The sequence below is a fragment of the Eulemur rufifrons genome, chromosome 29 (assembly GCF_041146395.1).
Source record: "Eulemur rufifrons isolate Redbay chromosome 29, OSU_ERuf_1, whole genome shotgun sequence".
In the NCBI taxonomy this organism is placed as follows: Eukaryota; Metazoa; Chordata; class Mammalia; order Primates; family Lemuridae; genus Eulemur; species Eulemur rufifrons.
The window spans coordinates 84,860,466-84,930,929 of NC_091011.1; the positions used below are offsets into that span (position 1 = coordinate 84,860,466).

At 47.9% G+C, this 70,464-nt stretch overlaps 2 protein-coding genes across 2 annotated transcripts; both read right to left on the reverse strand.

The window, feature by feature from the left end:
- Positions 1–1,007: 1,007 nt before the first annotated feature.
- Positions 1,008–43,371, reverse strand: SLC13A4 (solute carrier family 13 member 4). The gene is made up of 16 exons (XM_069461859.1): positions 42,590–43,371; positions 37,563–37,691; positions 24,215–24,351; positions 22,087–22,259; positions 21,615–21,669; positions 19,147–19,186; positions 18,114–18,194; positions 15,527–15,711; positions 12,121–12,240; positions 10,879–10,980; positions 9,391–9,492; positions 8,378–8,475; positions 8,035–8,159; positions 4,509–4,670; positions 3,525–3,662; positions 1,008–1,382 (listed from the first exon to the last, which is right to left on the reverse strand). The coding sequence occupies exons 1-16, from the start codon at positions 42,686–42,688 to the stop codon at positions 1,245–1,247; spliced, it is 1,884 nt and encodes a 627-aa protein (XP_069317960.1). The 5' UTR covers positions 42,689–43,371; the 3' UTR covers positions 1,008–1,244.
- A 4,167-nt stretch (positions 43,372–47,538) lies between these two features.
- Positions 47,539–60,193, reverse strand: FAM180A (family with sequence similarity 180 member A). The gene is made up of 3 exons (XM_069462168.1): positions 59,926–60,193; positions 49,969–50,069; positions 47,539–48,400 (listed from the first exon to the last, which is right to left on the reverse strand). The coding sequence occupies exons 1-3, from the start codon at positions 59,999–60,001 to the stop codon at positions 48,056–48,058; spliced, it is 522 nt and encodes a 173-aa protein (XP_069318269.1). The 5' UTR covers positions 60,002–60,193; the 3' UTR covers positions 47,539–48,055.
- Positions 60,194–70,464: the final 10,271 nt, after the last annotated feature.

Here is a 70,464-nt window from a genome sequence, read left to right on the forward strand (position 1 = left end):
TAATGGTAGAAGTCAGAAATATGTAATTTCCAGCAAACTAGAGGGATTGAGAACTATAGCCAGTCATGTAGCAAGGACATCTGTCATGGAGAAAATGGCACGGTCTTCAGGAGGAAGAAGGAGGCCTTGACTTCCAGAACTGTTTTTTCTCATGGGAACCATTTATTGAGCAGTTACAGCTGACTACATTGTAGAAGTTGCTGGGGGAGTTCAGGAGACAGCTCTTCTTCCCTCGAGGGGGCTCGTTGACATGTAGGGAGTGACTGATGTGTTTGGACCTTTGAGTACTACCTGGTACTTTGTTTTCTCAGGAACAAACTACTCATTGAGTCGAGAAGCAAGCCAGTCTAGTGTCAGTAATAGTACTGTGGTCTTAATTATAGTTTTGATCTCCCTAATAAGACAGGTATGAAAGTTTTCCCTCCCGACACTTAACCAAGGCAGTGGTCTCTGTGGTTAGTGACAGGTAGAGAGAGAGAGATGCTAATCTCAGTGTGTCTTCTTTCTCTACTTCCCTTTCCCGTGACAAATAGAACAAAACCAGCCTCTTTCTGAAGGGGAACACTACCTCTCTACAGGGATTTGGTGCCAAGGTAAAGGGAACCATCGAAGAGAGATGCTTAAAAGGGAATCAAAGTAGTGATAAAAGAGTACTGATTGCCACAAAGACGACCTACTAAGAATTGCCTTTTTATGGAAAGAACTTAGGATAGAAACACTTAGGAGAAAGGGGCTGACGTTAGGTCTCAAGTTCCAGGAGAAGTTCTCCCCCAAAAGAGAACTAGTTTCACTGCCTGCATAGGTAGGATGATTTGGGTATCTCCTTCGACTCCTAAGAAGGTAGTAAGAATAACATAAGACCTAGTGAGGCTGGTTTGTGAGGCTTAGCCTCTGAGGGGCAACTAGACAGACTTTCTTTTCCTCTCTTCAGAAAGAATTGATTGGAAAGGCTAGATACAAGGAAGCAAGAACAATTTTAGGTATTTTTTTTTTCTTTTTTTTTTTTTTTTTTTTGAGCTGTGGTGCTAAGGAAGGGAAAGTCAGGAAGAAGACACTAACAGCCAAGCATGTGTTTGTGGTTGTTGGAGGATTTCTGCACTTCACTTGTAGATGGCGCAATCTTCTGGCAGGGGGAATGCCCTTGGGCACGGGTCTGGTGTCTTGTGCTCCTGGTAGTTTTCTTTGCCTGTGTTTCAGATTCTGCTGGGTGCCAGCAGCTCCTTAGGCCAGTCTGTGCACTCGTATTAGGCCTGATCAGTGATGTTACTGACCTTCGCCCATGCGGGGTAAGTGTCCAGGTGGAAGAGACTAACTCCCCAGGTGTTGATAGCCACCATTACTATCACCAGTCCAATGACGTTGACCCCCAGGCCAGCTTTCACCTGCAGGACACAAACCAGCACTCTGTCATTCTGACCCTAGTCACTCTGACCCGGCAGCAGCAGCTGCACAAATCCCCAAGTGCTCCCTGTCTAGGTCCCTAGCCTAAGCCTTGCTCCATCCACGTGCCCCTGATTGGTTCCAGACACTGCATGGGGTACTCTACCGTTGCCTTGTAGGGTGGCTCAGGACTGTGACAGGACTGGAAAGACAGAGATTGGGGCTGGGAGAGGGTGATTAGACTCATCCCAACTTGTTGCTCGCAGCACTCTCGCCGTAAAGTGGAAGCCGGGAAGGCACGTTAGTTACTTGGGACACCAGATCTGTGGAATGTGAAGCTATTTCTGCAGTTCATTGAGAGGGAAATGTGCTAAAATTAAGCAGATCTCTTAAAAGCAGGAACTTCTCAGAGCCTCTTATGTGTAACACACAGAGGGACCTTGTATGAGGGGCTGTATCATATGAAGCCTTTGCCACTGTTACATTTTTTTCTTCTTCAAGGAACAGCTCATGGAAGTCGTGTACCTTGGGTTCACCTGGGGAAACATGTCGGCTGCTTCTGCTCAGCCCTTCCTCCAGAAGGTGACACAGGCCTGCTAGCTGGCGGAGGGCCTTTGCTGCATTCTTCTGAGGGCATTGCACCTCAGTAGGTCTGCCCCCTTTTATTTCCGCCATGACATTGACACATTGTGAGGGGACATGAGGAATGGCAGAGCCAGGGCCAGATGGAAAAATGCGTACAGTAAGGATAGCTGGCATTCTTCCAGGCAGTAACCAAGCATACAGCATGCAAGTCCACTAGCTGGCATTGAATTGGGAAAATTGCAAGGGAAAAGTGGATGTTGGGAAATTGCTCCAAGCAAAAGGCTAGATGTGTCCTCTCTCTCCTGCTTTCTGGCCAGGACCCTGGACTTCTCAATCATCCTGGCCCCCTGGGCCTTTTGGCACGGAGAACAGCCCATGTTTCGAGCTAATGAGAAGGGGCAGGTTCTAACACAGCTAAATTAAAGTCCTTTGGAGCTGAAAGGGACTCCATCCTCATTTAACAGATGAGGAAATTGAAATGTTGAGGTAATGCCCAACCTGAGAATAGAACCCAGCACTGGCTCGCTTGCCCTCTGGGACCTTTGAAAATTACTGTCTCGGATCGTATGATTCCAGCGTAGAAGGCTAGGGATGAATGGTGGGGGTACACAGCAGAGGAAGTGGAAGTTGGGCACAGCTCAGCCTGAGCAGACTGAGGGTTATGCAGTAAGATAGGACGGGGAGAGAGGGATGGCCATGACCTCTCTTCCTGAAGTATCACAGATAACTTAGATAAGCAGTTTGAATAGTCCAAAGGACCTAATATCTGCCACCAGCCTGAAACTCTTTCTTCCATTCCTCCATTTGATGTTATAGGACTGCTGAGAACAAGTTTGGACTCCCATGAAAAACAGTTTTCAGACCATCAGCAAGGGTGGATGGACCCTATGTCAGACAGTTGGGTCCCAGTAATTTGTACCAGTGTTTTCCATCGTCTCCCCAACCCCCATCAGCCCTGGGTATTAAGAAGCATAGCAATGGGTCTAGGTTGAGGAGTGGAGGGTGGATGAGCCCAACACTAAAGTCAGCAGCAAAATGTCTCCTCAAAGCCATCTTTTGTGAGCCCAGCTGAAAACTAAGAAATGAATGGTAGATGCTTCACTTTCCATTGGTGCTTCAGGGGTTTCTTGCTCGGGGGAGAGTTGAGCAGAAAAATCTTGTTCTCATAAAACCCCTTTCACTCTAGGTTCATACAGTTTCTCATATTCATCCTCTATGAATAAACCAGCAGCCTTTTGAATGAATATCCCCACTGGTCTAATGAAGAAACAGGCAAAGCTTTGTGCAAGCTCATGCCTTCTGGAACCGGGCCACTGCCTGTGTCTGTTCCAGCCCTAGCTAAGTACCCGCTTTCTGCCAGGTAAGGGTTGGGGGGGCACAGTATTGCTATTCTTGGTACCTATGGACCAACCGAAAACCTTTTTACACTATGTTGAGTGGTGACCGTCCAGGGACACTGCCATGGTATAATATAGTAGGCTCTGGGGGAAGGCTGGGGAGCCCGTCAGCCCTGTCCTCACGGCAGCTGGGCCTGGTGGGCGAAGGCACCCAGAACTCACCATGTCTTTGATCTGGCAGTGCCCGTAGCTGAAGACGATGGCATTGGGGGGATTGCCCACAGGCAGCATCACTGCAAAGGAGATGCACATGGTGACTGGGATCAGGGTGTAGAGCGGGTTAATATGCAGCGTTTCAGACTAGAAGAGAGAATTCACAGAAACATCAGTGTTGAGATTAGGCTTGTGTTTCCTGTGTTTAACATCACGAACGTGCTTTAAATGATGGCTTGGCATTGGCTGACCTTAGCTGGACGCCATGTGCTGGGGGCAGTTAGGTCCCTGTCTCCAGGGCATGCAGTGCTCTTGGCAGCCTAAAGGGGCTGATGCTACTCACTCACTCCCCAGGGGAATATGGCTTTGAGTTACCTCCTAGGAGGGATGTTTGATTTTTTGGTGCTATTTTAAGGAAGTTTTTTTTTTTTTTAAGAGACAGGATCTCGCTCTGTCACCCAGGCTGGTATGCAGTGGTGCGATCACCGCTCACAGCAACCTCAAACTCCTGGGCTCAAGTGATTCTCCTGCTTCAGCCTCCTGAGTAGCTGGGACTACAGGCATGTGCCACCACTCCTAATTTTTTTTTTTTTTGAGAGATGGGGTCTTGCTGTATTGCCCAGGCTGGTCTCGAACTCCAGGCCTCAAGTGATCCTCCTGCCTTGTCCTCCCAAAGTGCTGGGATTATAGGTATGAGCCACCAGGCTTGGCCTTGTCCATTCTTTTGTTTCTGCTCAGGGCTACTCCTAAACCAATTCTCTTTCAGAAAGGAGTTTCTAGAACTCTTTCTATGCTTTACTAATGGGTCTTTTAATTTATTAGTCGCCAGCTGAAAAACTTCATTTTTCAAATGATGAGTTGAACACCAATCAGTAAAGGCTGTAGGCAGTGGCCAGAGGAGAGGGTACAGCCATGGGAGCTGGCCTGGAGCCAGGCCTACCACTGCAGGCCCTGGGCCAGCCTGTCTGAACATCTGGGAGTCATATTACTCACCAGGCTGCACAGGATAGGCAGAAAGATGGTGATGGTGGCTGGGTTGCTCACAAACTCGGTGACAATGGACACAAGGATGCATGCCAGCAGGGTGACAGCCCATGGTGGGAGGCTGCTCAGGGACAACATCTGGTTCCCAATCCATGTAGAGAGGCCAGAGCTCTGCAGGAAGAAAGGTGTTACGGTAAGAAGAAAGAAAGAAAAGCACATCCCAAGTGGAATTCCTAGACTTCAGAAGGTCAGGGATGTGGGAGGGATGGACTACCAGGGGCCATCTGATCTGTCTGATTCAGTCTGACTGGAGCCAGAGACGGTCCTGATTTTTATGATTAGATCATTTTTGTAGCACAGAAAATTCTTTTTTATGCTTGCTTGTGCAAATTCAGACTTTGGGTTTCCTGGTCAGTGGTCACCACCAGGTGTGGAGAGCCACCCACCCTAATTACCGTATTTCTTCTTAGGACTTTGCCATGATGGCTTTGCAGAGGTTGGAGATCTTTACACCTCAACTTTATCTCGTTTCCCTTCCTCCAGCCTCTGACACCCTTACTCTGTGTACTGCCTTGACAATGCCCTTCACACTGACTGCCAAGTATAATCTTTTATTCTGCTTTTGAAATCCATTTCTGTCATTTTATTACCTAAGAAAGGGAAAAAAAAATTATCAACATTTTTGGATAGTAACTTTTCCTGTGTTTTTTAGGGGGTAAGCAGGCAGGGTTGAACACTACAAGTTTTACATGGGTAATGAAGCAGAGAGGGATTAAAAGTCTACCTCCATTTAGTGAAGAAGGTGCCCCCTAACTGGCCGGCAGCCTAGTCATTCAGCCCCGATCTGTTTTAGCTTCAAATCCCATCATGGCTTTAATGTTTTACTATTAAAGACATCAGGATCTACTATTTGCCAGCGCTTTTTGAAGACATAAGATAAGAAGGCATATTGCCCATCTTGAATGTTTTTCGTTAGTAACATTTATATACATCTACTTAAATAAATGAATATTCCTATTTGGAATAATTCATTCGGTTGGAAGATGTTCACCTGCCAACAGTGAGGGCTGCCTCCTTCCAAAAAATGAAGGACACCATTGAGTATTTGAACTAGAAAACCCCAGGTTGCCATATGCATTCTTCCTCCCTCCCTTCCCTCCTCCTCCTCCTCCTCCTCTCTCTTCTGTGGTTGACATACTCTGACTTGTCCTGTGGTACCCTAGAGACTGCACATGCCATGAAGATATGGAGAGTGGGGCAGAAAGCAAGGGGAGAGATTTTACGATCCTGCAGGGTCTAAGTCCTGCTACTCATGTTTTACTACTAAAAACAGCCTTCACTACCTTGTCAGCAGCCTATGTTGTCTCCTTTCCAAATTCATCAAAAGCTCATTTGATCTCTGCAGTACGCTGGCCACCCCCTGGCGAGCGAGCTCATAGACAACTGATGACCAAAGGCCTTCAGAATTCTCTGTTGTAGCCATTTCGCCTTGGAGAACTTGTTTTCCCTTTTTCTCTCAACTGACTGAGAGCTACAAACCCAATATGTGGAGACCGCATCAATTAATGGTTGGTACAGAGCCTCGAGGCCTACAAGAACTCTGTAATCGTTGCCTCTCCTAACACGCTAAACCTTGCTCTTTGGACAAAGGCAGCAGAGGGAAGAGCAGTTAGTTGAGTGGCAAAAGTACATTTATAAAGAAATAGAGTTTTACTTAACATATTATCCAAATAGTGCTTGCAAGTATAATGAAATAATGTAATGACATTTATTTTTCCAGAACTATTTTATACTATAATTTGAAATAAACTGATAAGTCAGACTGCAAAGGTAGACAAAACACAACAAAAGAAGTCTTAATTTTTTAAACCCTTGGTCATGAAAACATTTTACATTGGATTTTCCTCACTAATGTCGAGATTGAAATTATTTCTCACTCAGTAGGAATCACATATATGGTACCTGACTTACTATTAAAATTAGGTAGTCAGTAGGTTTTACAGAAATAGCAACTATACTATCTGTAATGCGTGCACAATTTTGATTTAAAAAAAAAGTCTTACCAGGCTGGACTCAGGGGCCAAAATTAACAACTGAAATTTAATAAGGATAAATATAAATATACTGAACTTCGAATTAAAAGTATTGACAGGTGGGGCATGCTGGCTTATGCCTTTAATTCCAGCACTTTGGCAGGCTGAGGTGGGAGGATTGCTTGAGCCCAGGAGTTCAAGACCAGCCTGGGCAACATAGTGAGACCCTGTCTCTAAATAAATAAATAATGAATGAATAAATAAATAAATACATAAATATTGACAGCATATATTGAGGATGGGTTGGAGGAATTGAGGTCTAATAATAGCTAACAATTAAAAGAATGAAGGGTTTTAGTTGACTTCAGTTTCAATAAATGTTGACATGAGTGCCAAGGATGCTTTATAAAAACTTCCATAAAAATGCAGGGTGGTGCTTGAATCAGAGGTGAGAGATGAGGCTTGGGTATATAACTACTCTCTTTTGCAGTAGACTGACCGCCACCCAGACCATGTTTGAACAAGGCCAAGTGTACTGAGTTCTGAGAGACACCAGCTGGTAAGGGGGTCACTACTTGATTTTTTTATTTTAATAATTATTACCCAGGAGAGGGTTCCAGAGAGCAAAGCCAGAGTCAACAGTGGACGACATATAAAAGACCTGGGCTCAAAGTAAAGAAGAATTATTCTTTATTCTCTGCACAGGGAGTGCCCTGTCACTGGAGGTGTCCAAGCCAGGGATGTCACGGAGGGAAATCTCACACTGGGTAGGAGATGGGACTCAGTGTCCTCTACAATTCCTGCCGAGTGTAGGATTCTGTGACATTATTAATGATGCAGATAGTACATAGGCCCGCAATGAATGGGCAATCAAAAGTGAACCAAGTTTAGAATGGGTTAATGCCAAGGTGGAGGGAGAAACAGTCTGTACCGTAACTTGATTCCTTCTTAGGATTGTTTTCTATTTCAGGGAGGGCTAACACTTCAGGAAACTCAACCATATCCCCCCAGCCCCACTTAAAAGATCTCATCCCAAATCCTCCCAATCAGGAAGTCAAGAAGCATTTGCATCGACTTTAGCATAGGTTCTTCAAAGTGGCTCAGTCTATGCACACAGACTGACGGAGGGCAAGTGTATCACTTGGGACATCTCTGGTCCCTTTCAGACCCATCTCCCATCACCACTGTCAGATCCCAGAAGAAGATGGCTACAAAATCCTTTTGCTTGTGGCAGTGTCGGTCCCATAATTGAGGTGTGAATGCCTGTGTATCATGACTTCGTGGCACAGCCGACCTCTAAGTAACTCTGTCCCCAGCAGTGCCAACTGAGAAGCTCAGGGCAGGACAGGACGGCGAACCTGCTCTATTGCTTCTCTTCCCAGTGACTTGGTGAACATTCACCTCTCAGCTCCTTTGAGTCTTTCCTCCCAGGGCCGTAATGACTCATTAGCTAAAGATGCCAGAAAACTATTTGACCCACAAGAACAGAATTCAAGGGTTACCTTGCTACCAGAAGCCAGAGCATAGCCTCCTCCCACCAGAATGACAATCTCCCAGGGCATGGTCTTCTGAAAGTCTTTCCATGTGATGATGGGCTCCATCCTCAGAGAGGGCTCCCGGTTCTCTCCTGAATCACAGACAGAGAGAGATGTAGAGCTAGTTAAACTCTGATGCATGTGATTTGTGGAGATAGGGGCCCAACTGATGACTTGGATGATTTGGGAGACTGTTCTGCTAATCTGGGGGAAGTCTGAAGGACCTTGATAAGTCTCCTTCAGAACATTCTGATTTGGGTATTCTCCAACTAGAGCCACCCCCAGTTTCTTCCCTTGAACCTTCTCTCACCATCATTCTTTTTCCCAAAGCAGGGCTTCTTTGCTGGGATGAGGAAGAGGAGAAAGCCAAGGAAGACAGAGACGGTGGCATCGGTGCGGTAGCCTTTCCTAGCAAAGAGACAAGCACGGCTGGAGGAGGAGGGTCGGGAATGCTCAGGAGTAACACGATGTCTCAGGACAGTCTGTCTGAACACAATGCCTCTTTTTAGGACTTAGTCTAGAGGTGACATCAACCTTACATCTTGCCAGTTGCTGCTGTGCTATGCCACAGTGGATTTAATGGGCAATGGTTAATGCTGGAGGCAGGGCCTGGCGAGGGCAGATGTCTTAGTGTGAATTTATGGGCCAGTCCTAGAAGAGGTGATCAAGAGTTGGTTCGATAAAGGACAATAGAAAAGGATGAGACCTCTTTCCTGTGAGGGCCACACCTCAAATGAGAAGTTGGTATTGGGAGAGCTTGTGGGCTGCTGCCCTGTGGCCCTGGCTGTTCTGCAGGGGTGGTACAAGAGCCTGTGTCTCCATCTTGCAGTGTCTGTCTTCCTTCCACAGGCCTCAGCCCCTCTATGGCCATCGTCTCTTTACAGTTGGTACTTCATAGATTTATTTTGCCCCTTAACCTTCATAACAGGCTATGAGGTAACTGACGTTCCAAGAGCTCATGTAAGAAGACTGAGGTCACACAGCTAGTAAGTGGCAGCCCTGGATCCCAACTCCAGACTGGGACTCCAAAGATTGTATTTTCTTCCTGAATCCACAATGCAGCTTCCCTAAAAAGAGTAGATTTCCCATGGAATGAAATGTTTCCTGGATTCCTGTCTGCCCCTGAGAGTCTATGAAGGGACACCAGTGGTTAGTTATTGCCTGAAGAATTTGGGTAAGGAAGTTGCTCTTTTCTTTTCTTTTTCTTTGTTTTTTTTTTGTTGTTGTTGTTGTTGTTTGTTTGTTTGTTTGTTTGTTTTTTGACTCTGTACTTCAAGGGATGCAAAGGGGGGTTGCTCTTAAGGAGAAAAAGATATCACTTACTTTTCAAAGAAAGAATCCCAGCCAGGGACAAAGCCAGGCTCCCGGGTAAACCACAGCACCGTCATCAGGATGAAGAAAAATCCAGTCACCATTTCAGGGTAGCTATGAAATAAGACAGAAATTTCTTTAAGCTTCTGTATTCAGAGTTCTAACACTTGAGACATAAAACACAGTAACTGTCTAACCACTACGAATGGCTGACTGTGAAATGAGAAGAGGACTGAATGTTACCAGAAAATAGGACATTAACCATGTTTACTGGAGAAATTTATGTGGGAAGGGAAAGAGACCACATTTATAGTGTACATTTGGAAAATAATTCCACATACAGCCTACAAGGAGAATGCAGTGAAATGGGCGCCCCCAAACACTGTGCTGGTGGGAGTGGGAATTGCTACAGCCTTTTTGAGGCCATTTGACCATATACATCAGGAGCCTTAAATTTGGTCATTCCCATCGTCTAAGAAGATAACCAGAAATGCACACAGAAACATTACCTATTAAAGAATGGAAACAGCCTCCATATGCAATGATATCCCATGACACTGAATACATTTTGGTACTAATACATGTTAAATTGAGATGCATCTTCTGATAACCATGTTTCTACAGTAGAGTTAATGACACGGGAACATAATGACAGTATAACGTTGAGTGAAAAAAGGCAAGATATACAACTATGTTCGGTATGGACTCTAATTTTACCAAGAATACATATAGTTTTGCACAAAAAAACATGGAAAGGAGTACATCATGTTAATAGTTGTTAACCCTGGGATGCTAAGACTATAAGTCAATTTTAATTTTTCCTTATATTTTCCTGTGTTTTCTAAATGTTCTACAATGAACATGTATTCCCGTTATAAGCTAAAACTTAAAAAAAAATACAGTGTCTACCTGAATTGTTGTACCCAGTCAAAGCTGTACATGTCATCGATGGAGAAACTGCCATAAAAGGAGAACTCAAACTAAAAAGGAAGCCAGGTCACTGTGGAAAAGCTGATAGAAGTGGCTAAGGGTTGGTTAGTGAATGCTTGACCTTCTGTCTTTAAGTCTCTGTTTGATGCTGCTGTATGCTCTAAACACGGCACACAGCCTCCCAGCTCCCTGGAGTGACCCGTGGACCACTGCAGAGGGCCATCTGAGCGACGTGAAGAGTCCTGGCTGTCGAGCAAATTCGGCACATTCCGAGAGGGTGGCTGCGCTGTCTTTCCCTGTTCTTGCTCCGTCTGCCCCGCTGCCAGCACTCCACCCCCACACCGCGGCTATACTCTGGACGCCGAATATAGCAAAGGGGAAGGGTGGCTATCTGAAATCTGGGCCAGCTTGACTCTGGCATTAAATAGCAACTTCTAAATGCCTGGATTCAGAGTTGTGGAAAATTCTCCCCACGTCAGGGACTGTCGAGAACAAGGCTGCTTCTGTGCCCGCTTTACTTGCTGTGTCTGCTCGCCTGGAGAAGGAGAGAAGGGGAGGGCTGGGTTTTACCTAATGTCTCCCAGCTTTTCATATTCCTCCTGGATCCTCTTCTCTGACAACTCTTCCCTTTTGGTCTTCTTCTTCTTGCTCAGAGAGCAGGTCTCTTTAAAACTGAGAAGGGAGAATGAGCAAATGGCTAAAGAAGACATGCTTCTGAGGCCCAGAGGAGACCAAGTATTAAGCAAGTACTAACCCGCTCGCCTGCCGTGCTCACTTTTCTCCTCTTCACTCACGTGCTTTATCCCTCTGTCTCTCAGCTATTCATACAACTTCCATCTGCCCCGTTCTCCAGCCTCTCATCAACCTTGACCCCTAGGCTTTGGGTGTACCCATCGGGGTATATCTCTCGTATATCGATGTCAAGTTATGTCTTATGGACTTGTGCAAGTGTACTTATGTGAGGTTGTTTCTACATACTTGTCTTTTACATAAATAAAAGAATCAGTGTAATGTGGTGTATGTGTCTAGATGTATATGTTTGCTGTTCCATAGGGGGCGTGTGTGTGTGTGTGTGTTTATTTGTCTAGACACAAAGCTTATCTGGGGTAACAGTTGGTGTTAGTTTTATGTTAGCAATACTGGAGTTAAGAAGTATATAGCCATCATTGGTTTGACAACAGTCTCTGAGTAAAAAGAAAAATCAGCTCAGAGAATATTCTTGACCAATGGGACTAATAGCAAAACATTATCTATCTCCCCTTTATGTGTTTGAAACTGATCAAATTTGGAGTAGACTGATGGTTATGAAGAAAAGCCTTGCTAAGTAGATTAATATTAGAAATAATATTGCAAGGGAAATGTCTAACTTATTATTTGAGGGATATGAGCATATTCCATACAGGCTACTAAATCATGTCTATAAAATTAAACCTAACGCAAATTCTACTTGGAGTCATATTTCCTAAAGTGGTTGGAATTACTCTATTTGCTATGAGAGCATTGCTTTGAAAGCAATACAACTACATTAAACACTCTCCAGTTCAGACTTTTATAAATCAGACAGGCCCTCTGACTATTTTGTTGGAATTAAGAACGTTTCATCGTAGGGCTGAGAGTGAAGTACTGTCTGAATGTTTAGAGTGTCTAGAAGAGACAATGCCTGGCTCCCGATCTAGCCCACTGCATTCTCCTCGGGGCGTCCTCTGTGGGTACGTGGCAGTCCCCTTGCACAGAGCCCCCCAGGGCTAATGCCATGGCCTTGGGATCAACAGGAGAGCCTCAGCGCTCTGCTGGAAGGGTGCTGGGACTCACTTGCAGCCCAGGAACAGCCAGTGCATCCAGAACCAGCTGACCACCAGCATGATGAGGGATATGGGGAAGCTGAACAGGAACCAGGTGCCAAAGTTCACCACCTCTGCGGCCGGATACTGGCTGGAGAGTAAAGAACCAGGTCAGCGACTGGAAAAGGGAGCATCCCATATGGCATTTTGGGCTAATAAGCTAAATGCTCCTTAAGAAGACAAACAGCAGGGCTAAGGGAGAGATAATGACAAGAATATGGTAAAACATTATCTAGAACTCACTTATTTGACAGTTGCAACTGTACAGAGCCCAGACAAGGATCACAAAGTAAACTAAAACAGGCATCTCAGCAACCCCAATGAGTATCACTAAAGTGTATACACTTTGCACTCAAAAGAATTACTCAGGATCTATTTGCCCTTAATTTACATAAAGATTCTGGTAAGTTAATTCATCTGGTTTTCAAGACAGCACAGACTGGAGAGGGCAGTCTGGTGTATAAACTCACTGAAAGGATGTGAATTTTGATTGGGGGACCCAGGGCAGACAGTTCTGGAGAACTTTGAGCTCTGGGGCCTCATGAGGGTTCCAGGTAGTAATGGAGCCCATAAGAAGAAAATTAGGACTTGGAATTTCCAAATTTTTATCAATATCCTTTGCTGTCATGAGGTAGAGGGGGATTTGCCCAGAGGACTGCTCATTCATCATCAGGTAGAGCTGTGGCCCCCAACTCAGGATGTTTCCTGGGGAGCGGGGATGGACCACCCATGAGCCATGACTTTTGCCCAGATAAGGCTCAGGCCTAAATGGCCGTGTTTCTTTTTCGCTGGGTCTCTCTTTCGGGGGCTGGGCATAGAGCTCCTCCAAAAAGGGAGATGATCATGCCCCTCTTCTCACACTAGGCCCTGCAGGATTCCTAAAAGAGAGAATACAATGAAAGCAAGAGTGTTTAATCTTCTCTATTATCACAGGGACATTCGTTCTACTGCACTGTGGCCTGGTCGTAGATTTACTTATACGTGCGCTTCTTGGAGTTGAGGCGGCTTGTACCCTGCCTAAAGGCCAGAGGGGGCCACTGATGCATTGGGAAGAAGGGCTTTAGGAGCCATGAGGATGCCACAGGGCATAAACCATTCAGTGACTCACTGTGGGCCACCCTGGGGTGACAGCCATAATATCTGTTGCATCATCTCTTCTCTGGTCATAGAAGCCCAGGTCCTGCTCCTGGACCCAGAAAAGGAATGGGATTGTAGAATAGATTAAATAGGTTTTTATGGATAAATGTGAGGGCTTAATGCCATTTATAGCGTTTTTTAAAAGTGAGAAAAAATATATATATATGCTCTAAGTTTAACAATGACTTTGTAGGTTTTTGAAACATCCAATATGAACTTTGGGGGCGGTCTGTTCACTAATGCCAAGAAAAACAGCCTGGGGGCGCTTTCAAGCCAGTGTGGAGGCAGGGGCACCCCTTTCTTTCATAGAATGCCCATTGCTCAGGTAAGCAACAATTTTGACTAAATGTGCTGTTTTACCACCCAAGAAGTAGACTGAAAGGATATGAATTGGCCCAACCACAAAGTGAACCAGAAATGAAAGACCAGAACTCAGAGCCTGGACAGAATAAAATGGCATGAGGACTCCATGAGCTTAGATCCTGGGGAACGAGGTCTTGAACTTTCAGTGGTCATTCCTTCCTCCCTCTCTTCCTCCTCCCTCCTTCCGCCCTTTCTTCTTACCTCCTTTTCCCTTCCCTCTCCTTCCTCCTTTCTCCTTCCGTCCTTCTTTCCTTTCTTTCCCTTCCTGCTAAAATGAAAGATGTGTTTCTCCTCTTGTCTCTGATCAATTTCTCTACTGCCCCGGATCCCATCCTTTTCTGTTTCTCAGTGACATCACTCTTATCATTATCTCGTCTCTCCCAGGTCTTTAATTTTCCTCTCATCTGGATCATCCCTACCAGCATTGAAATGTCTCCCCTCTAAGAAACCCTTCCTGCCCCTACTTCACTCTCCCTTTACTATCTTCGCACATCTCTCCTTCCCTCCGCAGTCAACTCTCCATTTCCTCAGCTCTTCTTATTCCTCAACTCACCGAAATCTGGCTTCTTTTCCCACCCTTGGCCAAATTCCTCTTGTCTAGGTCACCAGGAACCTCACGTCACCAAATCTAACAGACACATTTTTGTCCTTATTTTGCATCATCATTCACTGACATTAAATATTATAGCCACTTCCTCTTTCTTCAACACTTTTCTCCCTCGGGTAGAATAACACCAGATTGTCCTGGATTTCCTCTGTCCTAATACAGTTTCTTTCTGTCTTTTGTAGTCTACTTTAAGTATCTGAGCTTCATCTTTATGTCCTCTGCTCTACTTTATATATTCTAAGTAGCCTCTACTCCTACAGCTTCCATTACCAAGGGGCAAAATGAATGTAGGCCCTTTGCTCAAAGGGTATTAAGAATCTCCAGACAGGAGAGTATTAAACCAAGCATAAGGCCCTTCTGGGCACGGTGGCCCTGTCACTGCACACCCATAACACCAGCCCTACAGGCCACTGACTCCAAAACTATGCCTTCGGCCTAGATATTTCTCTTGAAATTCAGACTTCTGTCTCCACTGGACATCTCGACCTCTGGGTCAGCTTTTCCAAGACCCCATTCCTCGTCTTTGCCCTCTATTCCCCGGCTGTTGAGGCCAGGAGCCTGAGAGGCAGAGTTGGCCTTTCCCTCTCTCAGGCCCTTTCTAATCCTGCTAAGACCCATCATGTTACCTCTGAAAATCTCTCGAATCTGACCATTTCTCCTCCGCACCGCACTGTCATCCAAGGTCACCCCAGCTGTCTCCTGGGCAACTGCAGCGCTGTCCTAAATTGTCTTCCTGCTGCCTGCTTTCTCCTCTCCAAGCTGTTCTCCATTTTTGCATCCAGAATGAGTGTTCAAAACCACAAATCTGATCGCCTCACTCCCTGCTTAAAATTCTTTAAAGGCTTCTCACGGCCTTTTGGATGAAGTCCAGGTCCCCGCGTGGGCCTTGCCAAGCCCTGGAGATCTGCCTGCCCAGCACCCTGGCCTCCTCTCCCCTCTGTCATTTTCTTTTATGTGCTCCATTCTCCTGCCGTGGGGCCTGCCTACACTGTTTGCTCTGTCTGGAAAATCTGCCTTCATCTCGTTGACTCTGACTCATCCTTCAGGTTTCCACCTGGTCTCCTCTTCAGGGAGGCATGGCACCCTGCAGATGGCAAGCACCCAGCACAGCACTCCCTGTGGAATCTGGACTTCTCCAGTCGCACTTAATGGTTTCCCTCTCAGTACAGATCTGTTCAGTTTCGTTTTCTGCTATATCCCCAGCACCTGGTCCCGTTCCTGACACACGCGGGTGGGTAGTAAATATGTGTTGAGCGAGGGAGTTGCTTACTTGTTGAAGTGTTCCAGGAAGATGAGGCTGGTGGAGGTGCCAATGATGGTGGTCAGGCCGCCGATGGTGGCAGCATAGGATATGCTCAGAGAGAGGCACTTGCAGATCATTTGGTCATGGTGGGACCTGTACTTTCTGTTCAGCTCCTGGTTCCTAGGGCTGGGGGTCACGACTCGTGGCTTTTCCTGCCAAAGGAAAGTCAGAGTCTCTCCAACCCAGCTCCGGCTGTGTGGCACACAAAGTATGAGAGGCAGAAGGCACCATGGTACAGGAGAAAGGTTTCGAGCTTGGGTGTCAGAAAGACAAATCCCAATTTCTACCATTTACCAATTGGGCATGCCTCCAAGCTGCAGGTTCTTCTGTAAGATGGGGAAAAATCATATTTTCTTTGCCTTGTTGTGAAGGGTAAATGAAGTAATATGTGCAAAGTGCTTAGAATACTTCCTGGCATTTAATGAATGATAAACTATAATGTTATTTTTGTTATTAATATTATTATTGTTGTTAATATTTTTTGATACAGTCTCACTTTGTTGCCTGGGCTACAGTGCAGTGGCATCATCAAAGCTCACTGCAACCTCACAATCCTGGGCTCAAGTGATCTTCATGCCTCAGTCCCCTGAGTAGCCAGGATTACAGGTGTGTGCCACCATGCCCAGCTAATTTTTCTATTTTTAGTAGACACATGTCTCGCTGTTGCTCAGGCTGGTCTCGAACTCCTGACCTCAAGCGATCCTCAGAATGCTAGAATTACAGGTGTGAGCCACCACGCCCAGGCAATTAATGTTATCTTTTTTTTTTTTTTCTTTTTTTTAAATTTTTTTTTTTTTTTTTTTTTTTTGAGACAGAGTCTCACTCTGTTGCCTGGGCTAGAGTGAGTGCCGTGGCTTCAGCCTAGCTCACAGCAACCTCAAACTCCTGGGCTCAAGCGATCCTCCTGCCTCAGCCTCCCGAGTAGCTGGGACTACAGGCATGCGCCACCATGCCCGGCTAATTTTTTGTATATATATATTTTAGTTGTCCATATAATTTCTTTCTATTTTTAGTAGAGACGGGGTCTCACTCTTGCTCAGGCTGGTCTCGAACTCCTGACCTCGAGCGATCCACCCGCCTCGGCCTCCCAGAGTGCTAGGATTACAGGCGTGAGCCACCGCGCCCGGCCAATTAATGTTATCAACATGGACAGCGTGGTTTGTTTTTTGCTTGAACTCCAGGAAAAACTGGTTGCCCTCCACTCTGTGTTTGAATAACAAACAGAAGGTAACCATTCTATGGGGAGTTAGAAGGACAGGACTTGGCATTTCCCTCTCTCAAACCCTTTTTAATCCTCCCAAGACCCACCAAGTTACTTCTGAATATTTCACAAATCTCCCCACCAAGTCCTGATGGGGAGACAGCTGAAAAATAAGCCTTGGATTACATTAAAAATCTGGCTTTCATTGGAAAGAGGGTTGAAATGTGTAATTCTTTCTTCTCTCTCTTCCTCACTCTCCTCTTCCTGCCTGTTGGCTATTCCTCCCTGCTTTTTTCTTCCCCCTTGCATGTAAGCCCCAGCCTAGCAGTGGTCCTCTCAGGCCCTGCTGGTCCCTATGGCAGCCTCTCAGGGCCAGAGAGGTTGCTGAGCTCTGGACTCCAGTGTGAACCAAAGAAGCAAGTGCCCTGCCCTGCCCGCCCCTGCCCCCAAGCCTGGCCACTCTCACTGATTCTTCACGAGACTAGGAGACCTGTTGGCACAACTGTCAGCAGGTCAGGTCATAAGAAAACCAGTGGGGAAGAGGCCACCTTGGTACATTTCTCAAAGCCCTTCACTATTGCCCTGTCTTCCTAGGAGGGCTGAAGAAAGACTTGGCATACATCTATTTTGTAACTGGAGGTATACCGGGGGGTTTATTGCATGTGGTCAGGGAGACTTGGATTTGAGTCAAAATGCTCTTCATAGCTCTTCAGCCCTGGGTACATAATTTCATCTTTCTGCCTTATTTGCAAAACTGGAGTTCAAAGTCACTACCTCACTGAGCCAAGACCAGAGAGAAAATGCTGAGCTCAGTGCTTGGTAAATAATAAGCATTTAATAAATGCTGGCAGTTATTTATGATGATTATGGATGTTGAATAAGTGAGACTGTTTTGATGAACACAAAAATTGGAAGTCAAGGGTTATAAGTGACAGTTGCCTTAACATTCATTTGATTTCTGCGTTTTGTTTCAGTGGTACAGTACCAGGAAGATCCTTATTTACGCAGAAAAGCGTAAGATTGCCTTACGATCTAAGGATACTAAAAAAAGAAAAAAACAAAGTTCAGTGTCCCTGAAGCACCTTTGAGGAATAGCTCGAGCACCTCTGATCTAGACCAACCCTTAGCTTTGATGGTTGAAGAAGCTGGGGCGTAGAAGGTGGGCTGTTTTGCCAAATCAAGAGAGCTGGATGTCTCGTCTCCATGGTGCACACAGGCCAGACACGTTTGTGGGGAAAGAGTGCTTGGTGACAGCTCACCAGCCTGCCTCCCTCACAACTTCAAGACCAGTGCCCTTGGAAAGCTCAAGGCATTTCATGTAGGAAACAGGGCCAGAAGGTGCGGTTCCATTACCTGGGATGGGTGTTGCTTCCTGCCCTGGTGTTGGTTTGCTGTCTTGATGGGGTGGGTGATCGTAGGCACACCATTCAGGTTCTGTTGGGACAAAAGCCATCGCTCTATTAGGAAGAGAATGTGGTGAGCCAGGTGCCTTGGAAAGAAGCACCTAGTCATCCCAAGCCACCCCCTCAGCGCGTGGGGATGAGAGCAGCACTGCAGGAGAGCACGCACGGGAGTCCCCACCCACACCTGCCCCTGTCCCACGCCCCTCCGCCAGTCTGGGGTCGAGCACCCCACTCAAAGAGGCTTTTGAAACTTGGTAGACCATGGCTCTGTCCTTATAGGACAGCCAGACTTTCTGGGGCTTCGTTGGGTAATGAAGAACCCTTCATTGTTTTTTTTTTTTTAAACAAAGAAAATGAAAACTAAAATCTCACCACAGCAAAGTCCATAGTTCCACTAGCCTCTCATAAAGGGATGTAAAACCAGCTTGGGGGGAAAGGGCTGGGTTCGAGTAGCAACGTGCAGTTACCTTTGCTTTCCCCTATAAATGTGTCCCTTTTAATCATAAGATTTTGTGGCCAGGCATGGTGGCGCACACCTGTGGTCCTGTCTACTCTGGAGGCTGAGGCTGGAGGATCACTTGAACTGGGGTGGAGGCTGCAGTGAGCTATGTATGACTGCACTGCTGCCCTCCAGTCTGAGCGACAGAGCGAGACCTTGTCTTGAAAAAAATGTTTTTATAAGTGGAATCCCTGCTGAGAGGAATTCTAAGGTTGAATCTGTGGCTCTTAAAAATCTGGATGTCTGAATCTTGGGTTTCCATGAAAAGAAGTTAGCTGTACTTTATGTGGTTAAAGCCAGTACTCAACACTGGGGTCCGGAACCACCCAGGCCCTTCTTACATCCCGGCCCGTGTGAGCCTCCCCTCCGTTGCATCCATGGGGGCTTCTGGGCTCTAGGACAAGCTGCCAGCCATCTCTGTTCCTGAGTTGTCTTGAGGGACTTTCAAGTGATCCCAAAGCACAGAGAAAACCCCAGGCCATACCTTGCTGTGCATCAGAGAGGTGAGGTCTGCAGTCGACGTGCTGGAACAAAGCAAAGGAAATGGGAGCAACAGTGGCCCAGACTTCAGGAGAGGGCAGTTCTCCTCCTGCGTTGGGTGTTTGGCGTAAGGGACTTAAACTCTGTGGACTCCAGTTTTGTAGCCTACAAAGAAGACTGATCTGCCCTAGTCTTCCTTGCCTTCTGAGGTGCTGCCAGGACTCATGGAGCCAGGGGCTGCTTCCTCCTGATGGAAGAGGCAGCGATACTAACACTCCTAACAACAGCAGACATGGGGTGCTTATTAGGTGCTGAGCACTTATATATGGGCTTTAATTGTCACGACATTGTGAATCCTCATAACAGATCTATGAGACAGGAATTACAACCTTTATTTACACCATCACTTGGTGCCCGGATGCTGAGTGGCGGACTGGGCTGTCTGACCGGAAAGCCTGCACCCTGGACCACGTCCTCACTGGCTGACTTGGGGAAGGCCACTATCTAGACAGAGGAGCCTGTGACATGCTTATGTGAGGTGGCAGGAGCAGGAAGGGCCTGGACTACACCCAGGGAAAGGCAAGTGAGAAGGAGAGAAGGGGAGAATTTCTGATCAGCAACTGCACCTGCTGAGTCCCAACCTTTGCCTTGAGGACAGAGGAAAGTGAGAACTTAACCATCAGCGTAACTGACACACTGAGTATTCAGTGAATGTTTCTGGTTTGTCTCAGTCCTGAGGACGGTTGGTGGCACTAGCTCACGCGCTGTGAAGACAGATGAGCATTTGGGCGCACGAGCGGGACGTGGACCCCGCAGCAACGCCCCCTCCAGGTTCTATCAGGGAGGGGGAGGGAGCCGACAGGCATTCAGAGTGAAGCCTTCTTTGCAGAGAGTTCTTAGCCTGGGGTGAGAATATGCTGTGACATTTCCCCTCCCTTCTTCCCACACTGGGTGAGGAGGGCAGGCAAGGGCCCTCAGATGGCGTGCGGGGCGCTGACCGTGACAGACAAGTGCCACCTGCACACCCAGCAAGCAGCCCTGGCTCCCAGCAGCACAAAGGATGCTCAGAGAGTTCTAGGGACAGTGTGAGCTTTTGCTTTGGGTTTGGCCACCACGGGAGCAGCCTGCACCATCAGTGTCCAACAGGGCGGCGACACTGAGTCTTCTCAGGGGCAGGGACATGGATGGAAGCTGGGCTGGAGCCATCTGGAAAAGGCCCTGCAGGGAGGCAGAGGCAACCCTGGAACCAAGGGGCAGTGGGGCAGTGAACCACCAGAGCACGGCCCAGGGGCAGAGTGGAGGGGGGAAGTATCCTGCCGCCAGACCTGGGGCCATGCAGGGGTCCTGCTACTCCGCAGACCCTGAGAGCAGACACCCCGCAAGGGAAAGAGCCGGGTCTGAATCTCAGAGAGGCCCCACCCCAGATGACAATAACTGCAGCCCAGACCCTTTTTGCCCCTGTATCTTCCCTGCACTCTGGAGACCCTGCCCTAACCCTGCAGGAGGAGAAGTGGAAGGGGAGGAGGATCCATGGAAGGGCGACTCCATCCCCCTCACCTTTACCTTTCTTCTTCTACAGGCCTGGGCTGCGGGTGGGGGAGAAGCTTTGGGGGAGAGATTAAAGTTTTGATATGAATCTGGACTAGACTTCCAAATGTCTGAAAATTAGACTGCTATAACATCTGAAAGGAACCAGAAGAGCTAGGGGATTTGCCTGAGATAGCATCAGGATATCCAATATGCTATGACGAAGACAGTGGTGGGAGAAAAACTAGAGCCATGTCCCGAGGGCACCTGCTGCTCCCGTTGGGGCATGTGACGTCACTCAGCCTGCGCTCTCCTTGCGAGAGGGAAAATCACCAGGCTGAGCCGTACTTCAGGTCCAACTTTTCAATGTGGATGCCTCATCCCGGAATGCCTTGAAAACCACATTTTGCAACAGAATCTCCAAAAGAAATCAGCTGTTCCTGGACCCACCTCTCTGGAATGTCTGAGGCTGCACTTCTTCCCACCCTCACAGGCCCTCTCACCACCTGTGCCCCGTCCCCAACCTGTCACCTAAGTTTTCTTTGCCGTATCTAACAAGACCGACTCTAGTAGACTGTATCTAATGCCTATAAAATATTTCATGATTCTCCAAGAATCTCCGGTGAGATCTATTATGTGAGTGTTTTTCCATTCATAGACCAAACATATTATTCTCCTAAGAGGGACATCAGTTTAGATGAAATTCTGCTTGGCAGATATATGGACAATTCATATATCCACTCTGATTCAGTGTAGTCTTTTTGTTTCCTCATCACTGCAATCCCTGTGGTTAAGGGAGAGGAAGTGGGGGGACCCAGGGGGTGGCAAGATGGGGAGCTTGCACCCCTACATCTAAAAGAGCTGGTGGTGGGCCCAGGTCCTGTCTTTCCCAACCTCCCCAATGGTCTCTGAGGCCCTGTCTGGGAGGAGGACAGTCATACTCACTCTTCATTGACAAAGATGAGTTCCAGAGAAGGCTGGCTGTTGTTTACATCAAGACCTGCAGTAGCAAAGAAAAGCAGGAAGTGAGACGTGGAGGCTGGAGCTGCCCCCATGGGGTGTGGTGGGTGACGATTCCCCTTCCCTCCGCTCTGACGGTATAGTGGGGCTCGTGGGTGCACACGGGCCCCAGGGGTTTGTAGTAACCCTTGGGCATTTGGGGGACAAGGAGCAGAGGGGCACCAGTAAGTAAAGGAGGAAGAAAGAGCTGGTAATGGGGGTGCAGGAGAGCTTCAGGTTGCAAGGGCTGGGCGGGGAAGAGGGGAGAGCGGAGAGGAGGTGGAAGTGAGGGGAGGGCGTAGGTGAGGGGGTTATGGGGCTGGCACCACGTTGGGCAGCTGCACAGGAGGAGCCTGGCAGGAGGCCCTGGGGAGGAGGTTGGAGGAGCAAGGGGGAGATGAACTCCAGCAAACAGTACTGATGGGCTCGGCCTCTTCGGCGCTGGAGTTGCCCGCCACGAGCTGCTCCTCCTCAGCACTGACCAGCTCCTGCAGCACGGCCTCCACGATGGGCATCACCATGGCGGTGGTGGAGGTGTTGGAGAGCCACATGGACAGCAGCGTGGTGCAGCACATGAAGCAAAGCAGCAGCCTGGAAGGCAGGGAGTGCCGGGCAGAGCCTGTCCCATCCCCGCGCCCTACCTACAAACCTGCAAACCTACAAACTTACCAACCTACCAAGCTATCAACCTGGTGGGGTTGGCCTAGACAACCACCACTGGCATTTGTCCAGAAAGTCGGGTCTTTATGTCCCACAGAGTGTCTTTCAGCTTTGTGCTCCAGTGCTTGGCACAGAGTAAGCATTAAATCACTATTTGTTGAATGAATGAATCACACTTTGTGGGCCGGTGGACTCAGCCAGAAAAAAGCCCTCACTTAAGCAAAGCATAGCTTTGGTAGTAGGGTCAAAGGGTGTGGCTTCACTGCTTGCTCTCCTCTCTCTGTGGACATCAGTTGGAGCTCAGTGGTGATGATGTGTGTGTATAAGCGAATGATTTGTTTGCTCTCACAGCCAGCGATTCTATGAGTACCATGACATTCCTTGCTTTGCAGCCAAGCCACTGTAGTTATCAGTGACCTAATAGAGATTAATGTTTGGAGCTCATGGTTCTGCCCACGACTTATCCCGCTGTCACTAACCAAGCTGAAGGGATAGCCCCTGCAGTCACAGACCTGTCCCATATCACTGATAGTGTGCACCTTTTCAGTTGGCCTCTTAAACAGTCAATGCTTGGAGGAAAACACTAACAAAGATAACCATCACATTATTCCCCTTTGACTTTGGAAACATTATGCAATGTGTGCCTGTACGGACATGGTTCTAGTTTCCATAAGATAAGCCAACACAAAGACTGCCCGTGTTTATTATCTTAGGTGGAATCGCTGACTTTGCACAATTTGGGGACAGTACATTTATCATGTGGATGATGTCTGGGTGGCCCCAGTCCTGATGGTATCTTTGTTCAGGCTGACAGTGACAGGGGTTTGCCTGTCCTGCACACCCACTGGTAACAGTACCATGGCAGGTGGCAACTTGCTGGGTGATGAGGCAAATAGGGAGGAGTGGAGGCGTAAGTGGATACAACGTCTCACAGAGAGTACACAGAGGTTTTAAAGAGCCACAGACTCCACACAGGATGTGAGGAGATGCCACTGTGTGCCTAGGAGACTAAGTGTGGGCACAAGATTATTACTGTGCGAGGGGAGTGGACTCGGCTGTGGTTAGCAGCCCCACCTGACAATCTGGGCACCAGGATCATGCTTTTAAGCATGACCTGTATTCATCCAAATGCTAATGTTGAAAACGAATACTATACTACTTATTTATACTCTCTTTGACTCCCAGAGGAGTCAGGGCAGCTTACATAAAATGTAGCAAGAAAGTTGTCAGTGAGGAAGTGAGCAGGATATTCCAAAGGGAAGGTCAGGGTAGGGGTATTCAATGGAGCAGCAGTGAGGCTGACGCTAAACTGTCAACTCTGACACTGTGACACATTCCCCAAGGGCGGGAATCCCTCCCCTGTGGCCTTCTTGACAGCAGAGTGGAAAGAGGAAGCAGCAGAGAGCAGGGTCAAATGCAACGTGTCTAACTGGTCTGTGGTCTGAACCGATGACAAAACTCCGGGTGCGTGGGAGGAAAGATCCATGTCTCCTTAAATGACAGAGGAAAAGACATCTGCTTCCTTGTCCACCAGGTTCCCCAGGACACAGGAAAAAGGTTGGGAAACAATTTCTGTTAGTCCATCTTGTTTTACCTAATAAGCCCCTTACGTCTTGTAACCTGTCGCCCTTGCAGTCTAGGTTGTCATGTAAGTTCTTTAGATTATGATTCTAACGATACCAACGTCACAGATTCAAATCTCTATTCCATGGTCACAGGCGTTCCTGGAGGGAGAGGTGGGAGCCCCATGGCTCTAGTGTCATCCCATGCACGTTAGTAGAAAACAGGCTGAGTGGACATCCCGCTGTGACTCAGGACCACTGTCCCGGTAGTACTCTGGGCGCTGCGGGGATGCGCTACAGCCCAGCACCCCAAACGCAACTTACATGCCTGGCTTAGCTCCAGCCATCAAGACCATGCGTAGAGCAATGCGCTTATGCAGGTTCCACTTCTCCACAGCTGCTGCCACGCAGATGACACCCACCAGCAGCATCGTGGTGTTCTTGAAGTACTCAGCCGCCACCTGTGGGGAGGCCAGTATGGGTCAGCCACCCCTCCCAGGCTGGGAGCATGGGCCATGCCTGATAAGAACTGGTTCTCAAGAAAGAGGCTGGCAAAGGGGAGCGGGGAGTGAAGATGACTATTTAGCCAAACATTGTAAATAGTACTAGTGCCTACCATGGGCAGGCACGGAGCTAAGCACTTTACAAAGATTATTTCGTTTAATCTGGCCAATAACCTCTTAGGGTAGATAGTCTTCTCCTCTTTTTAAAACATAAAATCACTATATTTAAATCTGATATGAATATGGTTTTAAAAAATAAACACATATTTATCATCTTATATTAATCTTTAAAATTATTACATTTTTGTTTGTCCACAAATATTATTTTTAATTTTTTTTTTTTGAGACAAAGTCTCACTCCGTCGCCTGGACGAGAGTGCAGTGGCATCATCATAGGTCACTAAAACCTCCAACTCTTGGGCTCCAGCCTCCCAAGTAGTTGGGACTACAGGCAAATGCCACCATGCCCAGCTAATTTTTTCTATTTTTAGTAGAAATGGGGTCTCGCTCTTGCTCAGGCTGGTCTCAAACTCCTGAGCTCAAGTGATCCTCCTGCCTCGGGAGTGCTAGGATTACAGGTGTGAGCCACCGCACCTGGCTTTATTTTTAATGTTTTTTCGAAAATTTTAGAAAATTATTTTTATTTCTGTTAGAAATGTAATACATGCTCAGTATGCAACACTTCAAAATAGAAAAATTTGAAGATGAAATTACCCTTAATCCTACTACTTATTAATACTTGGGCATATTTCCCTCAATGCTTTTTTTGTATGTCTATATAGATAAATGGGTTTATACAATATGTATCATTTTATTAATATATCTTGCCTTTTTTTCCATTTCACATCATATCTGGATAATTTTCTTATGAGACTTAAATTATTGGAAAAATACATTTTAATGGCAACATAATGTACCATACTGTGTCAAATTTATATTAATGTACATAATGTAGCATAGAATTTATTTGGCCACTTTCCTATTATTGAATATTTAGTTTGGTTCCTTTTTTCTTTTTTCTTTCTGCTGCTACAAATAAAGCAAAGAATAATTTCTGCATAAATCATTATCCTTATATAAATGTGATTTTTTCCTTACGGTAGATGAAGATGTTTTTATAACTTAAATTAAAAAAATTTTAATTTAAATAATTCTCAATAATTCCAAAGTTACAAAGAATTCCAAAAATGGAAGTAGTACAAGGAATACCCATACACTATCTGTCTGCATTTTTGTTTTCTGAATGAACTATTTGAGGGTAAGTCACACACATTTTGGTTCTTTACTCCTAAATATTTCATTATATATTTTCTAAGAATAGGGATTTTCTTTTCCATAACTACAGTACCAGTTATAAACTTCTTTCCACTTTTTAATGATGAGGAAATTGAGACATAGGCTTGTTAAAAAGATGTTTCATATGTTCGGGTTCCATGGACCAAACTTTCACGTGATTCCCTCACTTGGAACGTTTCCTTTTTCTATCTCTACCTGAACATTCCGATCAGATTTCAAAGCCCGGTTCAGGCCTGGTCCTCTCCGGGAAACCTTCCTTGTGGCTCAGCCTCTGACTCCAGAACATCCCTGTGGGCGCCAGGAATTCCACGCACCAGAGAGCACTGGGGGCAACGACTGAATTGTTGTCTCCTGCTTGTACTTTTGCTTGTTTTATTTTTTTTTTTTTATGTGTACTTGTCTCTCAACTAAATTTTAGGCTGTTAATGGTTCCTTTCTATACCTCTTAGCACCTGGTAGAATAATATGCAGAAGTAGATGCTCAATAAACACTTGTCACATACATGATCATTGTTCCCAACTGGAGGAACCATGACAGAAATGGAGAGGAAAAGATATAGAAAAGTTTAATTTCTAATTGAAAAATCCCTTTAAAGTGAGAAAACAAGAACATTTTGACTTCAGAAAAAACAAAAATTGAACACAGGAAAGGGAATCTAAATATAGTAAAACACGTGGTATTTGAAGTAAATAATATTTACATAATTATACTAATGTTAAACTTTGATTATTGAATTAACAAAAATTGAGATCTAACTATATTGAGAAGATGGAGAGAGGGGAAGAGGGGGTTGGAAAAGGAAGAAAATCTTCATCTGCTGTAACAGTGAACTAACGACGTCTAAAAGTGAGAACTTGAGGACTAATATAAAAATATCCTATAGGAGGCCAGGCGTGGTGGCTCATGCCTGTAATCCTAGCACTCTGGGAGGCTGAAGCCAGAGGATCACTTGAGGTCAGGAGTTCAAGACCAGCCTGAGCAAGAGTGAGACCCCATCTCTACAAAAAAATTTAAAAATTAGTTGGGCATGGTGGCACGTGCCTGTAGCCCCAGCTACTCAGGAGGCTGAGGCAGGAGGATCACTTGAGCCCAGGAGTTTGAGGTTGCAGTGAGCTATGATCACACCACTGCACTCTAGCCCAGGTAACAGAGTGAGGCTTTGTCTCAAAAAAAAAAAACAAAAAAAAAAAACCCAAAATAACAAAAAAAACTATAGGAATATGAAACTTAATGCCAGAAGAAGTAGTTAGCAAAGTTAAAAGTTATTGACTGAGGGTGCTGAGGGTGGGATGGGACTCAGAGGGGGAAGGGTGGGGAAGGAGGATGCTGGTTTTCAGTGTAGACTTCTTGGTATTGCAATATTTGACTGTAAAACTTTGTGCACATAACACTTGGATAACACCGAAACCAAAATAAAGGCAACCTCCATTTCACCCTTCTCTCTTTTGGCCCATGAAAATTTCATTGCATCTGGCTGATGAGGTTTGCACAAGACGAGAAGGAACATCTGCTCTCTGTGACCATTTCCTGGGAGGAAGAACCCTTTGCTCTGGTTAACCTTGTTCGCGGCTGAGCTTGGGGTCTCCACCCTTTCTCATGAATATTACCTTCCCAGGCTTCCAGGAGGCAGCTCTGGTGCAGAACTGGGACTTTATTTTCCTCTGTCTACCAAGGAGGAAACACACAGAAGACATGAGACACAGTAGTTCTAGGTGATGGTCCCTCCACTGGCCCCATGACACACAGGCCTCTGTGAAGCTCTAAAGAATCAGTGCTGCCAGGGTCACTTTCCCAGGGGACTCACTGACAACATTTCAGTTTTCTGCATCTTTGGCACATGCCATTCTAGGACACCAGTTTGTCTGTGACGGCCTTTAGGAGGCTCAGTGCCCAGATGACAGGTGTGCGACTTTCTCTGGGTTCTGCTCAAAGGGAGGGGAAAGCAACCAACAGGTGGAGAGAGCCCTCCCCGTGCGGGGCATCTTGCATTGTGCGCTCACTTTCTCATTTGAGCTCCACAGCAGTCCTGTGAGGCAGGTACTGTTAGCATCTCACTTTACAGATGAGGAAACTCAGAGAGGCTAAAGAACGTTCCCAAGGTCACTGTGGAGCAGAGCCAAGATATAATCCAGGTCCGTCTGAATCCAGAGCCTACTAGACAACGTGCCACACGGGGTGGACCAGCTGGAAGCCCCTCATCTGACTCTACTCTAGGGGAGTTTTCTTGGTCTCGCAGACAGCGTGGGCTGGCACACAATTCTTGTCTTCATTCACGCTCGTGTTCCTGACACTGGCCCTAAGTGCCAAGGCCTCCCTGGGCCAGTGTAAGCCCCCGGCCCAACCTCAGTGGGATGGTGGCTCTGTGCTGTTTTCTCGCTGGGTGTTGGGTGGGCTTAGGTCTACTCACACGCCCTCCCTGCCCCCTTGTAAGTGATGCCGTGTGCTTGAGAGACACAGGCTGGCGCTGAGGGTGTCGTCTGTGGTTACAGAGGGAGCACAGTCAAGTGGGGAAGAGTGAGGACTCTGGAGTCAGCCAGGACTCAGCTGTGTGACCCCAGACAAGTTATTCAACCTTTCTGGGCTTCATTTTCTCATCTAAAAGCAAACAAAGGTTATGGGAGTCCCCACCTTGTAAGGTTGTTGCTAAGATTAAATGACACATGCAAACCAGCTAGCATGGCCTGCTGCTTTGATAGCCAGGACTCCTGGTGACTCTTTCTGTTGCTAAGTGCTCCGTACAAAGGCTGGCCCGGTCCAAGGCCATTAGCACACAGAGTGGGCCCAGGCACATCACAAAGCCACAGGGCTGCTTTTTCATTGTTATAAAGTGAAACCCCATTCGGTGGTGTTGTTTGTTAGTTTTCTAGCCCATTGATTTTTCTTTCACGGTAACACCTTGGGTATTCAGAACTCCCTAAGGGACACCAGAGTTCTGGGATTTTTAATCATTTTCTAGAAAGTGTTGTATATATCCTGCCTTTATTAACAGGGCCCACACACTCTCCCCGCCTCTTGTCAGACAGGTGCCTCCTCTCCCGATCTTGATCTTGCGCTTGGCCAGCTGTCCAGGCTGCTGGCCCTTCTTTGGTCCCAGATCTGCATTTTATGGTTTTTCTGCCTCATTCTTAGGCCGTTGCAGCTTCCCGTGGTGAGGGCCCTTGCCATTAGCATTCCTTTCCCCACTTTCTAATCTCCCAGACTAATATTCTGTGAGTATGGAAACCAGATAAACGAAGCTTGTTTGAGTTATCTGTAAAGAGAAATCAGATTCTAAACGAGTACTTCTCCCAGGAGGAAAGCGCGTGGATTTTGTGACATTTGCGTTGGAGGTTTGATTGCTTTTTCTGCTTTTCTGCTCTGTGGTTTTCCTCAGTCTGCCAAATCACCAGCCTTGGAGAGCAGAGGTGTTTCTGGACTGTGTCTTAGAGGAGAAGGGCTCAAAAGGAGGTCACCCTGGAAAGCAGTGACAAGCCTGGGCTCTGCAGTTCGATGATCTGGCTCCAAGTCAGGGTCCATGACAGATGAGCTGTCTGCTACTGGACAAGCTAATGAGCCTCTGCCCCTCTGTCACTTGAGCTCTTTCAGGGGCAATAGTGATGCTACACAGCTCAGGTGATCTGCTGTGACATGGGCCTTAGATAAGATAATGCAGGGGGCTTTTAGGATGGTGCTTGGCGTGTCTGACATGCTCAATAAATGTTATCCTCAATAAAGAGGTAAAAAGAGATCAAAGCTTCAGGCTGAGACCGAGGGATAGGAATCAGCTATGCCAGCACGACCAAGTGAGGGAGCCGGAGAAAAGACATGACATAAGAAGGAACAAGGCAGACCTAAAAGACAAAGATTCCTCCAAAGTTTCTTAAGCGAAGGGTGCCTGCATCAAAAGAGCTTTCTGAGCCGGGCTTGCCTGGGCAGCGAGGTCAGAAACGCTGCAGGTGGAGGAGCTAGTCCACGGTTAGTGAAGTGCAGCTGGCATCACTTAGGGATGAGCTTTAAAGAACATTACTTTCTTTGGGCACAGAATTATTTATTGCTCTCCAGATATGTTTTTCATTTTTGTAAATTAAGATTTTTAAGGCGGGGGGCAGTTTGTGGCCCTTCCTAGAAGTTTGAGGAGGAGGGAAATCTGGACGTTAACTTCAGCTCTCAGCTGTTTTCACTGAGAACGTCTGATCCTCTCCCTGGGGCATCGCACAAGGGGGGAAGAGACCGACCAACTATGTGTTCGTTCGTGCTATAAGCCGGGTGCTGCGAAAGGCACTTTCATACTTGCAATAGTCTAAGATCCTCACAAGTCCCCACGAGGTAGGCCTGTCTGTTATTCTCATTTTTCAGATGAGTAAATGGCAGCTAGGAGAGGTTACATAACCTGCTCAAGACTAGCTAGTGTTAGAAAAAGGAAAATTCAAAAGAAAATTTTAACAGTGGCTCACAATGGCTGCAGCCGGGCATGAGGCTAACAGAGCCCAGGCCTGTCAACTAAAGCTGACCTCTCGCCTGTGTCACTGGAGTTTGTTGACTGCGTCACTGACAGGTACTGGTTGTAAACCTGTTTATCAGATGCAGAACAAAGACAGGATGGAATCCGTCACCCTCCACCGTCCCTAAGATGCCTAACCTTTCTCCTACCCCACTCGGCCGCATGTTTACCTTATCTCACGGTAGAGTCGGTAGAGTCGGTAGAGTCGCTGAGCCAATCAGAACCACAAAATGGAAGTGCTGCTTCGCGCCCTGCTTCTCCCACCTCTGTGCCGCTCGGATCCCGCAGTCAGAAGATGTGTATATACTGAGCCTCATGGAGCCAACTTCGGGACACCTTCTCGTCTAGACCGAGCCTGTGTTCCCGGGCTGAAGTCCTCAAACTTGGCTTAGGATAAATCTAGCCACGATTTCTCTAAGTTCTAGTGCCTGTTATTTCGCTTTTCGGTCAACATTGGGGACAAAGCTGGATTCAAACTCACTTCTCTTCTACTCCAAACTCGGATCCTGACCCTTTCTACATTGCTGCTCTAGTGGCAGCACAGGAAGCCCCTACCTGCTCTGAGCCAGAGACTAGCAGAACATATCTGTCTGCTTTCCGGACAGGGGCATTTGGTGGCACTGGGTGGCTGGTCCCATCAGAGATGCAGCCAGTCGATGCCCTGCTGCCGGCTGCACAGACCGGCTCTCAACAAGTCAGCTGGGGGTGGGCCCTTCATACAGCAGGAGTGTCACAGCCCCTCAGGTGACTAGTGGTGGTCACTGGCAATGGACTGATTTTGAGGCTCTCTGGGTCCAAGGAACAATTTTGCAGTGAAATTCTCTAGACCCCGGGCTTGGAGCCCTGGGCCGGCTCCCCCTTGGCACTGGGCTAAGCCCACACTCCCCCATTCCAGTTAGCGTCCAAGCAGCGCAGCCAAAACCAGCGGTGTCTGCCTCTCCGCCTTTTCCTGGGGGCAGGAATGCAGTTTCTGCTGAGTTAAGTCCCCTGCCTGGGCTCAGACACCCTTCTCATCACCTGATTTGCATTCCTGAGGACAGAGGTTTCAAACCACACCCATTGCCTCAGAAAACTTCAAGGGCCACCATGGGAAGGGCTCTGGCCCCATTCCCAATCGGAGCAGGGCTTGCCCTTCCATCTGCTTTATATATTGAGTCTTTTAAGATTTGGTTTAAAGAAAAGGTTTTATTGCTTAAAAAAATTTCTTTGCAAACCCTACCCTGAGAAGTCTAAAGCAGAGAGACCCAGATGGGTGCTGATGTGGCCCAGAAGCTGGCCCAGCCCCTGCATGGCTGGAGACACCGAGTCATACCCCCGCCCTCACCCTGGTTTTTTCTTTGGGACCCTGCGAACTGCCCAGATGAGGGGGACGCGGAGGTCCTGGGTTCTGAGCCAGGGGCAAGGCGGCCTCAGGCCAGGTAACGGCTCCTAGGTAGCTGCTCTCTTCTCAGAGACACGAGCTTGGTTTCAAAAGGCTGCCAGGTCTGTAGGTTCCTACCCTAGCTCAGCCTAGGCTGTGTCTGGGTGGCCGAGGGTGACAGGCAGCCTGGGATCACCCCCACAGCCCGCGTGCAGGAGGAGGGTCAGCCTCCATGGGGAGCAGAGGCCAGAAAGGCACAGCAGAGAGTGGTATAGAAAATGCCCCCAGGTGTAAAGACATAGAGGAAGTCAGGGTCCAGGCAGTGGGCAGGAATCCAGCGGGGCAGAAAGATCAGGAGCCAGCAGGGAGGCAGATTCATGACATCAGGCTGCAGCGTCACTTAGGTCACTTAGCTGCAGAGGCCAGTTTGTTATCCCAGCAGGAGCTGCCTTTCCTCCTCTCTTGCCCTGGAGGAGCTAGAACCTCAATGAGCTTGGCCTGGAGGCCTGCAGGGGGGGCCACTGAGACAGCTGGCTGGGCCGAGGGGGAGTGGGTGGGCGCGCGTGTGTGTGTGTGTGTGTGTGTGTGTGTGAGAGTGTGTGTGTGTGTGTGTGTGCATGTGTGTGTGGGGGCGGGGCACAGGAGACAGTGCACGTAATTACAGAGGCAGCCCCTGCCCCTGGCAGCACCCTTGCTCGTTCCCAAGCCCCAGCACTCAAACCATGCTCTTGACAGCCCCCAAGAGCCCTCGGGCACCCACCTCTGGGCCAGGCTCCCACACACAGTACATCTTAGCTAACTGGGTCCACACAGGCTTCCTGCCCAGGCTGTAAACGTCAGGAGCAATGCATTAGAAGGGGCTCAGAGGACTTCAGAGGCAGAAATAATGACAGTAGCAAGTGTCACAATGGAGCCAAAACAAAAAACCACAGGTAGACGCACACCTAAAGTACAGGACCAAGCTCTGTGAACCAGCAGAGGGAAGTAGCTGCTAGAGGCTCACAAGATCACAGAATGCTAACGTCAAAGGAACCCTACAGTCCAACCCGTCTCCCAAGGCACAAAGTCCACCTCTAGCGTCCCTGGTATGGCCAAATGACTCAAACTTCCAGGGACAGGAATACCAGGGCCATGCGTGGCAACCCATTTCAGAGTTTTCCCTTATAGAATGGGGGGCTCCTTATGGCACTTTGACTCACTGGTCTACTGTGGCTCTCTGGGCCTGGTATGTTGAGCCATAAAAACCAGAAATCATGTCCCCCTTAAGTCTTCTCTCCACTCCTCATGTGACTCAGTTTCCCGATTTTTGACATCCTGGCTGCTCTGACCTCTGGATGAGCTCCTTATCCAGAATGTGATACTCTGGACACATTGTTTATTAATTCAACAGAAGACTGTGGTACATATTGCCCAGGGGTTAAGAGCTCAAGTTCTAGAATCACACAATCTTGACTCCAAGACCTGGCTCCTCTACTTAGTAGCTCTGTGACCTCTGGTAAGTTCCTTAACCTCTCTGAACTTCAGTTTCCTCCACTGTAAAATGAAGATAAAACTAATAGCTACTTCACAGAGGAGTGAATGATACAGTGTGCGTAAGTGACCTCCCACAGCGCCGGGCATATGGTAAACGCTAGGAATTTTGGCAGCCATATCGGACTGACAGATGACTCAGACTGAGCCAGTACTTAGCAAAAAGCCAAGGGTCTTTTTCACATGAACTACTCACATTTATCCTTATTAAACTTCATTTTGTCAATTTCAGTCCACTGTCTCCTCCTGTTCACATTGATTCTGCCACCACACGTTAGCTAGCTCATCTAGCTTAGTCACCTGCAAGTCTGATGACATGCCTTTTATATTTTCATCTGAGATCTCGCTTCAGTCTGATGCCAACATGGTACTCAAGATTCTTTAGGTCCAGCTATTCAACCAGTGCTCAAGTTACTCCACAGTGCGACATGATCTAGCCCACACAGGCTCCTCTGAGTGAGAAATTTTTTTCCCCCTGGAAATTTTGAAGACTCCAAGGAAAAAATTAATTTATATTCAATAACTTCTGTTTAAAAGCCCGGGAAATTATAGAACCTTTTTAAAAAGACCATAATCTAAAAAGTGGTCAACATAAATCTTGGGCACCTGGCAGTGTAAATTTCATTAATCTAGAACATTCCCTCATGGGGAGTTGTGTACATCATCCACAATGCCGGAAAATGAGGCATGACTGTATAGGGTATTCTGTACTTTTCCGTGTGGTTTCTACCTTCTTCCTACTACAACAGAAACTGTTCACGGTCAGGAGCCCTTTCTATCATTTCGTATCTCTTCTCAGCACCTGGGTCCTGGCAGGCAGTCTGAGCTTGGCACGCAAGTCTTAATTCCTATAGGCTGACAGATCATTACCATAAAAGTTAGCCATTTATAAGTACTTGTGATGGTTAGTTTTATGTGCTAACTTGAGTGTCCAGATTAAACATTGTTTCCGGGTGTGTCTGTGAGGGTGTTTCTGGATGAGACGAGCATTTGCACGGGGGGACTCAGTAAGGCAGATCGCCCTCCCCAGTGTGGACAGACATCATCCGGTCTGCTGAGGGCATGAATGGAACAAAAGGTGGAGGGAGCAGGAATTTGCCCCCTTTTCCAGCCTCACTACTTGAGCTGGGACTTCTCAGCTCATCTTCTCCTGCTCTTGGACTGGGATTGACACCATCAGCTCGCTTGGTTCTCAGGCCTTTGGACTCGCACTGAATTACACCACCAGCCCTCCCGGGTCTCCAGCTCACGGCATGTCTCAGCCCCCATAGTCAAGTGAGCCAATTCCTCATAATAAATCTAACCCTGTCTATCTCTGTCTCTCCACACACGCACACACACGCCCTTCCTTCAGGTGGAGGTGGCACTGTGGACACGACGCCATCAAGAAACACTGCAAGCAAGACCTGAGAATTGAGGGCTGATGCAAGGATGGCGCTGCGCTGTAGACAGGACACAGGACATTCTAAATCCCAGAGCGTGTGAATCTTGGCAGAGAGAGCACATGTTTACAAAAAGTTTATGTCTGGGGTATCTGATGCACCATTGAAAAGATAAAGACATCAAATAGGCTCAAAGGGAAGGGATCACCACTTTCCACTGAGGTGTTTGAAAGGCTTTGTTGAAGAGAGTAATTGAGTAGGATTTTAAAAGTTGAAGGCATTGGAGAGAACTTTCCAAGGTGGAAGAATGGCCTGAGTCATGGTAAGGGGATGGCAAGCACAAGGTGGGCTTGGGTGTGACAAGGAAATGATTTGGGGGCTCCTGAAGAACACTGGCCTTGCTTTTCCCTGTGCACATGTCCCTGTGGCACTTGCTAGTGTAGGGGTGCAGCTGGTGGTTGTGCAATAGGTAACTTCTCTGCAAAGTTGACTGGCTCACAAAGGGCTAACCCACATCCTCTACCTTATTGGCATTTCCTTCTAATCTGAGCTAACAAGGTCAGCTAAACAGACTATTTTTGGACTAAGCTGCTCCTTGTAGCCCAACTGGTAAATATCACCACCAGCCAAACCTACTTCATCAGACAGATGGATTAGGATTTTTCACCTCAAGTGATAAAACATGCCTTCTGGCTCCTCCAGCCCCCAGCAAGAGCAACACACCATCCCTCGCTAGACAGTCTTCCCTTTCTTCTCACAAAGTCATGTTACCCTTGCAAACTACTGCCTCCACAGACCTCCTTATAGGTTTGGCCTTCCTGGCTGGGTTAAAGGGGTGGCCCTTGGGTAGCTGTTGCCTAGCAACATCTCTACTGTGCGGATGGGCTGACGGGCCAAGCAGAGGATTCCTGCTGTAGGCAGCCCTTAGAGAATGAGAGACAGGCTAAGGCTTGCTATTGGCTTTTTGGCTGCCTGTAGTGAAATACAAAGATAAGTTTCTTAATTATAATAATAGTTATTTCACTTTAAAATGTTACTTAGGATTCAGTTCTTTCTAAAGTTTGTTCTTTTTCTCTACTCTCTACTCTCACCCCCGTCTCTATCAGTTTTTCATTCCACAATCTTATTTTTATTTTTATTTATTTATTTTTTGAGAAAGGGTCTCCCTTGTCACTTGGGCTAGAGTGCAGTGGTGTCTTCATAGCTCACTGCAACCTCAAACTCCTGGGCAATCCTCCTGCCTCAGCCTCCTGAGTAGCTGGGACTACAGGCCCACACCACCACCCTGGTTAGTTTTTTAATTTTTGTAGAGATGGGGTCTTACTATGTTGCCCAGGCTGGTCTTGAACCCCTGGCCTCAAGTAATCCTCCTGCAGTGTTCTCCCAAAGTGCTGGGATCATAAACATGAGCCACACTTCACAATTATAAAGAGAAACCTGCAGAACAAGTTTGTATACTCCTCTTAAAAAAAGTCATGTTTAAGGTTAATTTTTCTTTTAGGCAAGCACAAAAACCCATAGGACCTCTTCTTTTTTCATAAAAGAAGGGGGAAAATTGGAGCAACTGCCTGGTGATTCTGGTCACAGACTAGCTTTTACAGAGATAACCTATCTGTAGAAATAAAAGCACTGCTGAGAGTTTTGAGATTCTATCCTTTTTGGAGAGCCTGAGGCTATGGCAACTCAAAGCAGCAACAACAACCAAAAAAGAGAGAGAGAGAGAGAGAGAGAGAAAGAGAGAAAGAAAAGAAACCTAAGACCAAAACAAAGCCCCCAAAACCTGGTCAGTTGAGTCCATCCAGTAGAAAGATAGATTGTTCATTTGCAGTCAAGTACAACCATTAGGGGATCACCTAATTCTATCTTCGGACTTTCCAGTAAGTTCTGTCATCCATTATTAAGGCATCCATAGGCCAAGCTTCATTTTTCCTTCCTCATATCACAGAAGTGGAGAGAACCACAGTTCTTAGTAATAACCCCTGTGTTTATGACACCATGAAGCCACATAATGCTTTATGGGGTGTCTTTCATTTGGTATGGTAAGCAATAGTATAAACTTTGAAATCTAATAGGTATGGGTTTGAATCCAGTTCTGCTACTTTCTACTTCGTGATTTTGGATAAGTTTCTAACTCTCCAAGCCTCTTTCCTCCTCTGTAGAATAGAAATATTAACACCCACCTTGTGGAGAACCTTGCAGAGCTCTCCGGATCACTGCATAACAAGTATAGCACCTCTGCTATAGTGCCTGGTTCTTAGCGGGCATTCAGACACGAGTTCCCTTTGCTGTTTCTTCTGTGCCTGCCCAGAACCTCCCCCCACCTCTACCATTCAGGGTTGTCATCAGAAACTCTACCTGGAGACCAGGTGCTACAAGGAGACAGTCCAAATGGAAGCAAGTGTTAATGAATAAGGACCATCATTCGTCTTGCTCCTGGGTTATGGCTGTTTTTTCCTTTTTCCTTATTTGTGGTAGGCTTAAATGTTTGCCCTGAAGTTTCCTACTGACAATTTCTATTTGAGCTTTTGAGAAAGCCACTGAGAGTAAACAGAGAGGACTCTAGGAAGGGACAGCTAAGGAAAGAATATGTGGGAAGCTTGACTCGAGGAAGAAGGAACAGAAATGGTTTTTGGAGCGGTAGATGAAAACACTGGCAGGGCTCAGGGAAACATGGCAAGTCTCTCTCTCAACAAACACTTATTGAACACCTGCTGTATATGGGCTCAGCTTTATAATGAGGTGCACGGGAATCGGTAGGCCTAATGCCTTTGTGTGTTTATGGTCTAAATGCAGACAAAAGACTGAAAAAGATTAACTGCAGCCTAGTTTTAGGTGCCAATCATACAGTTCCTTAAAGATTTCAGACTGAGGAAGCAACAGGATGTGTTTAATCAAGTAAGGCTTCCTGAAAGAGGCAAGTTTTGAGCCAGTTTGAAGGATACAAGGGTCATGGGTGGAAGGAGAGGAAGAGCAGGTGTCAAGGCCTAGTGCTCAGGGGTTGTTCCGGCGGGTGACAGAGCCCCTCCTCCTCAATGCTGTGTGCATCTCCCTTCACCCGGAGCCCTCTTTCCCTGGCCCTGCAGGGCCCCAGGCAGGGGGCTGGGCTGCAAGCGGTCTAACCTCGCTGGATCGGAGGACTCCGAAGAACGGGTAGAGGAAGGCAGGCACCAGGGCTGCAGCTCCAAGAGGCACCGCCTCGGACACCCAGTACACAGCAGTCACGATCAACACGTAAGCACACGCGGCCTCCTGGAAGGGGAGGAAAGAGGCGGTCAGTCACAGGGACAGTCACTGCCACTGAGCATATAGGTGAGACCCAGGGGCTGAGGCAGTAGGCACTGGGCTCTAACACGGGCACCAGGACACAGTCTTGGGAGTGCCATGCTGGACTTGGTGGGCGAGTGTGGTGGGGACGTGGTGGGGCCCATCCCTTCGTGGGTGACATTATGGCTGCTCCTTGGGGATGACCAGTGCCTGGCATGTGGTTTGTACTGATGTGCAGCAAGGCCACCAGTGGACTGTTGCGATATCACAGCTCTGCTGGTTCCTGAAACTGCCGAGCGTGGGGATTGAAATTAATTGCAGTGCCCAGACCCAAGATGGTAAACTATACAGGTGGAGTTCAATGCTTTAACTTGGACCGGGACACAAGTTGATGTCAAGCTGATGGATACTAAAGGTTCTTGGGTGGCTGAAGGTAAGGGTCAGTATGTGTGATTGGTTCACATGTGAGTTCTGAGATTACCCACCCTGAGTTAAGCACACATGCATAAAATCTGATGACATGGGGGCATTTGGTGTGTACCCGACTGAAGAGAAGCAGATCAGTAAGAAATGAGATTTACAAATAATCCAAAAGGTGGCTTCCATCCTATGCTCTCATAGCCCTGGGATTCTGGGGTGTGTCTCGGCAAGGCCTGGAATGCAGAACCCCAACCAGAGGGGCTTTGCTTTCATTTGATCATGTATTGGCATTATATGGTAAGATTTTATTTGGGAAAAAAAAAGCCTCATTGCTTTAAAAATGAATAAATGAAGTTAAATCCCCCTGCTTTAGACCATTTGCTAAAACAATTCAGCAGTAAATTTTAATCAGTTAAATTGTTAGGCAGGAACCGGTCGACTATTTTCCCCTTCAATTTTTAATCTGAGGTTCCATCATGTGGTAGTGGCATCTGGGGATTGCATGCTGCCCTGGGGCCTCTCTCAAGAGTTAGTAAGAAGCTGAAGGGAGCCCAGCAGAGGGAAGGGAGGACTGAAGGGGTGGGCAGCGATCCTGAGAACGGGCCCCTCATTTTGGATGAGGAAGAAACATAAACTCCTAACTCAGCGTTTCTCAACCTTGGCACTATTGACATTTAGGGCCAGATAGTTTCTTGCTGCAGGGGGCTTTCCTGTATGTTGTGAAATATTTAGCAGCATCCTTGGCCTCTACCCACTAAATGCCAGTAGCATCTCTTCAGTTGGGACGACGAAGAATGTCTCTAGACATTGCCAACTGTCCTCACTGTTCTTTGGGGGGCAAGATTATCCCTGGTTGAGAGATACTGCCCTCACCAGGGTCTGGTTCTCATTGCTCTTGGGCTCCATTCCACCTGCTGGACACCACAGAAACGTGCTTCTTCAAAGGGACCAAGGAGAGCCATCTATCCAGAAGGGGAGGCCTGGAAAATTACCAGTATTTTCTCCAGTCCACTCGCTTTGCTGGTTGCACAGCCTAGGGGTGCACAGAGTAAATAAGTCCAACATTCTTATCAAAAGCCAGTCCTCCTTAACCTTGGCCTCTAGTAATGCCGAGAGCCCTGCATGGCGCTGATTAATGGTGTTGAGAAAAGTCACCGGCTTACTCTCGAGAGAGGTTACTGTCCCAGGGCCTTCTTAATGGAAACATCAGTGAGCCCTGTGACTCAGAGGGCCATTTATAGAAAATCCAAGTTGGCTGTGGGCTCCTCAATTTTTACATAGTTCTAAACCATTAGGGCTCGAGTCTGACCTGCCCTGAGGCTGGCTGCTGACCAAGGAACCCGACAAATCTTGTTCTGTTTATCACTCCTGGAGTTCAGAACAGGCGTCCTCAAACTCTTGCATAAAGTTACAAAAGGTCACTGTATCAGTGAGGGGCAGCAGGAGTGATTACCCGGCCTGGCAGGAAGGGACCCTGCTCCCTCTTGATACTCACGGATTATGGGGTTGGGAGTTGGGAAATGGGAACTGGGCCCAGTGATTGTTGACTGTCTCCCACTGAGATTTCCTCTGGGGCCAAAAGATCAGAGAGAAGATAGAACTTTTGGAAGTGCTGATAAGACAACAGAATCAATAGTGGAAAAAAAAAAATGGCTCCATTTGAAGAAGAATGCAGTTTAGAGAAATAACCTCTTCGCTGTAGAAATGAAAAACAAAAACAAAAACAAAACCTACCTAAGGAGTTCAAAGCCCACTGTTCTTATCTCTTTTCTGGAAAAGAGAAAGAAGGGCAGGTCTTAGCTCTAGTTGAAGAGAGAGAGGACAGAATGTCTGTCCCTTACCAGGAAGCCCTCATCACCTCCAGAGAACCCTTGGTCTTTGTCCTGGTCATTCCAGGGCTACAAATTAGTGGCTGGGGCAGGAAAGAGAATATGGGGAGAGAGGGAAAGGGGAAAGAGAGAGAGGAAGGAGGAGAGGAAGCAGGGAGAAGGAGATATACAGATAAAACTTTCCTTTTACCAGGCATAATTTTGATTTGAATTAGGAGAATTTGGGTAAGCTGAGCTAAACTTTTGATTGTAAATATCAGTAAAAGTTGGAATAGGTTCCTAGAGGAAGTCACCAGGCTACCTTCCTCCAGCAGTATCAGGGACAGGATAAACCATCACCATTTTTATCTGGACTTTCCTTAGAGCAGAATAACGGACAAGAGACACCTTTCCATATATTCCTGTGTATTTCTCACTTAGATCACCCATGGAATCTCTATGAACCGCCTTTTGCCCCTTCTCAAGCTTCTAAAACTCAGCAGATAAGCTTGTATGCAGACAACCCAAAATACTCTGCAAAGTTTGATTGCAGGAGTCTGGTGTCCCAAGCATCTAGCCAGTGGCTGGCAAGAGGCTCCATTAATGTTGGCTGAACTGACTTGGACTCCTCTGCTGGCTAACAGGTCTCTCTCATCTTCTGGGGAGAATATTCTGGAACCCCCAGGCCGTTTATCAATGTCACTGTCCCCTTATCGGCAGGTGTGTGGGGCTTGGTGAGTATTCAGGCAATGCCTTCAGGGGACAGTGTGGTCAATTCTTTTTTGCTCCTGTTTACCAATAAAGGAAAGAGTTCAGAAGTGGCACTTGCCTAGGTAGGACGTCCTACTCTGCAACTACCTTAGGCTTGGAACTGACCCTTTTCCGTGCAGTGCAGTCCGACCACCCCAGTGATATCCCAGTGACTCCAACTTCGCTGGAAGAGACTTGAAGTCTGTTTATTTACTATCATAAATGACTGGGAGGCCTTTTTAAAAATTTAGCTTGGGAGGTTTGAGTGCAACTTTTATCTCCCCGGGGACACTGAAGAAGGGCTTAGTTGTGGACACCCCCTCTTGTACCCTCTTCTTCCATAATATGATAAACAGAGTCTGGACCTCTGGTTTTAGAGAGCGGGGCAAGAAAAAGGGGAAGGTCATTCTGACCCCTAAAACACAGTTGTGGTTGTCACTTTGAAGAACCATCAAAGCTGTAGGCCAGGAGCTCCTCCCCAGGTACTCAGTCACTTCTCTCCTCCACTCCAGCCCAGAGCCAGCAAATCCATCTTGGAATTTCAAGGATTAAATACTAGAATCTAAAAGTTTGATGCAAGGGGTGAAGGATGGGTGAGAGACACAGTTTGTGCTGGGCATCCGGTTTGTGCCTCCTGTGGACACTGGCCAAGTTCCCCCCAAAATGGGGCTGACCTAAGGGGGAGACATGAGGTTCCTGAGACTGCTATGGAGAGGAGGGTAATGTGTCTCTTGGTAGCATTCCCTTAAATCAACCTGACATTGAGTTAAAAAAACAAAAAACAAAACAAAAGCCCTGAAAAGAAAAGGAAAAAAAAAAAAAAAAAAAAATCAGGCCCATTTGGACAAAGCAGAAAATCGACTAGCGTTCGACTCAGGAAAAATGTCAGCAGTAATCACTGTCTGCTAATCCCAGCCCAGTTTTAATCAGCGTCTCCCTGGCACGCTGGGGTATTTATTTTATAAAAGATTTAAGCCAGTTTGTTTTCAAGAAGAACCATTCTAATCCCCTCTATTTAACTTTTTAACTTAATCTTGGTTACCAAGTTACTCAAGGAGCCGAGTGGAAGACGCCCTTCCCCTCCCACAAACACGATTAACTTGTCTTAGCTTATTTTTCCTAAAATCTCAAGGTCAGTGCCAGCTGGGGGAAGGAGTGAAGCCACAGAGAGGGGAGCCCAAGGTGGAGCCAAAGCTCACACAAGCCCGGTCAGGAGTTAGGTCCCAGTCTGGAGTACGGGGGCTCTGATTTCTTTTTTATCCTGTCATTTTATGTCTGTCCTTCAGGAGCGCAGAGAAGAAAACACAGAGGACACAAGGAATTCAAGGCCACACACATGGCAACATGACAAACTCTGCTTTCAACTTACAGGTGCCTTCCCTAAAGTTCACGGCACTTAAGGGATTAAAAGTGGTTACCAGAGTCCTCCAAGACCCACCACGGACCCTGGGGTGGCTCCACGTTCCCTCCCCGCCCCAGCCTTCTCCTCCGCGTCATTCCTGGGGGCTCTTCCTGTGTCTCCAGTTGCTCTCAGATAAAGATGGTCACATGTTGACTCCTGACAAATACAGGCGCACCAGTCTGTCCCCACGGGCCCTTCCACTGGCCCCTGCTCTGTGCTGTGCCCAGCAGTCCCAGCAGCCACGGCCCCTGCCCTGTGCTGACTCCCCGCTGGGGGCCGTGGGGTTGGGGACCGGGGGCTGAGATGGAGGGGTGAAAATGGCAGCTTTTAGGAAGCAGGTACGTCCGTTTCCTCCAGAGAAACACTTCCATTTGTTCCAACCCACAAAAAGCCACCTTCAGGGACGGTGGGAGCCTCCCATGCCCTCCCCCGCCCTCCCCTCCCGGTCCTCCCGCCCGGTCCCCGGCCCGCAGGTGCGCGTGGGGGGACAGGTCAGTACTCACGCTGCTGGGGTGCAGGACGGGCAGAGGCAGCAGCAGGAGCGGGACGCAGATGACCAGCAGCAGCTTCCGGGCTCGGAGCAGGCCGTGCAGCAGCCCCATGGCGGCCCTACCTGCTCTCAGCTCGCCCTCGGCCCTCTGCGGGGACGCCTGCGCTCCTCGCTACGCACTGCTCTGTCCAGAAAGACTTCTTAAACCTCTCTTGGCTTCCAAGAGTCCTCTTTCGTCTTGGGGCAGAATGGGAGGGCAGTTATACCCCCCGGTTTCCACCAAAGGCTGGGCTCCTGGCCTCCCGCGTTAGGTGGGATTGATGAGCATAGTTTTATGACCAGCAAAAAGGAACTGGGAAAGGATTATAAACGGGGGCATAGTGGGTCCTCTCTCTGCTCGATCAGTAATAGAGTAACTTCATTCCAGGTGTCAGCAAGAGCCCTCTTAACCAATTAAAGTGGCACCTTTGCTGCTGCTGTTCGGCCTTGAAGAAATCATTTAAAAGCTTTAAAAAATTAAAAATACTGAGAGCATATCGTGCTCTCCATCATTTTTCCTCCCTCGGATGGCCTGTTTGGGGGAGTACCTGTTTCATCTCCTACCTGTGCTTGCTGTTGGTAAAAATCTAGTAGCCCTTCCCTTAAAACAAGCCTGAGTTTGTCAGAGGCGCCTGCAGACTTCAGATGGGGCTGTTCGTCTCTCTCGGGACCTGATACCTTAACTCGGTTCAAATTTCTTTCCTTCAAATTGGTTTCCTACTTATAATTTGCCTTGAGCCTGGGCCTCCAAAGCAGGAAAAAAAAAAAAAAAAAAAAAAAATCCCCAAGACATTCCTTTTTGTCACAGGACAACCACTTGCTGGAGGCCCACCTTTAACTTTCATCCACCAATGGGAAGCCGGGACAGAGGCAGGAGCTCCGGCCACTCCTCAAAGCCAATCAGCAAGTTGAAAAGAATGAGCCAATATCTCTTGCAAAGGCAGTCCTGGATTGGTCACAGCAGGGGCCTGCTGATTTTGCAGAACCTAGGCAGCTTGCAAAGCTTATTTTTCAGTTTCTCAAACATCCTGGGGGCTGGAGTGATGACCATCATGGTAAACATAATCTAATTCCGCAAGCACTGCTGCATTGTTTCAGAGCACAGGACACAGCATTCGCGGAGAGGGCCACTCGCTGACACAGTCCGCAGGAAGACGACGCGTCTAGTGTCAGGGAGAAAATGCAATATTAATTCAGGAGAAATTTGCCCCAGAGCGTACAAAATTGAGCCTTTCAGGTTTCTCTGCTGACGAAGCTCGTGTGCTTCAGCGCCTAGGGGACTACAAAGGGTCTAAGCCAGCAGCGGGTATGAGCCTGGAAGAAAGACCCCAGACCTTTTAGGAAGAATGAGAAGGGTGGCTGCCTCTCTGGCAAAATCTAGATGTCAGTCTCATTTCAGAAGCCCTTAGAGCCCGGATGTCAGTGGTCTTTCTGGCTAGAGTAGGTGCTCAAATGCTCCTCTCTGAGGCTATTTACCAAAAAGGAAGCAGAAGGCCTCGTTTGGTTAGTAGGTAAGGGGAGGTGGGAGGCAGGGAAGAAGTTGACGAGTTCAGGGACAAGGTATTAACAACAGTTGGATTCAGGAACTTCTGATTACAGATTGGGAGAAACTCTTCTCAAAAAGAACATGTGGATTTGGGGCAAGAAAGAAAAGAAAAAGAAAAGCCCAAACATTCTATAAGTGGTGGTCCTTGGAAACATTACTTTGGGAGATGCCAAGCAGAGTTAAGCGGTTATAAAACCCATGTTTTCTTGAATTCTCAGAATTCGAGGAGTGGCGTTCCACGGTCTGCAGCTATACCACTTGGAAATTGTCCCCAGGCTAAGGGTAAAGTGACCCAGAAAACCAGTTCTTCTTGACTTCTAAGGCAGGAGCCACTGTGGATAGCCCAGGTCCCCTTTGAAATTATCTTGGATGGCCTACGATAACTCATCTCTGTAAATGCATGTTAAACGCTGGCTGCCGTATTTACTACATTCTAGCCTCATTTTTGTAATGATTTTAAAACTCAGAATGAACAATACCACATGTGTGATGTTTCGGTTGCAAACATTAAAGAAACTGGGTGATAACAAACAGCTGTTGAAGTTAACATCCGCTGTTAAACCCATGAACCACTTCAAATTCCTTGGTGAGATAATCTGAGATAACAAAGATTCCAGTGAGTTTAGTAACTCCGTCATGACATTTTTATTCCACCATAGATGAATATTCTTAAATAAAATTAGGTAAGCGAACGACACAGTAAGACCAGTAGTTCTCCTTGGGACTCTATCCATTTTTCAGATGAAGAAAACACTGTCCAGAATACAATGTTCAAGCAATATAAGAAAGATTCCACTTGCATGAGGCATCGAAAGCAGCAGAAAGTAGAGTGATGTTGCCAAGGGCTGGGGGAAGGGGCAAAGGGGAGTTGTTCAATGGGTACAGAGTTTCAGTTTTACAAGATGAGAAAATTCTAGAGGTCTGTTGCACAACAACGTGCATAGAATTAACACTGCTGTACTGTACACCTAAAAACAGTTCAGAGGGTAAATTTTGGGTTATGTGTTTTTTTACCATGATAGAAAAAAGAAATGTAAGACCTTACATTACAATGGCTTAGGAAAGTAAAGAGTGTTGTGCAAAGTCATTTATCAAGCATTTAATTTTAGACCAGTTTACCTGCAGAAATACTTTTGACTGATTGATTAGATTCAAGGTGAGATGACAGAGCAATGAAAGTCTTAGCACCTAGATGTTTCTCAGTGTCTCTTGAGTGGCCCTGGAGATAGTCGCAAGGATGCCAACTACAGAGGTAACTGTCAGAATTTTTAGATCCTAAAATTTCTCAGCAGAATCAAGATGGCAAAATGGTTCCATAAGTCCTGGGCAAGTTTCCACTATAAACATCATACTGTCAAATTATTCTATGAGTACTATGACAAAATATGACCCAGTTGTGACTGTGGTTGTATAGATTGTGGCACTAATGAGACCAAATGGGAGAGTCTGTCTGCCCTGCCTTTTCTACTCATTAGGCAAAGAGTAGGGTTTTTTTGGGTGGTGGTGGTGGTGGTGAGCACAATATTTGATTCTGTAGGTCAACGAAGTCATTGTTTTAACACTTTTTGTGGGTAAAAAATTAATATGTATTCAGATTAAAATAGTGTTTAAGAATCTAATTACTGGGCCAGGCGCGGTGGCTCACGCCTGTAATCCTAGCACTCTGGGAGGCCGAGGCGGGTGGATCACTCAAGGTCAGGAGTTCGAGACCAGCCTGAGCAAGAGCGAGACCCCCGTCTCTACTAAAAATAGAAAGAAATTATCTGGCCAACTAAAATATGTATAGAAAAAATTAGCCGGGCATGGTGGCACGTGCCACGTAGTCCCAGCTATTCGGGAGGCTGAGGCAGTAGGATTGCTTAAGCCCAGGAGTTTGAGGTTGCTGTGAGCTAGGCTGACGCCACGGCACTCACTCTAGCCCGGGCAACAAAGCAAGACTCTGTCTCAAAAAAAAAAAAAAGAATCTAATTACTGCAAATGAAGTCTTTACTTGTCTTTAAAAAGGTCATATCCTTTTTTTTTTCTATTGTATTTTAAGTCATTGATTGCCACATAAATTCAGGCCACAATTTATGAATACAAAGTCCCTTTAATGTTTTTGTTGTTGGGTGAATGAACTACCATGGCTGCCAATGGTCCTGGGACCCATCTCCCATTCATAGATCTCCTACCACTGGGAGCAGCCGTCTATACCACAGTGGTGATATAGACGGTGGGCAGTCTTTCCGCTTGATGATTCTAAGTACAAGAAAGCTCTCAGATCCATTCTCAGGGGGGCGAAATCTCAGGGCAGGATGCAAGACTCTGTCAGGCTATTGCACAATGTCTAGGGATAGAGGCCATCTGTGTGCCACTCCCCACCCCGCATCCAGGAAAAGCATAAATAGTGAAGGTGGGCTATCAGGTGGATCTGCCCCCGGGTGATCTCAACGCTGTATGTTGGTCTTTGTTTTATTCCAACAGAGGAGACTGAAAGACAGTGAGAGTCAGAGTATGACAGGCAGACACAGAGCAGGAGGCAACCAGAGGAGACTTGGAGACGCATCAAGAAACAGACACAGAGATATTCAGAACTGGGCCCAAATATAGAGCTGCAGAGACACAGACTGAAATGAAAAGAAAGAAAAAAACAAGTAGAACGACCATGTCAGAGAGAACATGTGATGTTAGAAAGAGAAAGATTGAACAAAAACACATGGATCATGGCCGGGCGCAGTGGCTCACGCCTGTAATCCTAGCACTCTGGGAGGCCGAGGTGGGCGGATCGTTTGAGCTCAGGAGTTAGAGACCAGCCTGAGCAAGAGCGAGACCCCATCTCTACTAAAAAATAGAAAGAAATGATATGGACAGCTAAAAATATATAAAAAAAAAAAAAAATTAGCCGGGCATGGTGGTGCATGCCTGTAGTCCCAGCTACTCGGGAGGCTGAGACAGGAGGATCGCTTGAGCTCAGGAGTTTGAGGTTGCTGTGAGCTAGGCTGACGCCACGGCACTCACTCTAGCCTGGGCAACAGAGTGAGACTCTGTCTCAAAAAAAAAAAACAAAAAACCACATAGATCAGAGCCTGCATTTGAGGGAGTGAAGGACAGTATAATCAGGGAATGAGAAAGAGAGACAGAGAGTCATTGATCTTCTGGGCCTGAGAATTATCAGGATGCAAAGTTGTATTTTTCTCAGATGATGAATACTGTCTTCCTGCATCCTAGTATTTCTCCAAAGAGATCATGACTAGACTGGTAACATTTCTGTGGGCCCCCTTTCTGTTTCTCTTCTGTGTTAGACCAGTTTTCATAAAAGAAGAGTTAAGAGATATAGGTCTTAAAATTACTGATTTTCTGACTGATTCTTCTTGGTGGCTTTTGGAAAAGTCAAGAGGTATATCCATGGTTAACGATATATTTATTTGGGTATAGCTCTGGTTACTTTATCTTTACTATAGAACCTCTGGAAAAATGTTCATTCAACCCAGCACCCCAGTCCCTTAGGACCAAAGGAATCTGTCTCCCATCTTCCTGACATGCCCAAACCTCTGTGATGTCTCCTCTAGCTCTGTTGTCACTCTTGGGTGTGTGTAGCAAAATCACTCTGCGCTGATGCATATCTTAGACTTCTGCATGTCACCAGGGAAACCATTCCTCTTTTGGAGGCATCTTGGGTCACCACTCCAGCCCTTTCTTCCAGCCCAGGTCACCTTACGGTATGAATCAGATGTGTCTGCCAGGAAGCTACAAGGGGTAAAAGAGCACTGGGGCTACTCCTATTTTGTCTCAGCCACTCTGTGTCAGAGGTGCATGTTTTGTTGCTGGTCTCTGTCAATGGAGTAGAGGATGAAGACTTTCTGGGTCACTGTGTGTGCTGGCCCCTGCTCCAAGGTCCTGGTATGGGCCAGTCTCTCAGGGAGGTGCTCCAGGACTTGAGGACCGCATCAAGTCATGCCGCACGGCCTGGAAGAGGCTAACGAGGGACTGGGCCCAGATGTCCTTCTGATAGCCTTGGGACAGGGCTGTGCGGTAGGCCGTGTAGGCTAGGGTCAGCACTGTCCTTTCAAAGTCTTCTTTCTTGAGGACGCCAGGGTGGCTGGAGAGGCTGGCGCTGAGCCTGCGGATGTCCGGGATGCTCTTGGGGATCACGTCGTTGCAGACGGTGTGGAAGTCCGAGGCCTTCCGCAAGGAGGCAAGCTCCTCGTCCTTGATGGAGATCTTCAGGTCAGGGCTGATCTCAAGTTCAGCCAGCAGGAACTGGTGAGAAACAAGGGATGTACAAAGACATGAAGCTGGGCATTGCTGAGGACACAATTATATTCATCATCTCATGCATTCACTTAGGGAGGTAGCTGTGGAAAGAGCTCTGAGCCTCCAAGAGACCTGGGTTCCAGTTGGGCTTCCCACTTACTGTGTAACCTTGGGTGACTTACTTAACTTCTCTGAGCCTCACTTTCCTTCTCTGTAAAAATGATTCGTGACAACATCTACTTTACTGGGATGTTAGGAGAGTTAAATAATACAAACATGGACAAATCTAATATAGTGCCTGATACAAAGCCAGTATTTAAGCAACCAATTATTGTTTTTAGTGTCTTGGTTCAATCCCTTCTTCCCTTTCTCCCTCCCACCCACCAAAGATCTTCTCAGGCATAAACTGAGAAGGGAATTTGAAGGATGCAGGGGATCGTGCTAGGAACTAAGTGGGACATAGAGATTGTCCACGTCTCTCACCTGCCCACCTAGAGTAGGGGCTGGGTCCATCATGTGCATCCCTGCATGGAGCCAGGCTCACAGTTGGAAATGATACATACCTCTGGGATGGAATCACTCCACATCCTAACTCTTCTCTCTGCCTCCCTCTTCCCCTGCTCTAACCCACCCTCTGTGGTACTGTCTGTGGTCTTCCTAAAACACAAGTCTGTTATATGACTCCGATGTTCAAGACTTGGCAAAGGCTACGCATTTTCCATTCTGCCCACAAGGCAGGATTTGAAATCCCCCCCATCCCCCTGGCTCAACTGCGTGGCTACAGCAGCCGTCTCTTTCTTAACCAGGCAGTTCTAGTGCACGGAGTTGGGGGATGTCAAAGCTGGAGGGGAATTTTGGAGACTGTAGTTGATTCCCTCCCTCACTGAGCAGTGGAGGAAGAGTCAGGCCCAGAGAGAAACGGTGGCTTAGGCAAGGTTGCACAGCGGATGGGTGGCAGAGCCAGGACTGAAGCTCAGATCTCGAGCCTGGGATCGTACCATTGAACTGAACAAGCAGCCTCAGGAAACTACCCCCTGTGGTTTGGGGGATGAGTGGGGTCTCAGTGATGCAGGGTGAGAGGCCGAGGAAGAGGGCTGTGGAGTGGCCCTGGGCTTCCAGAAACCCAGCTGGGTTAGCAGGGCAGCCAGACAGCATGGCTGTTGCAGCATGCAGGGCCTGGGCGACACAGCTGCACCCAGACAACATCTTGGCATTGCCTGACGTGTCCTGCCTCAAAGCCTTTGCCTGGAAGGCTGGTGCCTGGGTGCCGGGATGGTGCTTATGGGTGCCGGGATTGGTGCCTGTGGGCCAAAATTAATCTCTAATTTTGCCTGGAGTGAACTCCTGATGCTGTCATTCCTGTTATAGCACGTGGGAGAGGAGAGGAGGTACAGGGAATACCTTGCTTTGGAATGGGCAAGATTCTATGACCTCTACCAACTAGCCTAAGCCATTCCCTACTTCAGCAGAGGCCACTCATGTTCGGGGGCTTGGATCACCTCTCCTCCAAAAGAGACAGAGAAGGTGCAGTGCCTTCTGGGTGACGTGAATTGACCACATTCCCGTCTGCCTACCTCGAAGAGCAGCTCCACTTCCTCCAGGGAGGTCTGCAGGATGGGGTTCAGTGGCACGGATGAAGACCTCTTTGGCCGATGGGCAGCAGGGAAGAGCACGGCTGAAAGAAACAGAAGTGTGAGCTCCCGGGCGCTGTGTGTGCACTGGCCTCTCCCCCGGGGAACCTTGAGAGTAGCCAGCGGGTCTTGAGAATGACTGACTGGAAGTGGTGGTGGACATAGGGCAGGAAAAGATAACATACTCCCCTGGTGTGTCCCAGAAAGCTCTCAGGCGTGTTAGACCAATGGTTTCAAAGTTGCTGCTCATCAGAACCATATGAGAAGGTTTTAAATAATTTATATGCCTGGGAATTTATATTAAAGCAAAGCAAAATAAAGCAAAACAGAAGTGAATGAACAAAGAAAAAGCCCCCAATTCCCTAGAACTACTGTTCCCTAATGGCACTGCGCATCTTAGCACTTTATTTTGTTAGGATGAAGTGCTGGTTGATATTTATTCACAGCCCTTTTGATCAGAGGATCAGACTTCTGGCTAGCCCAGCCATCTGAAATATACCTGCCAAGAATCTGAACACAGGTGACAAAATAAAGGAAGGGCGCTGCACAAGACGCCGACCCTTGGATCTAGGGAACCATGTGGCCAAGCTCAGGGTTGGCTGATTTAGAAACACATTTAGTATAAAGTCAGCGAATAGACGTCGTTTCCCAGTGGTTGCATGTAGAAGTGGCAGCTGGGGGAAGATGGATGGGTTACTAGAGGCACACAGGATAGCAAGAATTTTGCACCGGCTGAGGACAAGTGAGGGAGAAATCAGAACATGAGAGTGTAAGAATGATTGTTATAAATTGCAATTCTCGGGGACCGTGCCAGGCTAGGGGCAAATAGCCCCGACCCCCTCCACAGCCCTCTGCCACTGATGGAAGAAGGCGCAGCTTCTTCAAGACATTTGATTGTGATCTTCTGAAAAACTGGGGAAGTAACTATAAAAATCTGAGACTCTGAGGCGAGTGGCACCTGAGGAAGTTGTGCAAGCACACTTTGCATAATCATAAATGACAGCTCTGCCGGCTGATAATGGTGCCCTTTAGCCATTGAGAAAGGGTCAAATTATGTTCAGACTCTGTTAAAGAAGGCAGGGACCGGTGTAAAGCATTTTGGAAGGATTTCCGTCAGAAGTGATAAAAAATGGAAAGGGACTTTCCTGAAAAGCTCACTGGTAGGAATCTCCCACTTTCCAGAAAAGCTGGTTGGATGTAGCATTGCTGTCATATTGCCCTGCCAGCAGCTCGTGTATGGTCTATACCACAAGTTCCTCAGGGGCTGGGATAAATATGGCTTTAGGTTTCTGTGCCCCCAGCAGAGCCTGGCAGGGTCCGGGGTGTGCACCAGGCGCAGCTGCTGGCTGACTTAGTCCCCGCACGGGCGAGGGCCTTGACTGGCAGAAAGAGCAGCTCTGCCTCCTCGGACCATTCCTGGGGAAGGAGCTGGTGAACTTCAGGGCAATATTTCCCAGCCCAGCATTTTAGCAGAATTTATTCTCTTTGCCAGAAAAGAGCCAGTTTCCCATGGAATCATAGATTTCGGGCTTGAGGAAGCCTTCGCTCTGTTCAACGAATGCTTCTGCCTGTGGTTTCAGGTGGAGCTCATGGTGGCTCCAACTCCAGTGATTCACACCATTACAGTCATCCGAGGGGCTTTAAACAACTGTGTTGGGGGCGCAGCTCCAAGTTCTGATTTCACTGAGCTAGAGTGCAATGGGGACATTACGATTTTTTAAAGCTTCCCAAGTGCTTCTAATGACAGCCAAGGTTGAGAAGCACTGTCCTTCCTGAGAGTGAATGAGGTTGTGTAGAATCCACTGCCCCGGCTGTGTGGCCGCTCTCAGGATAGACCAATGGTTCCCAGCTTTGACTACAGATTAGAACCTCCTGGGAGCTTTTAGAAACCCAAGTGCCCAAGGCCACACCTCAGGCCAGTTTGTGGACATCTCTGGGGGTGAAGTGTAGGCCTCTGGGGCTTTCTGCAGCGCTGGTTGATCATACTGGGCAGCCAGGCTTGATAACCATTGTGTTATCCAGTTCCAAGCCCTTCTACCATAAAACAATTCAAAGCTCGTTCCCTGTCTGATGGAGCCCTCCAAGGGCATCTGAAGAGATCAAGGGCATCATGTTCTTGGAGGCATGGAGGGGAAGCACAAGCAAGGCATTTACTTTGCCTTTGCTTTCTCCTTGGTAGGACATGAAGCCAGGACACAACTGGTCCTAGACCAAAACGTGACCTGTTTTTTTCCGCGCGCTCTTTTCTTCCCACCATGAAAGGGTGGATGAAACCCCCTTCTCAAGATAGGATCTGAGGGTGACTTTACTTCTTTAATTCTGCTACCAGAATTTCTCTCTTACTGAAAAATTAAAGATATTGTTCCCTTAAAAAAAACAAAACAAAACAAAACAAAACAGAAAAACCCACCTCCCTCCAACCCCCAGCAGAAGGGCCTGGGGAGGAATGTCAGGGGCGTGGGGCCAGTTCTGCTCCCTGTAATCTCAGACTTCTTGTGGCCACCGGCTATTCAGGATCTTAGACCTGGACTTTCTTCATTCAATTGTTTCCCTGTGAACAGCAACACTCCTCTAACAGGCTCACCCCAGGTGGACCCCTGGTTCTCAAAGAGCTGAGAAGAAAAGACTTCCTGATTCAAAGCTGAGCTTGATAATGGAAATTTTGTCATTTCCAATAGCCCATGTTCTCATACCGAATAATAACACAATTTGGTGGAGATTGTTAGAAATAGCTTCCGCCTCTAGATGGGGGGAACGGTTATTGCTTTAGAAAATATGTGTGGGTGCACAGGAATCTCTCTTCCCCTTCCCCCTCAGTCGGTCCACCTGCCCCTCACATTTCTGCCGCTGGTTTGACCTTGTGCGTTGGGCAGGGCGGGAAGGTGGTGGTGGCGCTGGTTATGTCCCCTTAGGTGCTGGAGTGCAGCCAGCTCTAGGGCGGACATCTCAGTGGCCCAGCAGCTGCCCAGGTCTGACTTGCTGTAGGAGGTAAGACCCAGAGAGGATAAACTCGTGGAGATGCTGGAGGTGGTGGGCAAGCAACAGCTTTGTCTCATCAAAGTCAAAACGCAGAGGTAAAAATTTAATTGTACAGTCACCCCAAGATGCTCTTGTCTATACTGATGAAGGCTGGACCCTGCCAGAAACGCCAATGGCTGAAACGAGAGCTGACCAACTCCGAGATCTGTACGTGCAAAGCCTGAAACTAGACTTGCTCCTACATCATTAGCGTCACAGCCCCAGGAAGCCTTTCCTGGTAACCCTGTGGTGTTTGTTCCCTCTCTCCTGATGTTCTGCATCCACTCCACACGTTTCCCCTCTTGCTGTGTGTCACTCTGCGAAGTCTCGTCAGGACAGCCAGCCGGGGTGGGGGGAGCGAGTGGGTTTATGTTTCCACTGATTGACCTCCGTGTGGTCCTAACGCAGCGCTCCAAGTGCAGTCTCAATATATATTTTGGAATGATTTTAAAAAAATAAACTAGGCAGTAAAAAAACAAACAAAACCAAACAACAGCCCTGGAGACTCTTCAGGCATTGCTGGTTTTTCTTCCTTTCCCTTCCGTCCCATCCCTCAAATTTATGGGGGTCGGTTTAAGTTCAGCTCCTTGCTCACTGCGAGCGATTAGCAAACTGCTTTGTGCAGCACGAGTCTCAGAGCTGCTGGGAGGGTGGCCTGAGTGCGCCTCGCCGGTCGCCCTGACAACAGAGCCTTCCCTGAGAGCAGGTGGGAGCAACGCAGACCTGAAGGAGGAGCCCCCTCCCTCCCAGGGGCCACCAGAACACCAGCCTCTGACATTTTTGTCATAAACGCTGACTTTGTGTACTTTTTGCTTGGTGTAAAATTGGGCCAATTTGTTTTCTCTCTTCTGCACTCGATGCTCCACGCCCAGCCCACTATCTAGGTCCTACCTTTGCATGTGAATGTGTCCACGGGGGCCACTCAGTGTGTCTGTCCTGGGGACACCTGAGACCCCCCAGATTGAAAGTCTGCAGCACAAACTGGCCTTGGGTGAGGAAACCAAGCATGAATCCCCGCTTCCCCGACTCCTTGCCCAAGCGAGTGTTTATGATATATTGGATCAACCAGCATAGAACAAGTGACTCACTTGCTAAATGTCATGCCACATGGACTAAGTTAGTCCAGGAACTGGATCCAGGGTTCGTGATTCATGTGTTGTATCATGTTCTGTCTGTGTCTTCCGTTGAGAGACACCTTTGGTCCTCAGACCAAAGCTCTTAAAATGTGGAGCTCAGAGAGAATAATAGCTCACGAGCACCCACTGTGCGCCAGGCAGCATGCTTTCCTTGTGAGTTAAGTATTAACTTCCCATTTTACAGATGAAGAAACATGGATGCTAAGGAAATTGCCCTAGGCCACCCAATTTGTTTGAGGTACGACTGGGATTAAAATCCAGATCTCCCAGGCTCCAAAACCCAATCTCACTGATAGGATGAACAAAGCTATCTTTTCGTAGGTACATCTGCCCACAGACCGGGCATTCTTCAGTTTGGAATAACCACAGGAAGGATCAGTGTAGTTATTTATTAATGAATGAATGCATTTAATATAAGACATATTCTTAAATGAATCACATTCTTTAAAATGTCTAGCTTTGATTTATAATAATGTGATATGCAAGGTCAAATTACACAACCCTTAGGATCACTCTCTCGCACAGATCTTCAACTCCTTTGCTCCTTTCTTTTCCTTTGCAATCACTTGGCAAATGTACAGCCCAACTCTACCTGCTCCATACCTGCACCTGTGCATCTGAGCACCTGAATGTGGCTGGAGGAAAACCCCACCGTGTGGGGTGGTCTCGCTGTAAGTTCATGGTCACTAACCTCACATTGGCCCTTGCGTGCTGACCAGCAATGCACGTGTCCTCCTTCCGCTGACTCTCCGGCTTTCTCAGGTGACTGTTTCACACCTCCTGCTCTCTCCTTAAACCAGTTACACGCTGACTGCTCTTCTGTTATGGTGTCCACGCTCCTATCCAGAGCGACCTTTCCCATGTGTGCACGAAGTACCCTAGAAGCATGTCACGTCGGCAGTTCAACCTCTTCTTTCCTACAGCATTAATGTTTCCCTCTCTACTAGGTCCTTCACAGCAGCATGAAAACATGTTGCTTCCTCTTCCATCTTAAAAATAATAAAAAAAAGTCCCTCCTCACTGGCTGCTCTTCCTTGTCACCTCCCCCTTCCTAGCCTCGGGCATCTGGCCGCAGTCTCAGGCTCTCGCCACTCTTCTAGCCACACTCACTTCCTTACTGACTTGCAACTTTAGAGTTTCAGGCCAGACTTCTACATCTCAATTGCCTACTGGAATCTCCTTTTGGATTTGCAATAGCTGTTTCCTTTTACCCCATCCTGACCCCCAACACCAAAACCACACAAATGTTGGTGGCTATACCTTCAACATTTATCTGGAACCGGCTGCTTCTTACCACATCCCTCCTGGCTTCCTGGTCTCAGCCTAGTGGTATCTCCGCTTCCAGCTGTGGCCCCTGCCCTTACTCTATTCTTAACGCAGCAACTGAAGCGATTCTCTAGAAACACAGGTCTGGTGATGTCACTGCTCTGCCCAGAATGCTCCACGGCTTTCCATCTCTCTCAGAGTACAATCTGCAAATGGCTACCAGGTGCTGCATGACTTGACTTTTTTTTTTTTTTTTTTTTAATTCAGTCAATACCTCATTCTACACCATAGAATGAGTGTTCCCTGACTTCTTACTACCTCTCTGAATTCACCTACTGCCCTCCCCTGGCTCATACCACTCTCGCCACAAGCCTCCTTACTGTTTTTGAGCTTCTGCCACAGGACCTTTGCACGTCTGTTCCTTCTGCCTGAATATTCTTCCCCAAGAAACTGCCTGGCTCACTCCACGGCTCACTCACTCCTCAGATCTTTAGTCACCTTCTCAATGAGGCCCTCCGTGACTGCCATATTTAAAATTATAACTCTCTGGACTCTCTAACCCCTGTCCCTATCTTATTGTCATCCAACAAATTACATAGTTTTTAAATAAATGTGTTTATTATCTGTCTCCCTCACTAGAATATCAGCTCCACGAGGGTACGGAATTTTGTCTGTTTTGTTCACTGCTGTAGTCCCAGTGCCTGGCGTCACATCTACACTGTTGTTGAATGAACCTACCTTTGTCATTAAACTCTGTTCTTTTCAAACAAAGTGCTTTACAAAATCCTTATCTCCTTAATAGGGCAATTCTAGAGTTTATTTGTAGTTTCAGGTCCTGGCTAATTATCAGAAAGTAGATGTAGACTTCTGTCTCCACCATACCCCGTTTATCTCTGAGGAGTCCCTGTTCTGGCCTGCAGGAAGCTCCTTTCAATTGATCTCAGTAAAGGCTGTCCTCTATCTCCCCCACCCCTGGGCCTGTCAAAGCTTTCCTGCCCAGAGAAACAACCTGGCCTGCCTTTGCTTTGCAGCCTCACCTGAAACTCCTTCTTTCCTCCCAGCCCCCAGTACGTTCCCTGTAACAGAACAGTATTGAGGCTGACTGCAGTTCCCACATAACTGTGTGCAGCATTGGTACTGGAGAGCTTGCTGAAAAGGATTCAAACTGCAGACCGTCTCAAGCCAAACCACAATCATACTTTTAATGAATCGGCTGAAGCAACCCTATGGAAAAGGACAGTGGGTGTGGAGAGGAAAAGCTCTTATTTATGAAAGATCCTTTGCCAGAGCCTACTGATGTCACTTACTTTTTGGCTCCTGGGCCAGCCCTTTGGAAACACAGTGCTGTTCTGGGCGAGCCAGGGTCTCAGCCCGTGTGTGGGGGTCCTCTGGGGGAGCTTCCGAGAGGGCTGCTGACAGCCAGCTCTCTTGGCTGGAAACCCCACGACACGGGGGGAGATCAGGGCTGCTGAGAGCAGGGGAGGGGCCTGGAAGCGATGGAGAGATATGGAGAGAGGATGAATGGAGATGGGGACACTGACGTCACACGGACCTTGGGGATTGAATCCAGCTGGGGGTCTGGGGCACTTCCCTTCTTGCCCACCCTCCAGTTAGTTGCCTTACCTGTAAAGTGTCACCTGCCCCACGGAGTGACTGAAGCAAAGGAGGTGGCCCCCGTGGTGCACGCAGTGACTCAGTCTGCCAGTGCTTACCGAGCACCAGCCACCGGCCCTTCCCTCGTGGAACGTTTGTGACTGAGGACACACACAACCCTAAGATGGACACCCGAAAATGACCTAAATTCCAAGGGCTGCTCTTCCTCTTGAACTACTTTTAAAAGAAATGATTTATATGTATTTAACAAAAGCATAGATATTCATACCAATGAATATATGCATATTTCTTTCTCCATCTGGCCAGTCCTCTCCCGTCAAGCGGTGCTCTGGCAGGCCCCAGGGCGTGCCAAGACCGGGCCACCTGCTTGTGTGCGTGTGGGTGTGTGGAGCCCGGCTTCCCCGGCTTGGCCACGCTAACCACAGGTGAATCACTTGGTCTTAATCCAGCCGGTGGGGCTGGAACGGGCGGTCCTGGATCCTGGCGTGGAAAGCTGCCTCCTGGGCTGGAATCCTAGAGAGCGCTTCTTACGGAGAGGCCGGGAGGTTGGTGGGGAAAGGCTGGCCTGACAGCAGAGTGTATTGCCTTTGGGTTTTTTCTACATTTCTACGTGCTGGAGCAGGACGGTGGGAAGGCAGAGCCGGGGGGTGAGGTGGGGTGGGGTGGGGTGGGGTGGGGTGGGGTGGGGTGGGCGGGTGGGAGAAGAGGATCTTAGAGGGAGAGGTCACCCTGAGACTGTTTCCAAAGGGAATTCTTCTAAATTAGGGCTGGGGTTGGGGTGGGGGCAAGGATGAAGATGAAATACATTTGGAAAAACTGTTATTCATCTGGGTGTGACTCCTATTCTGTCTTAAAAAAAAAAAAAACGATGGCACGAAATGTGTTATTTCTTTTATAATTAGGAAAAAATGTTAAAAATGAAAATAAACCAACTACGTGGAAGACTTTTGACGATGGTTGGAGGGACTTTGTATCATTTATTGACTCAGAATACTGACTTGAACCCCTAATCCAGCACTTCACATCCTCATAGAATGGCCTCGACATCACGTGTGTTGGCTTTGAGTCTGTATGTGGACTGTGAACTTGCTGGGGACAGACCTTCCCCAGTGAGGAGGGGGCTGGGCCAGAGCAGTTGCTCCCGGATGTTGCCATGGAACCCCCTGTTGAGAGCCTCCAACCTTCTTTCATGAAAAATTTTCATGTTTTACAAACTGGTAGGTAATAGTTAAAATTTATGTAAGTGTTTCATCATTTTCACCTACATTTTTGAATATGATCCTTACAGCAACACTGTGCAGGTAAGTTTTATTATTGTTAGTATGTTACCTGCTAGTGACCTAAGCTCAGAGAGGTTAAGAGACTTGCCTGAGATCACACAGCCCATTAGAGGCAGAGATTAAATCTTGGAGTCCTTGCAGAGTAGCTCATGGTGTGGCTATAGTGTTTACAAGCCGTATTATAAATCAAATTATCTCTTTTGGCTTTCTAACAGCCTGTGCTTTAGGGAGAGATGTTATTATTCTTTTTGAATAGGCAAAGCAAGTAGTTTCCCCAGTGTGACAAAGGGGCAAGTGTCAGAACCCAACTCCAAGGTCTCTTTGCTCTCTACTTCCAAGTGCTGCCCGCAAAGTTTGTGCATGTCATGAGCAGGAAAGTGTGTGAGCGTGCGCGTGTGTACACTTGCATATAATGTTTTTACCAGAAACAAAGCAGAAGGCTACATTATTTGCTTCTGGGCAATAAGCACTTCTCGGCTCAGCTCAGAGGACTGGCAAGTCCCTAATATCAGGCTTAAACATGAGGAAATAAAACCCAGAATAAGTACGGTGGCTTTTGCCCCCTGCACCCCATTTCAGATCCGTCCTCCCGAGCTGCCCTGTTCTTCCCACCCTGGCTGTTCCTTCTTCCCTGACACTGTCCTTGAGAAGCAGGAGGCTCGTCCCAGGCCACCGTGCTACTCTCCATCCCGTTTTGGATCTCTAGAAACACCTCCAGGCCCGACTCAAAGGAGCCCCGTTCCTCTTCCAGTCCTTTCTGGGCGAGTGAACTCGGCTGACTTCAGACAGTGGAAAGATTTCAGCTCAGACTGGCGAGGAGTGGGCAGCACTCCTGGGTCCTCATTTCCTAAAAGTGATAAAGTCTAACTAGCTCAGGCGCTGCCAGGGTCACCCAGGCAGAGCCAGTATCAGGGACATAGGGAAAAGATGCCATCCGGCTCTGAGGAACCACATCCCAGGGAAAGGAAGTCCGTGGTGAGAGAAAAGACTATGCTGGGGCCCCCTCCTTCCCGCGGTGGCAGCAGGGGCACACAGGGTGCTGAAGGGTTGCTCTGTCCTCACCTGCCACCGGGCCGGCTCTACCTGGCTGCAGAGGTGCGTGCCCTCCTGTCCGGGAGGCAGCATGGCGACTTTCATCCTGGCAGCCAGGCCGAGAGCCTCTGCCCTGGTTTCCCCTCGGAGCAGGCCTTTGGCAGCCCAACCCCCGTCGCACTGTCATTTTAGCAGCAGACCTCAGCACCTGCTCTCCAGACGGTCTGCCCAGCTGCAGCAGCTGGTGGGGGAGCCCGAGGGCGTCTGTCCACCTTCTGGAAGCAGAAATGAGCTCCCCCTGGCATGCCAGAAAGGGATGCCCTCTGCGTTCTCCACCTCCCCCGAGTTCCCTTCGGCAGCTTTGATTTTTCCGGTGTCACTTTCCCATCACCCTTAGCAGGGACGACCATGTCAACAAGCACAGAGCAATGGGCAGAAAGGAGATAAAAGGAGGAGGGTGTGGGGTTTTTTCTTTCTCTTATGACCCTCCAAATTCCTAAGTGTATTTAAGAATAATGAGCATCAAATAAACAAATGAATAAAAAGCAACTCACCCCTGCTCCACCCATGGGACACGGTCGCCTGAGCATTGTAATACAACAGCAGAAGCAGCAACGTCTTCCAATGCATCTTTTCTTCCAAAAGGGTGAAAAATGGACCCTCAAACCCAGTGGGACCACAGCAGTTACAGGTATGCCTGTGCCAGTCCTCCCAGGGAGACAACGGTGAGCTTCCCAGTCTTTCCTTTGCAGAAGTGCCGAGATGCCTCCCCTGCCCCAGAAGGGTGGAGCCCGAAGGCTGCGTCCTGGGTGGGACAGGAGTTGGTACCTCTCTTCATCCAACTCTCTCCGGGATTGGGGGACCGGGCTTCCACAGAAAGACTCTGTTTTTGAGCACATCTGGAGTGACTCACGGGGCATGTGATCTCCTTGGCAGTGGGGTGGATAAATATAATTTCTGTACTTGAGTTCCATGTGTTGGATGCACCCACTGGAATTTTTCTTTAACAAACAGACCCGAGGAACTTGCTAGAGAGCCTCGCGGAGAGCTGGCCGCTCTCCCCGTCCACACATACTACACCAGAGCCAGGGGCGAGGGCTGGAGGGAGAGTCGGGAGCCTGCCTGGCAGACACCGGGGCTGGCTGAGCCCAGAGTTGCCTTCAGGACAGCGAAATCATCGTAGTGCCTGGGCTGAGTGTCGCTGTTGCCCTTCCCTGGGGCCAGACCTGGAACATCGGTGCCTAGGGCTGGTGCCTCACATCCGCCCGGGGTTCTGGGTGGGTGAGGAGTGGGCAGGCTGCGAAGTAGCAGAGCCCAGAGGTGGCCCCATTCACATTCGTGATGTCCCCCTTTCTGGACTGTGCCTAGACCTGGGACCAACCCACTTTGAATCTCCCAAGCAAAATGGCAGTGTTTTTTCCATGATCATTTTAATATACTGCCACAGACACCTTGATTTTATCCAATACCACTTCCTCACCTTCTCTAAAATTACAGATGAGGAATGCTAGAGCTTGGGGACATTGAAAGATTACATCATCCTGTGGGTTTCCAACCTGTGGAGGGGGTCCCCAGGGGGAATGGGCTACTGGAGAGGGCTCCTGGGGGGTCTCTGCCACTCAATCAGAGTTCCTCTTCTATAAGAAGTTGCTCAGAAAAAAATGCTGGACTATACAATTTGAAAATCACTGATCTCACTAATATTAGTAATAGTTGCTGGGTGCTTCATTTGTTCCCGACACTGTGCTAGGTGCTCTCCTTGCACTAACTGATTTAATGTGCCCTCCAAGCTACGAGGAAACTAGGGACTGGCACTCTCCAGCAGAAATACCAAGCGAGTCACAAAAGTAATTTATAATTTTCTAGTACCCATGTTAAAAAATGTAAAAAGAAACAGGTGCAATTAATTGTAATTTGTAATTTTTTATTTAACTCAGTATATCCAAAGCATTATTATTTCTACATGTAAGCAATATAGTAAATATTAACAAGATATTTTATATTCTTGGTTTTACTTAAGTCATTGAAATCAAATGCATATTTCACACTTAGGGCACATCGCGATTCAGACCAGCCACATGTCAAGTACTCAAAAGCCCGTGGCCGGCAGCTACTGCGCCGGGCAATGCAGGGCTGGCAGGTGAAAGGGCAGGCTCTGGGGCCAGATGCCTGGCTCTGAATCCCAGCTCTGCCACTCACTGGCTGTGTCATCTCGGTGGGGTTCCTTAATCTCTCTTGGCCTTGATTTTCCTCATCTACAGAATGGGGATAATAACAGTTTCTTCTTTATAGGGTTGTGAGGAATGAACAAATTAATTTGTATAGATGCTGAAAATGCTATCTGGCACATAGTAAGTGTTCCATACACGTGAGCTATACACACATGAAGACATAGGCTCAGAGGGGTTATGTGCCCAAGGTCACCCGGCTCGTGGAGCTGGGATTTAAACCTAGGTCTGTGTGATTCCACAGCCTGCATGCAAAACCACTCCCCCAGCCGACCTCAAAGCCTGACATGTTGGGAAGCCCTTCGTGGAGTGCCTGCAAACCGGTTCTGGAGGGGCAGGAAGGAGCCCTGATTTGTAGCGGTCGCCAACTTCCCTGGTGTAAATACTCCCCCCGAGCTGATTTCAAGTTATGGATCATTTATTTAACAAGCAACTTGCAAAATTTCTGCAATATTAACAATCAGCTCTCGGGAAGCCTGTCCCAGCTGGCTCTAGCACACCTTGGCCTCTTATTCATGAGATTACTTCCACTGGTTCTGCCTCTGCCTGCTTCTGGTGCGATGTTTTCTTTTTGTACTTTGTAAATCTGCAAAGATTGCCCAAAGGACCTAGCGTGGGACAAGGAGCACCCTGAGGCTGCCCGCTGAACATTTGCTGATTGACGCTGGGCCTCCCTATTCTCTTGCTGACACCCTCCTGAGTGAGGAAGGGAATGAGGAAGGAAGATGGACATGACAGGCCATAGGAGTCCAGACCAGAAATCACAACCTTGGCCTCCGGTGCTGGATTTTTTCATCTGCTGGCTCAAATCTCCAAACTGTCACCTACTAATTACTAAGCTTGGGCGAGGACTAGCTTTTGGATTTGGGCTGGGAGTGCACGTGGGTGCAACTAGCTTCATTTCATAAGATGATGAGCCAGGCCTTCTCTCACCGCTGCACCTTGGCACCAGGAGGCACACGTCTGCAGTTGCTCAACGACCCTGACTGAAGTCTTGGAAACCCTGGCCTAGTACTCAGTACTGATTTTTCTTCTCTCTCCACGTTTTTCTCGTTCCTGCTGCAATTCTGTGTGCACTGGTTGAGATGGGCAAGGAAATAGATAACACTGCCTTTTGTAACAGAGCACAGTAAAACCACAACAGTGGCGTTCCCAGAGCTATTATTGATTATGTAAAGAATACTTTAGGGGGAGTGTTCTACTTAAGACAGTAGTTGTCAACTACGCCTTCGCTCCGAACTCCCACGACACCTCCCTGTACTGCTCAATCAAATTTTCAGCTTAGTTACATCTACCATTTACTGAGTTCTGACTACACACCTTGTTTTATCTCATTCAATTTTCATAATAATTCTGTTCAATAGATAAAAAAAAAAAGTGCATTTTACATCTGGCAACCTGAAGCTTAGAAACGATAAGTAACTAGGGCTACACTACTGTGTGGTAAACACTTCCACATACTGCCCAGCATTCATGCATTCATTCGTCTAGTTTTTGAACATCTCCCCTGTACCAGGTAGCAGGTTTACCACGCCAAGTAAGACGTGGTCCCTGCCGCCCAGGATCTTTGTAGTAATGGGGGAAACGGACCCCTCCGCAGGTATTTAGAACACCTGGCGTTACATGTAATGGTTAAGGATTCTCTGGTAGAAATTGTGAGGGAGAGAGGTATCAGGGAAGGCTTCTTGGAGGGGTTGATCTCTGAGTCAAGTTTTTAGGGATGCGTTGGATTTAACTAGATTGTGAGAGGAGGTCTGGTGAGGGAGGGGACAGCCTGGAAAACAGCACTGTGTGGAGAAACAGCTCGATGGGGACGCGGAACCACATGGTTTTGGCCTTGTTGGAAGATCAGACAGGAGGCAGAGGTGGGAGCTGCAGGCAGGCGGGTAGGACAGCGGCCCGGCAATGGACAGCCTTGCCAGCCACATCTTGGGCTGTACCCTGCTGGTGACAGGGAGTCCTGGAGGGTCCCCAGCAGCTTTATGGTTGGCTGTGCTGTGCAGGTGGGCTTGACAGGTGGAGGCCAAGAAGGTGCAAAGTTCCAAGGAACCGATAGGGACGTGAACCAGGGCAGAGATTTGAGAAAGAGCGAGGAGGTAAAGTCAGCAATGCACAGGGATGTGTCTGAGGACGAGAGGGAGTGGGGGAGAGGGAGTTTACGATTTCCATGTCAGAAACATCCAGGGTGAGGCGTGGCTCCGACTTGGCCCCCGTGGAGGTTTGCGCCCCGCTTGCCCTCAGAGACGCGCTGCTGCCTTTACCCACCAGCCTGGGGACGGCTCCTTGCTGTCTGCTGGGAGTGATCCCTTCTGTGTCGGGTTCTCTGCTGTGACTTGCAGCTGTGGGGGTGGGAGGCCATATAAATTCTTTCTGGAGAGGAGTCACTTGTGAATTGGAATAGGAATGAAATACAGATCCTCCTTGGAGGGAGACGTGGACACACAGTGACCGAGCCCTGCTGGGTTTCCTCCCTTGGCCAACAGGAGCCGTAAGTCCCTTCTCTGGTTGGCTTCCCTCATGGATAAATGAATGCATGGGAGCGTCATGGGGACAGAACTCCAAGTTAATCTTGTTTCTAGTTTGGAAACAGACAGTCCTAAGGCACAGCTGTGTTTCCCTCACAAGGAGAGAAGAAAGGAGTCACAGGTTTTCAGCAGTTAGGACGTCTGTGTCCAGCTTCGAGCCCTCCCCTCTGGCTCGGTACCCGGGTTCTGAGCTGTGTAGCGCCCCGTCTTTGTCCGCTCAGCCAGCACCTTCAGGCTGGCTTCTATTTTAAGGCTGTGAGTGAGGTAATCTGGTATGACAACAGACACACAACTGCCATCTTTCATGTTTTGTAAATTCTTCACATTTTGGCTGGAGCATCCCTCTTCCGGGGAAGTCCTTCCTGGCCTCCCTGATGAGGGTGGTTCCCCCAGCTAAGCATGGTCATGGCACTGTGACCTCCCCTTTGTAGATTTTCTCACTGTAGCAGGTTTCCTCGGTGATATTTTGATCAAGCCTGTTAGACTGTAGACCGTAAGCCCCACGAAGGCAGGGACCTGTGCTAGTTTCTGCTCACCGTCGTATCCCTGGCGCCTTCTGGCACTTGGTAGGCAGCCGGGCAGCAGAGGTCTCAGTCAAAGTCCTGGCAGGAAACAGACGACACCTTCTAAAGAGGAAGAGTCCAATGAAGGGACTATTTATAAAGGAGTGAAAGGAACTAGCCACAGTGGGAGGCCGATACCACTTGTTACAAATGACAGTGTGTTTCCCAAAAGCATATGTTGAAATCCTAACCCCCAGTGCCTGAGAATGTGACCTCGTTTGGAAATAGGGTCTTTGCAGATGTAATCAAGTTAAGAGAAGGTCATCAGGGTGGGGCCTAATCCTTACACGAAGAGAAGACTCACACGGAGACACCCAGGGAGGAGACGGCCGCGTGATGAAGGAGGCCGAGTTTGGAGTGATGCACCTACACGCCAAGGCCAAGGGAGGCCGACGGTTGCTGGCAATCACCAGAAGCTAGAAGAGGCAAAGAAGGATTCCTGCTGATGTGTTTCAGAGGGAGCGTGGCTCTGCTGGCACCTTGATTATGGCTGTCCAGCCTCCAGAAATATAAGACAACACATTTCCATTGTGTTAAGCCACGTGGTTTGTAGCACTTGGCTATCGCAGCCCTGGGACACGAATACACTGCTCCTAGACCTGAAGGGGAAGGGGAGGAAGAGAGCTGTCTGCAAGGCACTGCAGCAGAGGGGACACCTACCAGGAGCTGTGGCCCAGGCAGAAGAACACAAGCACTGCAAACTGTGGCCCAGCACGGAGGAATCAGGGGAATACATACTTAGACGTTTCAATTTCAATTTTCTCCTTTCTCCCTTTCGACTTTCATCTCCTGCCTCCCATTAGCCCAACCCGTCTGGCAGCCAGTGGGCAGAGTGACCTGGTGGTGTGGCCCACAGAAGTCAGCCCCCCAGGCACAGAGCAGAGTGGCCAAGGGGGGAGTGATCCCATCCAGTGAGTAAGAAAAATATTGAATGAATGGATGAATGGGAGCGTCATAGGGACGGAACTCCAAATTAATCTTGTTTCTAGTTTAGAAACAGACAATTTTATGGCACTGCTGTGTTTCCCTCATGAGGACAGAAGAAAGGAGTCACAGGTTTTCAGCAGTTAGGACGTCTGTGTCCAGCTCCGAGCCCTCCCCTCTGGCTCGGTACCCAGGTTCAGAGTCATGTAGCGCCCCCGTCTTTGTCCGCTCAGCCAGCACCTTCAGGCTGGCTTCTATTTTAAGGCTGTGAGTGAGGTAATTTGGTATGACAACAGAAACACAGCTGTAATTATGAAGTGCCAGCCTCCACCGCGGAAAAGTCATCTGGCCCTCAAGGCTTGCCAATGCCAATGACTCGGGAGTACATGCACACCTGCGCCAGGCCAGGCCAGGACGTCCACCTGCACCGTGGAGGTCCACTGCGGACAGAGTGTTCACCAGGTAAAAGAAACGCTTGGGCAGCTCAGCTCCTGTGTCTACATGTGGCCTGAACACGGCAGTTGTTACCGCCAACACCCCTAGCCAGGCCAGATGAGGAATTCGGGGGAGTAAGGGTTAGGCCCCCCAATGCACAGGCCAATTGAACAAAATGGGCCAGATCTTTCCTGTGGTGGAAACACCATCAAGATCCGACTGCGTCGGCGGAGGCTCAGAAGCTGTGTTTACATGTCACTAAAGCAGTCAGTCCAGCTGCTGGGCTTTGTCGAGACCAAATGACTGCATTATCTCCATTCCAAATGCAGGTGCCTTGTCTAGGGGAGGACAGAGAGATGAAAACTGCATTTTGTTGGACTTGTCCAGCCTGAGATCTTTTTCAGATTAAAAATAACCATACTTTTTGCTTCTAGGTGTTTTCTTTTCTTTTCCTTTTTGGAGGGAGGTTGCTAAAACAGGGACAGGGTGTGGGTAGAGATTCAGAGGGAACAAATTCTAGATGGTCCCACCCACATCTCAGGCTTTTTAACTTTCCTAATGATGCTACTAATCCCTTCCTTAGGACGATCCCAGTTCTCTTCCGACAACAGACATTCACTGGTGTCCACCGTGCACAAGCCACTATGGGGCAAAACTAGGCGGTGACAATGCCCTCTGAGACGTTACTATTTTTTCCTTCTTTAGCAAAAGGAACCGCCCATCCATCCGTTTCTGTAGAGGCCGAATTAGAAGGTCATCCCAGGGCAGACGGTGAGTCTCCCTCATTTACTAAGGAGATAGACGGCAGGCAGGAAACCTGGAGAAAAGATGAGAAAGAGTATGAAAAGCTCTGGGGAGTAGATGTTCTAATTTACACATGGAAACCCAGGGCATTCTGGGAGGGAAGGGCTAGAGAGTCACTCTATCAGTCAGGATCTACAAGGTCCCACCGCTTTAACAAATAACCCCAAGTTTCAAGGACTTCTAAGAATCAGTAGAAATTTATTTCTCAGTTGCGTGGCACAATCGCTGTGAGTTGGCCATGGCTTTGTTCCATGTTGTCCTCATTCTGGGTCCTGGGCGAACAGAACAGCTTCTATGTGAAGCACTGCTTGGTCATCATGACAAAGGGGAAAAAGTCAAGGAAACCACACCCTGGGTCTTATAATTTTTGCTCAGAAGTGACACGTGTCCCATATTTCAATCCCTCCCCTATTTAAATGGCTAAAGCAAGTCACAGGGCAATTCCTGAGTTCAACAGGGCAGGGATGTATGTACTCTTTCCATCGCGTGGAGAAATGGACTAGCTCATGGACATGAATACAATCCACCACGTGTGTTTACACCCTCCACTGAGATTCAGAATCAGGGAGATCTGTTGGGGTGGGTGTAAGGCTGGCTCCAACCATGGTCAGTTGCAGAGGCAGGCAACGGGACTCCCAAAAAGATGTTATTAGGAAGTTTGAGATAGATGGATGGATGGATATACAGAGAGCTATCTGATGGGTCCACCTGAGTAAGGCAGGGGCGGAAGAATTAATGGTTCTGGGACCATGAGGTGCTTGGTGAAGCCTATCCTGACCCAGTGCTCCTGGGGTTGGCTCACCCTGGGAAGTAGCTGGAAGAATCCTTGGGCAGGGGCTCAGATCATTGGCATACTTTTCTTGACTGGGTATAGCCCGGAGGCGTTGGGGGGGTCACTGCTGTGGCTTCTAGGGGACACTTTGCCTATCTTGTCTACATAACCAGGGAAGAGGAACTTTTCTCCAGCTACCAGCCTGCTACTGTTGTCAGAACAGCGAGATAAGACTGAATAAGATTTGATCTCTAAGACTTCTCATTTTCTTTGCATTTTCTCCTCCCATCCCCTACTTATATTCTGGTAAGAATGCAGGTATCTTTTCATATAAAAGGCAAGGAAGTTGGAGCTTTGATGATATAGACTGGATTTTCTGCTACTACTAACTTTAGGGGGCCTCAAGTATTGCACTCTGGGGCCTGCTTGAGTGAGGTATGCTATTTAAGCTACAAACTGTAAATAGGGACATCTCAGCTACATGAAAATGTATAAGTCACAGTTCCTCAAAGAATTACAACCTAGAAGGCTAGAAATATAATTTAGAAAAAAACTCACAATCACAGTAATATTTGCTTAGCACAGCAGATGTTAAGTGTAAGAGACAAATAAACCTTCATTGTGTTACTTCACTGAGATGTTGGGAATGTTTGTCGCAGCAGTCAGCCTACCCTGACTAATACATTGTGTGTGTGTGTGTCTGTGTGTGTGTGTGTGTGTGTGTGTGTGTGGTGGGAGTGGGCCCAGAGAGGCAGAATCGGTGGGGTGGCGGTGGGAGGTGATTCCAGAATGAATTTTCCAGAATGGGAAGTTCCCTGGGTGGGCATCTTGACTGCTCTTCAGCTAGAGTACACAGAAGAAGAGGACATCGTGCAGCCTTTATGGAGGAAGTGGTTGGTGTCTCTGCAAGTTAAATCTGTCTTCTCCCCTGAACTCTCACCTGGAAGAGATTTGATGAATAAATGTGAACGTGACTTTCAGTACATGGCTGGTGGCTGTGCTCAGAGCCAGTGGGAGGCTGCTCTGGGGACGGAGGAGAAGCAGTCAGGAAGGAGCTGGAAGCTCTGCTCCTGCTCCCAGCAGGCTTCGGGAAGACGGGCTAGGTATGCAGGGAATTTCCTGCCTGGGCAATTCTTCACGGCTTAGCCGCAACTCAGCAATTCACCTCCTGGCCACTTTTGGGGAATTTTCAAGAAATACCTCAGAAGCTCTTTTAGGTTTGTCCTTAAAATTCAAATCCAGTCCAGGGCTGGTTCATTTCTGAATCAGATTTTGGGTAAATAACTGACAATCAGTTTATTTTCATCCACAATGAAAACAGAAGACGCTCTTATTCTTTTCCTCTTAATTTAGAAATGCTGGGAAAAGAATCTGTTCTTGAAAGAACAAGAAGTGGGTGGAGGGCGGGGAGAGGTTAGAAAAATACCCCGGTTTTTGGATGGTGCCTTCAGCGCCCGGCTGGGGCAGGGCTGATTGGGGTGGGAGGAGGCTGTCAGGGGCTGATTATACAGTGTTGTCATTTTAGGAAAAGGGTGAGAGCAGCTTAGGGAAGGGAAGGAGAAGGAGACTAGTGACAGACAAGCCCTACCCCTGCGTGTCGTGAGGATGAGAGAGAGGCGAGCTCAGGAACCTCCAGGGGACAGTTTCATCCCCTACCTTGGTAAAGCCACGTGGGTGCAATGTGGAAGGTTGAAAGAGCTGGGGAAAATAGTAGTGCCTTAGGTCAGCTGGGGTGCAGGTAAGGTCTTTTTGGGGTATATGTGGGGTCATTTGAGGGATCCACAGTGCCTACAGAAATCCAAATGGCTTGAATAAAAGCTACTTAGTTGCCACATCTACATCTGGTTGTCCTCTTCCCTTTCCTTGTGAACCCATGAAGAGTGGAGGTCAGTAGAGAGACAGACTAATTTGGAAAAGGGAGCGGTGAGGAGGGGTGTGGGGGAGAAGAGACGTGGAGGGCCGAGGCAAGAGGGATGTGAGAAGCCAGAGGGAATGGGATGGAATCTGTGTGCCCCGCCGCCCTGCCTGTAGTATATTTGGTTGCAGGCTGGGGAGTGAGGGGGGGAGGACTTCAGCAGGTGTTTGGTTGGTAACCATGCAAATGTTAGGCGCCACAATAGTAATTCCAACCTTTGGGACTTCAGTCCTGTGGCTCAATGAATATTTGTTGAATAAATCTTAAGGCAACATGTTTTTGGTTTGTTTTAAAAAATGTATGTGATTCCAACAATTGTTCCCAGTCTTTTCTTTGCATGCCCAGGAGGAATATAAAACACCCTTTCTCTGGTTAAATAGATGCCTGACTTTGTGAGGGAGTGAGATTGTGCACTGGGTTAGACTCACCAGGTATACTATGGATCCATTAGAGTTAGGATTAAGCAAAATAAAAATCAGAGTGAGAGGTAGGAATTCACTGAAGGATCTGTGAACTCCGATAGAAATGCTTTGCAGCCTGGTTCACAGCCCCACTGCGAGTCTCATTCCTCCCCACATATCTCAAGGGAGAAACGGCTGTTGTTTTCCAGGAAGGACAGAAGGGTGGACTGGAGTAGGTATGTTTGTTTACTTTCTACCATTTCCACTGGCCATTCCCAAGTTGCTTCCAGCGGGTAGGACAGGAGAATATCTTTCATTTGGGAATAGATGTCATCTGGTGAAGAGAAATGGGTGTGTTTCTTGTACTTGAATGAGATCTCTAGTCTTTGTTGGTGAATTCATAAGTGCAGGGGTTGGTTACATCTCTACTGTAGAAACAACCATTTTCTGTACTGCAGTTCAGAGAAAGCATTGTTAAAACACCAAGTAGGTGCTTAACAGCAGCTCTCAGAGAAGAGCTTGACTT

What these genes read in the sequence shown, in the direction of transcription:
- SLC13A4 (XM_069461859.1), bottom strand. Translation starts at nt 42,688, where the DNA reads ATGGGGCTGCTGCACGGCCTGCTCCGAGCCCGGAAGCTGCTGCTGGTC. An exon ending in GAAAAGCTGGGAGACATTAG is followed by an intron (nt 9,493 to 10,878) that starts GTAAAACCCAGC and finishes CTTATTTCATAG; the next exon opens with CTACCCTGAAATGGTGACTG. An exon ending in TGGGATTCTTTCTTTGAAAA is followed by an intron (nt 8,476 to 9,390) that starts GTAAGTGATATC and finishes TCTCTTTGCTAG; the next exon opens with GAAAGGCTACCGCACCGATG.
- FAM180A (XM_069462168.1), bottom strand. Translation starts at nt 60,001, where the DNA reads ATGCATTGGAAGACGTTGCTGCTTCTGCTGTTGTATTACAATGCTCAG. An exon ending in GTCCCATGGGTGGAGCAGGG is followed by an intron (nt 50,070 to 59,925) that starts GTGAGTTGCTTT and finishes TGTTTCTTTCAG; the next exon opens with CCGTGCTCTTCCCTGCTGCC. An exon ending in AAGTGGAGCTGCTCTTCGAG is followed by an intron (nt 48,401 to 49,968) that starts GTAGGCAGACGG and finishes GTTTCTCACCAG; the next exon opens with TTCCTGCTGGCTGAACTTGA.